The sequence below is a fragment of the Cryptomeria japonica genome, chromosome 5 (genome assembly GCF_030272615.1).
Source record: "Cryptomeria japonica chromosome 5, Sugi_1.0, whole genome shotgun sequence".
NCBI lineage: Eukaryota > Viridiplantae > Streptophyta > Pinopsida > Cupressales > Cupressaceae > Cryptomeria > Cryptomeria japonica.
The window spans coordinates 69217011-69289099 of NC_081409.1; positions in this window are offsets into that span (position 1 = coordinate 69217011).

Genomic DNA, 72089 nt, shown 5'->3' on the forward strand with positions numbered 1-72089 from the left:
CAAATCAATCATATAAACCCTCTGGTACAAGCATGAAAACTGGGAAAGTGATCAAAGTGAGCAACCACTGACAAACTGGGAATTTTGGGTAGTTTAGCGCATACAAATGTCAAATTAGCACATTCAAGGACTAGAATAGCACATAAACAGTGCAAAATAGCGCATCCATTCCATTTTATGGTGCATTTGCACCATTATATGGCACATCCAAGGCAACAAGCAAAAATGACAAAAAATGGAAGAACAACTTGACGATCTTGCACAATATTGCACATAGGCTCACAAAATGAACTCAAAACACTCCCAGGAGGTGCGTGAGACCAAAATAACACCAAGGAAACATAGAAAAAAATAAGAAGATCATACCAAGGGAATTTAACACTGTTTCCCAACACCCCTTTCACAAAAACATACACAAGCTTGCCTAGATCTTAAAGAGAAACACCAAAGAATACAACAAGGTAAAGAGGAGACTCATACAACAAAATTCAAAGCAAACATGGACACAACAAGTCTAGAATGAAGGTAAATAACAAGAATATAAAGCTAAATGGAGTCAATCACTTGCTTTTCCAGCAATACACAACCACTTTCTTCGTTCAATATGTATGTAAGTATATAAATCACCATGAATCTTTTTCCCCAATCTATACAAACGAAGATATTATCAAATAGTCATTTCAAATAACCCCGAAGATAATATTTGAGAAGAGGGTAAACACACAAAGTTGGGTCCAAATCCCATGAAATTTCGCGGGTTGGGAAAATATCCCGCTAGAAACGGGTGCCTGATTTTTACAAATCGGGCACCCATTTAGCTTCAGGTGCCCAAGCCATTAAGAAATAAGTGCCCTTTTAGCAGCGGGTGCTCGAAGCTAAATGGGTGCCCGTTTCTTTCAAATCGAGCACTCGATTTGAAAAAAATGGGCGCCCATTTTTGAAATGTATTTATTTATTTTTTAAACCATTTTCCATCATTTTCACTGTTTAGAAAACGGGTAGACATATCTAAGGAGCACAGCTACCCGCTTTTTTCACCCCAACTGACCCCCCTAACCATTTTTACCTCCTTCCAGGTATTTAGTTTTATTTTTTATATTCTATTTTATTTATTTTTATTATTTTTCAAAAAAATTATAATGTATTGTTATTTTTTAATTTTTATGTTTTAAATTTTGAAAATCGTCTTTTATTTTATTTCATGTTTAAAATAGTTTTTAGTTTTTAAATATTGCAAAAAACATGAATAGTAAAAATCGTAGGAAAAAAACAAAAAACATGAATAGTATTTAAACCGTAGGAAAAAAACAAAAAACAAAAATGTAAATGGACAATAAACATTAGACACAAAAAACAGACAATAAACCCTGAACAGAAAAACAAACACTAAACCCTAAATAGAAAAAAAACTAACGATAAACCATATAAAATAAATGAACAACAAACCCTAAAAATTTAACAAACAATAAACCCTAGATGAAAATCAACAATAAACCCCCCTTCTCTCTCACACACACACACGTACACGTTACCATCTCTGTCATTAATCTCTCTCTCTCTCTCTCTCTCTCTCTCTCTCTCTCTCTCAATCTCTCATTATCCTCTCTCTTTCTCACACACACACATTACCCCCCTCTCTTTCTTTCACACATTACGCTCTCTCTATCTCTCAAATTATCTATTCTCTCTCTAACTTGTTGTATCTCAAATTACCTACTCTCCCTCTCTTTCTCTCTCTATTTTAATCATGCATAAAAGTCTAAATGTTTAAATTTATATTTCTAAATGTTGTATTTAATTATAGGATTCTTTTGTAAAAGTTAGATGTTTAATTTATGCTTAAATTTAAGTTTAAAATGATAATTGTAGTCACATAAATCTGTCCACTTAATTAAATGAATACTTAGTATTTATTTGATTATTTAACCATCAATTAATAATTAATTAAATTAATATTTAATTAATTCATCTTAACCCTCTTCTCCTATTAATTAAATAAATTATTCAATTTATTTGATTTAATTCACTTAACCAAATTCAGACCATTAATTAAATAAATAAATCATATTTGTTTAATTAAATCTTCTCTCACATTTAAATAAATTAATATTTATTTAAATCCCCCAAAATCCCACCTCTCACATTTAAATAAATTAACATTTATTTAAATCACCTTTATCCTCTACCCACTTGTATTTTCCTACAAATGCAAATTGCACAATTATTTTAAATAAATAATTTATTTAAATCACCTTTATCCTCCACCCACTTGCATTTTCCTACAAATGCAAATTGCACAATTATTTTAAATAAATAATTTATTTAAATCACCTTTATCCTCCACCCACTTGTATTTTCCTACAAAAGCAAGTTGCACAACTATTTTAAATAAATTATTTATTTAAAATCCTATTTATCCTCACCCACTTGAAACCTTTAATGGTTTCCCTTAAAGTATTCAAACTTGATGGCTTTAAAGTCTTCAAACTTGATGGCTTCCTTCTATAGTCTTCTTAAGACTTTAATGGTTTTCCTTAAAGTCTTCAAGCCTTTAATGGTTTCCCTCAAAGTCTTCAAGCATTTTAATGCTTTATCTTCATTTTCTCATTTAAATAAATTAATATTTATTTAAATATTTATCCAAATTCAACTTACACCATTTAATTGAAATAAATGATTTTATTTTAATTGAAAATACCAAAATTTCTCCCACTTGCATTTTCCTACAAAATCCACTTGTATGCCTAAACCCCTTCTAGATTCTTCTAAACCCTTCCTAATTAGCCTAATCCATCCCCTAAATATTGTCACATTCCTAAGCAAATTGGAGTCACTTCTCAAAGACTCCAAAGTCTTTGAAAAGCAATTAATGCTTTGTGTGTTCAACAAATTAACCCTCAAAGTCTTGGATAACCTTTGAAAGCTTCCAACCTTCAACCACTAAATGGCTCAAAGTCTTTGATAACCATTGAAGGCTTTCAACCTTCAACCACTTAATCCCCAAAGTCTCCAATAACCATTAATGGTTACCTCAAACCCTCCCACATGGTTAAAACATTTGTTTTGACTCAACCTCTACCCAACCCAAGGGTCTCATCAAGCCTTTAATGCTTTGACCATGATTATCTCTTAATCATTTGCACAAAGGTTTATCCTTGCATTAACTCCTAATCCAGTGGGTAATCTTAATTTAGACTTGACCCTTACCTTCTAGATAACCATGAGGTCTTCTCAGGCCTTTAATGCCTCCAACCTCTTCTCTCAACCCAATCCTATGTTGACACTTGTCACCATTTTATTGGTGCCAATTGTGCACATGGATCCCCAACTTTCAATCCTAACCCTTGTTAAGATTGCTCAATCTTAACCCTTCATTTCTCCATTTCTTCTATAAATAGAACCCTTCTCCTCAAGCAAAAGGAAGCATTTTAGAGTATTGTTGTTATACTGGCATTAGCATAGAGCTTTTTCATAGCATCACTATCTACTCTTGCATAGTATTTGCTTATCATATTCAACCATCTTGAATCTCCATATGGCATCCATGGCTAGTGCTAAAAGCTGAGAGCTACACTCATTTGGGACTTGGAGAGGAGAGGAACAAGGGAGGAGCAACTATGAGCATCTTGATTAGCTATTTCATTCTATGTTTATATGCTTTCTATTTCATGCTTAATATCTCTCTTGATATGCCTGTTTAGGATAATCTTTTGTTGCTAACACTAATGTTTGTTTCTTGTGCTCTTGTGTGTGTTTCCATCAAACAGGTTTTCTAATCCTTTTTGCAGAGCATCATTTGGTGAACCCGACGTGAATCCAAACACCAAAAAGATCAATTTTTTTTTTTTAACCAATAACATGTTTGAATGTTGAAAATGTCACACAGGTTGCGATTTTGACACTGTTTTGGTGCGTTTGGCATTATTTTGGCGCTATTCCCCCTGTTTCAGTGTTTTTCCCTTCTCTGTCTTTCCCTTTCTTTTAATACGTTTGTGTTAAATAGTGCCTCTGTTCAAACGCAGACTAGCGCTATTGTAACAAAACGTTGTACAAATCACTTTGTAACCAAAAAAAATAAAAAACCAAAAAAAATAAAAAAAATTAGGCTTGTAGAAGCCCACCAAATAGGCGGATTTTACTAACTATTTTTCTCTTTTGTGCAGATTTAAATTAGATTAAAGAGTAGATTTATATTTTTTACTAACTTGTTTTTGAAGTTGGTTTTAAAAATGAATTCACTTTTTATTTTGGTTTAAAATTAACTTCACATTTCAAATTTGGGCTTTTGAAAAAGAATCACACATTTGTTTGGGGCTATTAAAAAGAATTTCATTGTTCAAAGGTAAAAAGAACCACAAACTTATACAAAAACAACTTTATTTTTTTTGCAAGTTAGGAAACAAACTTCGTTTTGGTGCTTAAAATCAACAAGGCAAATTTTATTTCTTGCATCAAGATAAAACTCACAATCCACACTTCCATTTTTGGTGCAAATAAAATTCACAATCAACTTGTCTCATTTTCAAAGCAATTTTACTTCATGCAAACGTGTTTTTCATTAAGTTGACCAGGATTTTCAAATTCTAGTTTACTCAAACAATTGCCTTTGAAAATTAAAAAGAACACCATGATTGTTGGAGCAACATCTCCAAATAGTTAGATCACATTGCAATGACAGATTAAAAAGAACAAGTGTTTTTCGTGCTTGGCACACTTGTGCAAAGAGTTGGTCGAGTGGTCCTACTTCTAACACACACTATCCTCTCCCTTGGCTTTCGTGGTCCTAGGTGCAAGAGAAAAGTGTTAGTAACACTCAAAAATTTTATCTTTTTAAGAGAGGCCTGCCAAGAGACACATCACTCTTGGGAACGACCTTGAGCGGTAAATCCTTCGAGCCGCTATAGAAATCAGGTGTGAGCGAAAGCTGTAGCCTTGGGTATAGCTGTTCCTACAGTGTAACTGGCCGAAAGGACAAATGGGCCCCACCACCAGTTACAAGGCTCTTAAGTGAGTCACTGCAGAATGAACTTATGTCCAAAAACATCGAACATGACTAAACACCATTAAGTAGTAGCCCACCCGTTCTATTGATTGAGGATATTTGAGGTATAATTTAGTGCAAGAGCATAGATGGTTTTGCTCCCAAGATACTCACCATACATATTTCCTTGAGTAGAAACATAGCTTTTTGAAAGGTCACTTGTGGCTTGATAAAAGTGGTGACTCCCCCATCATAGGGATCATCTATTTGTTATGCTCGTGCAAGACTTAGTATATCACATCCTTACCTGCCACGGCGGGATTCATAAGGTATGTAGTACCAAAGTCGAAGAAATATCAAGATGTGGGCTAAATTTATCACAACTGGCCATTTGACCTTAGGGATAAAAAGTGTTTGAAGTATGTTCGTTTTACAGACCTAGTGCAAATTGAGCCGACTTTAGGCTTTGGAAATAAACCTTAAAATAAATCTAAAGGAAGGGTCAAAAACAAGTCCAAAGATTGGGTTGATCTAGACCCATACTCATTTGTGCCTTTTAGGCAACATTCTTGTGTTTGTGTGCTTGCTTTGTTTTCTTGTCAAAGAAAAATCAGAAAATTAATCCCCAAAAAAAAAAAAAAAAAAAAAGTATTCATCCAACATCTGTCAACACAACCAAAAATACCAAAAACAAAGTGCAAACAACACAGAGTCACAACTTTTATGACCATTCTTCACATCTTGCGAAAGAAGAAGTGTCATCAGAATATTACCTTGAAAAGAAGACCATTAAGCTCAAAGGCTTTGATCAAAAGGAGGAAATTCTTCTATCTCAATAGACAAATATTTGTCTCACATAGAGTCTTTCTACATCGCATGCGTCTCTATCTTCAAGGTAAAACAAACGAGTTTGATTCTGAATCATTAAACCGCAGAGCTTTTATGCAATATAGAGCTCTGAGTTATCACAAAAATCAAGGAGGAAAGATTAATCCCAATTTCTTCCCAAACATTTGTATCACCTACAACATAGCTCGAGAAGTGCCACCAACACCTGAAAGGGAAGAAGAAGAGTTTGTTCCATTTGTGACACAAAGTTTTTATTGAAAGTTGAAAAACAAAACATCCATCATCTCACTCATACATCATCACTTCATCATCAATCCATCCCAAAACTCTCAAAACATTAAGAGGTTCTTGTCCCAAGATTCCTTTTTTAGATATTGCTTGAAATCAAACACATCACATCACTTTTTAGATTGTTTCTACATCTAGGATAAGCTCATCCTAAGAGACACATCTACGCAAGTTAAAACTAGTTCATGAGTGAATCCTCTCATTACTAGGTAGTCAAAATCTGTAACACATCTCAGATTTCTCTACACCTTATCACATCCAAACTCATCAAAACAAACAAGCAATTCAAAGAAAGAATTCTGGTTACATTTACCTTTAGAGTGCTAGAGATCTACAATCCACTAATCATCCATCTTTCATCGAACAACTCATCATCATCTTCAATCAACTTCAACACAAACTTGCAAACAAAATGGCTCAAACCCGATCGCGATCAAGGCAACGAGAAATAGAAATTGAGGAAGAAGAGGACAACCTCAATGAATTTCAAGAAGCACTTGGAGGAAATGTAAATGATGAAAACCCAAGTAGTCCCACTCCTTCAACAATCGAAAGGGTTCAGCATAACCCTCACTTTAATAGATTATTTGATGAAATTCTCAGGAGCAATGCGGATGCTCACTTCTTAAGACTTGCTCAAGAAGGAGCCAAACTCCCCTCAGACTTTGATCTTGCCCAATTAAGACAAGCATCAGAAAGACAAAGTTGCCATGAGGAGGAAAGGCGTAGAGATCCCATCAAATATAACATCCCTCGAGGTAACCCACCACCTCCTCCTCCAAATGAAATGGAGATGTTGCGGCAACAAGTCGCGAATCTCGCCCAACAACTTCATAGTGGTGTTAAGACCAATCAACTTTCACTTAACGACATCTGTCCCTATCCATTTGATAGGAATCTTTATATGCCACCCTTTCCACGCGGGTTCGAAACACCCAAATTTGAAAAATATAGAGGAAAGGGGGATCCCCGTGATCATGTCCGAGAATTTCATTCCGCTTGTCTTGAAGTGGCTTATGAGGACACATACCTAATGCGACTTTTTCCCCAAAGCTTGGGAGGAACCACCACATCATGGTTTTCCCGACTACCAGGTGGCATTAGAACATTTGAGGAACTCATCCAGAAGTTCCTATCTCATTACTCTCATAACATTGAACGCGACATCACCATGGCTGATCTATGCAACACCAAACAAAAACTAGGTGAATTATTCTCAGTATTCCTGCAACGATGGCGCCAAATGTCTAGCAGACGTTCTCTTCAGTTACCTGAACAAGAACTAGTGGAAACTTTCATTTCCAACTTAAACGAAGAAATGGAATTTCACCTGGATGTCAAAGACACAGACTCCTTTAACGATATGATCACCAAGGGTATAAAATGTGAAAGGGCACTCATCAAAAAAGGACTCATCAAAATCTTTAATGAACCAAAAGATGGTCCTCGCCCGCGCTTCAATAGTGATAAACCAAACTTCTGGAACAAGAATAAGAATATCGTCAACGATGGGGTTGTGGATGCTCGAACTATCCAAAATGCACAACCTGTGGTCAGATTTGCAGGACAAAATCCTCCACCTCAAAATAACACAAATGTTCTTCCTAATCAAGGTCGCATCACATCTCATGATGAACCAAGACCTCGTCAGCAAAAACAGAAACGCACATACACTCCCTTAGGGGAACCCATTGAAATGGTGATGCGACAACTTATTTCTCAGAATTTGATCACTCTACCTAAGTTATCAAATTATGAGCCCCAAGTCAAACCAGCATGGTGGAAGGATACTGAACATTGTGAGTTCCATCAAGGAAGAGGACACAAGACAAGTAATTGTCACCGATTGAAAGATCTCATTCAAGATCTTATTGATCGAGGAGAAATTGAGATTGAAGGACATGATCCAAAAACGACAAATAATGATCACCTGATGTTCAAGAATCCACTTCCATCACAAGATCAAAGGGGTCCTTCCACTTCGAGGCGAGGCACCGATACCACTGACTATACGCAGGCTGCGTATAACTACACTGTAAATCACCTATATGATGCCAGTGAACAAATTGCAACTATAACCTTCAAAAATCCCACCTCAAATTGCAATGTTGTTACACGTCGCGGCAAAGTTACCATAAAGGCAGCTCCACAGGGCACCACCTCTGTCCCAAAGCAGTACAATCTTGTGGAACAATTAGACAAAACGCCTGCGCTTATATCCATTTTAGAGCTATTACGCCTGTCACCATCTCATAAAACTATCTTGGATCAAGCACTCCAAGAGGCGTCAGTCCCTGCAAACCTAAACACGGACCAATTTCAAGCCATGGTTGGAACTCTAAAGTCATCACCTTGTCTCACTTTTTCTGAAAGTGACAACTCTTCGTTCCAACAACCTCATAACGCCTCACTCCACATTGAAGGCTTTGTCAACCAACACAGGATCAAGCGAGTCTTGATAGATAATTGAGCAGGCCTAAACATCTGTACACTACAGTTGGTCACAACATTGGGATATGCAATAGAATCAGTGGATCCTCGCAAGAAGATCACCATCAAGGCCTATGATGATGCAGAGCGTTCATCCAAAGGAGCTGTGGTACTACCAATCCGAGTGGGCCCTGTGGTAAAGCATATCATTTGTCAGGTTCTGGACCTTCCTCTGCCATATAATCTATTATTAGGGAGACCTTGGATACATGCCATGCAAGCCGTTCCATCTACCTACCATCAATGTATCAAGTTCCCACATAATGGTGCAGAGATCACAATCCTGGGTGATGCAAATCCTTTTGCTTTTTGCCATAATATCAGCCATCAACCAGAGATTACTGTTCCTAATAATAGGGAAGCCATTTCCTCCACATCATATGTAAATCCCGCCTCTCTTGCCAGTTCAAACACTCCTATACCCAAGCAAGAAAAGCTTAAGATGAAAGTCGCAGAGGAAGGTCCTGGAGAATACAACTTGAGTCAGCTCTTTTGTGTGGGACAAATGCCTACTTCTCCTAGAACACATGGTAAACCACAGCAGTTACTCCAGCAACCACTAAACATGCCTGCATGTGCCTTAACGCCTTTCATCCTTGGAAAGAGTCAAGAGGAAGAGACACAAGATGAGGACCTAGCGGACTGGATCTATAAGGATCCCATCACCACTGACATACCGCGAGTTACACTTCCTACAGAACAGTATGGCAAAGGCCTCCTCATTATGCAAAGAATGGGATATGATGGTCAGAGTGCTTTGGGATACTGCAAACAAGGACGACATGAACCGCTGCTGCCAGAGTTCAAGCCCAAAGGTAATACAGGCCTAGGCTTTGAAAAAGAGATCCTTCCTAAACTCAGATTCAAAGGAAAACCTAGCAAACCATTTTGCCCACCTACTGCAAAGAGGACACCTTTCATAATCAAAGCACCATCAAGCACTATCCCCACTGCCCCATCGAGGCTCACAACCCCACCACAACCGTCATCAATATCATTCATCCCACCAAACGAACCAGTAATCCCATCAATAAAACCATTCATAGCAGCAACTATATTGGAACCCGTAGCAGCATCTATGGCACCAGTAGTTCCAGCAGAAACCACTGAGTCACCATTACCAATACTTCCAGTAACAAATCCTTTAAACCCCATCATGGTTCCTGCAGCACCGATCACCACAAAGGTACATAAACCAATCACACCTGCAGTGTTTAACTCCAAAGACATCCCAGTATGGTATAGCAATCGGATGCTGGAGAGTGATTCAGAGACCGACTCACATGAGTGGGAATTCGATTCAGTGCAACTTAACACTTCAGATGAGGAAGACACATCACCACCTCCGCCACGCAAAGACATTCCTGTTTACGGAGAAGCACAGATAAAGACCACTTGGGTACCTGAGCTGGAAACATCTTCCACAGACCCTACGTCTCATCCTACGCCTGATTCTGACAGGGAGAGTACCATCAACGACCTTCACCACACTGTCTTAACCCTCACTGATACATCTCCCGCACTTAACTTAATCGATGAAGTAATGCCCATTATCCACCCTGAACTCATTGAATGGAACCAACCAAATCCCCCATGTCTTGACCTCTTCCAGAATGATGAGGCTATCATTGACTTTTTGGAATTAAGGGATAATCTACCAAGCGGGGATCACAAAGCTGGATTCGCCATTGAACTTAATAGCGCAGCATACTTCGGGGCGGATGCCAAATCCTTCAGCTGCAAAAATATAACAATAAAACATGGATCTTCCAGTGAAAACCACACTGTGGCACTATTTGATCCGACAAAAGTAAAAAGAAAGAGCGTATCCAATGGTGAAAACCTCTCTGAGGCGCCTGAGGATGAAGGGTTTGACATCCTCCCTGCTAGTACACAACAGGAACGATCAACAATTCTTATCGAGGAAACCAAAGAATACAATGTGGGGACTCCTGAAAATCCTCATATCATACATCTGGCATCTCTTCTCACTCCAGAGGAACAGCCTCAATTTATAGAGTTCTTCCAACAGCGTCAGATCAACTTTGCATGGTCATATGCAGACATGCCTGGGCTTGATCCTGATTTAGTCATGCATCATCTCACAGTAGAAAAAGGAGCCAAACCTGTCAAGCAGAAGCTTCGTAAGATGCATCCTCAGATTGCCGTGCTAATCAAAACAGAACTCAAGAAACTCCTGGATGTTGGTTTCATTAGACCAATTGATTATGCAGAATGGATCTCCAATATTGTGCCAGTTGGCAAACCAAAAGGGGGCATCCGCATTTGTACAGACTTCAGAGATCTAAATAAAGCATGTCCTAAGGATGACTTCCCTCTACCAAATATTGACATCATAGTAGATTTGACAGCAGGACATGCCATGCTTTCACTCATGGATGGCTTTTCAGGATACAATCAAATAAAGATCGCACCAGAGGACCAACATAAGACAGCCTTCACATGTCCATGGGGCACATACTGCTGGAATGTAATGCCTTTTGGTCTAAAGAATGCAGGAGCGACCTATCAAAGAGCAATGACCACCATCTTCCATGACATGATGCATACTATGATGGAAGATTATGTGGATGATTTACTAGCAAAATCACTTACTAGAGAAGGACATCTTCACATCTTAGATAAAATCTTTGATAGACTGGAACAATACCATGTTCGACTTAACCCAAAGAAATGTGTCTTCGGAGTGACCTCCGGGAAGCTTCTAGGATACATTGTCTCAAGCAAAGGTATTGAGGTCGATCCAGCAAAGGTTAAGGCAATCATGGACATGCCACCTCCAAAGAATATCAGTCAGCTAAGAACACTACAAGGACGGCTTCAATCTATCCGAAGATTCATTGCACAATTGGCTGATAAGTGTCACCCATTCACACACTTGCTACACAAGAACATCCGCTTTCAGTGGGATGACAGATGCCAGCAAGCATTTCAGGCGCTTAAAGACTATCTCATGAATCCACCATTGCTGATGCCACCAGATCCAAGTAGACCATTATTGCTCTATATCTCAGCAACAAGTACAGCATTGGGTGTACTACTGGCACAACATAATGCAGAAGGAAAAGAGTGTGCTATTTACTACATCTCTCGCACACTTGTGGGCTATGAACTCAATTACACACCTATTGAGCGAGCTTGCCTAGCAGTAATCTTGGCAGCCACTAAACTGAGGCACTATCTGTTAACACACAAGGTGCAACTCATTGCAAAGATTGATCCACTCAAGTATTTACTTAACAAAGCAGCATTGACAGGTCGCTTGGCCAAATGGGTAATGATTCTAAGTGAATTTGATATTGAGTATGTGGACCGTAAAGCTATCAAAGGTCAGGTTATTGCAGATCAGTTGGCCGATGCACCTCTCATAGGCGATCATCCCCTCATTTCCAATTTTCCAGATGAAGAGATATTCATGATCACAGAAGCACAATCATGGAAACTATATTTTGATGGTTCATACACTAGGCACGGCTCGGGGGCAGGCATTCTGTTTATCACACCTCAGGGTGATAGCATTCCGAAGTCTTACAGGCTCACATTTCGATGCACAAACAACATAGCAGAATATGAGGCTTTGATCACAGGACTCAGATTAGCCATACAATGGAAATTAAAAGAACTGCAAGTATATGGCGATTCCCAACTAGTCATTCGACAAGCAACAGATGAGTATCAGACCAAAGATGATAAACTCATGTCATACAAGCAAATGGTGGACAATCTAAAGACATCATTTACTACTATCACTTTTGAGCAGATACCAAGAGATCAGAATCGAGCTGCTGACGCTATGGCTACCATCGCATCTCTACTAGATCTTCCACAGAATTCAACACGCTACGAGTTCTTGGTAGAACAACTTTGGATCTCGGCTTATGATATCCCCGAATCTGAAATGATATGTTGCCTTGTTGGTTCTGAATCCCCATGGTACGGTGAGTTCTACACCTATCTCCGCGATCACACCCTTCCTCCCAACCAATCAAATAACCAACGTAAAACCTTCATTCGCCAAACTGCTCGATATACCATTATTGCCGAAACCCTATACTGACGCGGTCTTGATGGTACTCTCCTTCGATGTCTGGAACAAGGTGAGATAACAAAGGCTTTGGAAGAGGTACATGAAGGAATTTGCGGGACTCATTCAAGTGGTCCATCACTCGCCAAGAAACTCCTGCGAGCTGGATATTATTGGCCATCTATGGAAAAGGATTCCTACTACTTTGTTAGGAAGTGCAAAAAATGTCAAGTTCATGGCGACCTAATACATGCACCAGCTCAAGAACTGCAACCAATCACAACACCATGGCCTTTTTGTCAATGGGGCCTTGACCTTGTGGGTAAAATCCATCCATCTTCATCCAATGGCCATAAATTCATTATTACCGCCACCGAATATTTCACCAAGTGGATCGAAGCTGTTCCACTTACCCAAGTCACCGGCAAGCAGATCGCCTCATTCATCCTCAATTACATCATCTGTCGGTATGGTGTGCCCATGTCCATTGTCACAGATAACGGTCTTCCTTTCAAAAATCAGGATGTCCGTGAGCTTTGTGATAAATTTCATATCCAACACCGCTTTTCCACTCCCTATTACCCACAAGGCAATGGTCAGGCCGAAGCATCCAATAAAAACATATTGAGAATCCTAAAGAAGACAGTCAATGATGCCGGTCGTGATTGGCATGTTCAATTGAATCCAGCATTATGGGCATATCGAACTAGCATTCGAACCCCTACAGGTGCAACTCCTTATTCATTGGTCTATGGTGCTGAAGCTATCTTACCTATTGAGGTCGAGATACCATCCTTACGAGTTTCCTTGCATAATCTCATCGATGATGAAGCCTACAGAGTATCCCGTCTTCAGGACTTAGAGTTACTTGATGAGAAGCGACAAGCTGCATAGAATCACCTCAAAGCCTATCAGCAGCGCATGAGTAGAAGCTACAATCACCGAGTTAGATCTCGTACATTTGAGGTAGGTGATCTTGTTCTTCGAGAAAATCCTCGCAACCAACCAAACAGAGAACATCAAGGCAAGTTTGAATCAAACTGGTTGGGCCCATATGTTGTCACTGTTGTATTCGGGTCCGGGGCATATCAGTTGGCTACATCAGACGGAGAACCGCTCGCAGATCCAATCAACAGCATGCACCTCAAACGGTTTTACACATAAGCTGTACAGAGCATCAGGCTCCCCTGCCTATCAGAAAATACCAAAAAACATTCAGAAAAATGTCCTGAAGAAAATATAAAAACATTCAAAAAAGTAAAGAAAAATCATGCATCCAAATGGTGAACAACCACTCCGGTGGCACCTTGGGTAAGAACGATGGTGAAAACCTGGCAAACAGGCGCCACTCGTAAAGGCTATGGCTCCATTATCTTTCAGACTTGTGGCGATCACATCTACTTCATACATACATCCATCCATCCATCAACCATGGCTTGTTATTCCTCTGCAATTATGATAGTACTCCATACATCTTGCATCCCGCTTTTTCATAGTCATGTCTAAAACTGGGGGCAATGCCTTTAACCTATTGATGGAAGTGGATTCTACATTGTCTTATGATTCATTAAGTTCTTCATTCAAACAATCATCAAAAATCCAAAAACATTCAAAAATATCTCGCAAAAATACCAAAAACATTCAAAACAATTCAAAATCCAAAAACATTGACAAAACCATTGAAAAATCACACAAAAACATGGAAACACCTTGTACATACTCATCCATGCAGATACCAAAACAAACATTGCGACAAACTACTCACACAATGACCATTTACCAAACAACCACACAATCCACATCAACAATCCAAAACTGTCTTTAAAACAAGGATGCATCCTTCCTTACCAAAACAAAGACAAGATGATGTTTTCTTTGACAAGAAAATTCTGTTAGGCTGTCAAATACTTGGTTGATTTGTGAGTAATTCATTTGTTTATCTGTATCGGGATCTTTTCAACATTGTTTTGTATCGTTTGTGCATTATTTCCGATGAAGTTCTGGGGCATGTACTAATGGTGTCTACGTGGGAAGTTCACCAAGCTACGTGATCTTATGCCAAATGCAGTCATAGATCACTACGGCTTGCTGACTACAGCGTATATCTCGACCATATGAGCATGAACCATTACCAAGGATCCATATTCTTTATTCTTTATGTATATATTGTTTGTTTACAGGTACAATGCTCATTCTTTGGTTCCTCCTCATCCAATTTGGATAAAGGTTTTTATTTCTTAGTACGGTATGCACTTGTCTCAGGATATGATCAGCCTAAGATCAAGGAGGACGATCCAAGTCATGCATGAAAGGAGATAATCCTTATCTGTTCCGCAAGCAATACTCAGGTCAACTTGATCCATTATATCAAGTTGCTTGTATTAACTTGCTATATCAAAATCCATGTAAGAAAGACTCTGGTCATCTTGAATCTTTATGTCAAGTTGCTTGTATTTTCTTACAACATTTTAAAGCTCAATGATGAAAAATAATGCACCATGGATCATCATTCCATCTCATTTGTATATATTGCATTCCGTTGCATTCCATCCATCCATACATTCATAAATAGCTGCATATCATTCATACATAGTAATGACAATGGATACTCTATTTTCCTCTTCTTCCATAGGAATGTAATAGGTCCTCCATTTCTTCTATCTAACATTGCACCCCCCCCCACCCTCCCCATCTCAATAATCAGCATCACATACCCTACATCGTGTCCCAATCAGCCTAATCAAGCCACGTTCATCACCATCCATCTCTAACTAGGAGGGATTGTGTTTCCTATCCTAAGTCATCCAATAAGTCAAGAAAGTTACTCTATCTGCACAGATACATCGTCTCACACACACCTAGACTATCAACAGATACTCTGATCAAGTATCTTCGGGTCTCAACAGGTAATCGATTATGGTAATCCTAGACTACATCAGGCATTTATCATAATGACCTAGTCTCAACGGGGCTGCCATGATTCCCCACAGCCATCCATCACACGCACACACTATCAATTGATCAACCAATCAAACACAATCCAACGGACAATTACATCAATTGTCTACGTCTCAACGAGTATTTTGCTTCATATACCTTGACTTCATCGGGCAATTACATCAATTGTCTAAGTCACCATCAGGTCACTTTGATTCACTTACTCAGACTTTATCATGTTCAAGCGACCAACTGACATCAACTGTCACGCTTTGACTTGACCGGGGCAATTCAACAGATTGCACCAGATTGTCCAACCAATTTTGATCAATTGTATAGCATCAATCAAAACCCCACACTACATTTGCTATGTATCTCTTGCATGACCTCAGGGTACTCGCTGGCTTGTTGTTTCTTCATATTCACTCCATTTTCTCCCATTCTTTCATCATTAGTTCTAATTTCTTCTATTCTACCTCCCCTCCGCTTTTCATTCTTTTTCGAGAGATCGCCCGATTTTTCAAAAAAAATTCGGCCCATCCCTCGAGGGGGCATACCACCCATTAAATTTACATTTTATGGGGCATTTCTTCACACCTATTTTTCTTTCTTTGAAACGACGCGATAAACCGCACCGTCTCAAAGAGGGGCAAATGTAGTCACATAAATCTGTCCACTTAATTAAATGAATACTTAGTATTTATTTGATTATTTAACCATCAATTAATAATTAATTAAATTAATATTTAATTAATTCATCTTAACCCTCTTCTCCTATTAATTAAATAAATTATTCAATTTATTTGATTTAATTCACTTAACCAAATTCAGACCATTAATTAAATAAATAAATCATATTTGTTTAATTAAATCTTCTCTCACATTTAAATAAATTAATATTTATTTAAATCCCCCAAAATCCCACCTCTCACATTTAAATAAATTAACATTTATTTAAATCACCTTTATCCTCTACCCACTTGTATTTTCCTACAAATGCAAATTGCACAATTATTTTAAATAAATAATTTATTTAAATCACCTTTATCCTCCACCCACTTGCATTTTCCTACAAATGCAAATTGCACAATTATTTTAAATAAATAATTTATTTAAATCACCTTTATCCTCCACCCACTTGTATTTTCCTACAAAAGCAAGTTGCACAACTATTTTAAATAAATTATTTATTTAAAATCCTATTTATCCTCACCCACTTGAAACCTTTAATGGTTTCCCTTAAAGTATTCAAACTTGATGGCTTTAAAGTCTTCAAACTTGATGGCTTCCTTCTATAGTCTTCTTAAGACTTTAATGGTTTTCCTTAAAGTCTTCAAGCCTTTAATGGTTTCCCTCAAAGTCTTCAAGCATTTTAATGCTTTATCTTCATTTTCTCATTTAAATAAATTAATATTTATTTAAATATTTATCCAAATTCAACTTACACCATTTAATTGAAATAAATGATTTTATTTTAATTGAAAATACCAAAATTTCTCCCACTTGCATTTTCCTACAAAATCCACTTGTATGCCTAAACCCCTTCTAGATTCTTCTAAACCCTTCCTAATTAGCCTAATCCATCCCCTAAATATTGTCACATTCCTAAGCAAATTGGAGTCACTTCTCAAGGACTCCAAAGTCTTTGAAAAGCAATTAATGCTTTGTGTGTTCAACAAATTAACCCTCAAAGTCTTGGATAACCTTTGAAAGCTTCCAACCTTCAACCACTAAATGGCTCAAAGTCTTTGATAACCATTGAAGGCTTTCAACCTTCAACCACTTAATCCCCAAAGTCTCCAATAACCATTAATGGTTACCTCAAACCCTCCCACATGGTTAAAACATTTGTTTTGACTCAACCTCTACCCAACCCAAGGGTCTCATCAAGCCTTTAATGCTTTGACCATGATTATCTCTTAATCATTTGCACAAAGGTTTATCCTTGCATTAACTCCTAATCCAGTGGGTAATCTTAATTTAGACTTGACCCTTACCTTCTAGATAACCATGAGGTCTTCTCAGGCCTTTAATGCCTCCAACCTCTTCTCTCAACCCAATCCTATGTTGACACTTGTCACCATTTTATTGGTGCCAATTGTGCACATGGATCCCCAACTTTCAATCCTAACCCTTGTTAAGATTGCTCAATCTTAACCCTTCATTTCTCCATTTCTTCTATAAATAGAACCCTTCTCCTCAAGCAAAAGGAAGCATTTTAGAGTATTGTTGTTATACTGGCATTAGCATAGAGCTTTTTCATAGCATCACTATCTACTCTTGCATAGTATTTGCTTATCATATTCAACCATCTTGAATCTCCATATGGCATCCATGGCTAGTGCTAAAAGCTGAGAGCTACACTCATTTGGGACTTGGAGAGGAGTGGAACAAGGGAGGAGCAACTATGAGCATCTTGATTAGCTATTTCATTCTATGTTTATATGCTTTCTATTTCATGCTTAATATCTCTCTTGATATGCCTGTTTAGGATAATCTTTTGTTGCTAACACTAATGTTTGTTTCTTGTGCTCTTGTGTGTGTTTCCATCAAACAGGTTTTCTAATCCTTTTTGCAGAGCATCAATAATGAATATGAATATGTTTTTTTTTGTGTGTGAAAAATAGGGTTCTTAAATTTGATAATACTCTAACTATCACTATTAATTCTCACTAATTCCTAACTTATCCCAATCATGAAAGAGGATATCAATATCCTCAAAATAATGTTTAACATATGTAATTATAAACTCCTCAAACAAGGATAATATATTCAAAAGATATGAATCCCAAGTGGTCTTGTTTAGAAGGTGATTAATGCCATGTAGACTAAATCAATTGGGTTTATGGAATTGGTGATAATAATCTAAAATAATAAAAAACATTTAAGATGGATATTAGGTCTTAATAGGCTGAGTACTTGAAGAATGAGACAAGCCTCTAAATTGTCAAAACATGCAAGACCTATAAAAAATTTCCTCATAAGTATCACCATTGAAGGGTATGTGATCTTCATCTACAAAGGGAATAAAAAATCTACAATAGGATCCTCTAGGAATGGAGAGATATGAGGGTCTCCATGGATCTCCTAAAGTCTATTCCAAAGTGTGTGGGGGAAATCAATATCCAATGCAATACACATAGAATCATGATCTTGATACTAGATCAAATCACTCCTACATGGTCAATGATGTTACACCAAGATTATATAATTTCTAGTGTTTCTAGTTTAGGTATGACTCCATACATAAAAGGAAAATGATTACACCACCTAAAACTTATCAAGATACCATTTTAAAAAAGAATCATAGTTATCCCTTTCTAATTTTACCACAAAAGGATGAATAGAGAAACCTATGATACCTCCTCAAATAAAAACTTAAAAGATCAATAAAATCAATACATATATAAAACATATCAAACAAATTCATCTCATGTAAGACGGTCATTTTCAAGTGCCAAGATGTCCAAGTAAATGACTAGAATGTGAAATCACAAAAAATAAAATATAATATACAAGGGAATATTCTAGAAAATAATTGTGTGATCTATGAAGATTTATGAACCACCTTTTCAATGCCACATGAAGCATGAAAAAATATGCCCTCTATCAAAAGTTACGAGGCTTTAAATTTACATAGCTTGATTTAAGTTAAGAGGACAAAAAATCACACTAGTGGCAGATTTAATAAAATTAAGAATCAAATATAGATCAATATTGGAATCACATTTTGTGGGTTGCGACTTTGAACAAGAAAATACCAATATAAAATTGAATATAAAAAAAATACAGTTTTTTTTGGTTTTAACTCCTCCAAGAGTAGAGAACCTACTATTTATTCAAGCTTCAACTTAGTGGAGTACTACTAGTTGCGATCACTAAATCATCCAATGATTCTAGAAAAGAACACAACAAAGTAGTACATGTGTTGACAAATTCATAGATATAACTTATGACTTTAATGAATTTAGTTAATTTAACCAAAAGAGAGTAGTTGAATCGAATCCTATCAAGTTGAAAATATAAAGTGGTAGCTTAATTAACGATAATGGTTAAATATTGCAAGGGTACTAAAATGTAATTCCATGGAATTTACCTTCATTATCTAAATCAATGGAGTCATTTATTCATTATCTATTCTCTCTCTCTCATGATTATTTTTGTGATTTTGATGGAACTTATACTAATTCATCTTTAGATGTTAAAAATTATTGTTTGAGTTGTATGGGAATTATGATGTTTTATTTTGTAGAATATTTCTTATACTTTGATTTAAGTGGATAATATTTCTTAAATGATGCTTATTATTACCCACCTATTAATTTAATATTATAGATCTATGCGAGTTTCCTTTTTTATATTTAAGTTGCTAAATTGCATTTGATTATAAGTTTTTTTGGAAGGTGAAATGTAAATTAAATAGTTTGTAATTGTAAATTTTCATGTTTGTAATTGTAATTGTAAATTTTCATGTTTGTATATATATGCAGATTATTTTCACATAATGGATGAGTTTGAGATAGATGAGATATTAGGTCTAGCACCACCTCCACCTCCACCCCCTCCACCTCCACCTCCACCTCCACCTCCACCTCCACCTGATCAGTTGAGACAGACAATTAGGACAAATATTGATTCTTTGATTAGAGTTATTCATACTATTAGGCATGAGCCTCATCCACCTCCACAGTTGTTACGCCTTGCAGATAGTATGTAAGGCATTGTACAGTCTATGCAAGCATTAGATAGCAAGCTAGCTAGCTATTGTAGTTGGCGTGAGGGGTTGCATGCATTTTACGCTGATGGCCTCACATACAAACAAATTAATGAATTAAAAATAACAAAAATGGATTTGAAAAAATATTTTGTGAACCCTAAGATGGGTGAAGAGATAGATCCGAAGAAGCCATTGATCTCTATTCGATGGTGTAGGCACCCGGGCATTGCTAGACACTTTTGGGAGAGGTGGTGGATGGTCTTTGACAATCCACTGCACTCCAATCATGAGGTCCTACACAACCTGCTTGATCACATATCAACTTTTTCTTAGGTTCTACACATCTAGCTAGCCAATACTCAACCTGCTCATCATTATTCTCAGGTGCAACAACAACATACCCATGTCCTAGAAAACAAATTTAAGTACATGTAGAAATAAAAATTGTTAGAATTTATAATTCAAAAATGTAATCATAAATTATATGACAATACATAAAAATATATAATTTAAAGTTATAAACAATAAATTGAATTAAATTACCAAGTTGTATGAGGTCTGAAACACGATCATAATCTTCTGATGCAAATGCATGATTGGGGTCTTCATTTCTTCTAACATGTTCATATTGTGTCTCAGTAGGTGTTAAGGATTTGTGTTGTCATTCTTCGACCCATTTCGTATTCTTGCATTCTTCCCATTCACTTGCAACACAAAATTGACAAAAACATGCAAGCTCTCTAGTCCATATAGTCCAAGTGTTAGAATTAGAACTCTTAAATGAATGCCATCTAGCTGACCCATTGATTGTATCACAATCATATCTTGGAAGGATATTCTCCTCTTTAACTAGCAAGAAGAAACATCTAATTGTAGAGTTATGACTTGATCTTGTGGATAAATTTGCACTACACCAATCCACAATTGCACTTGCATTTTTAAATTTAGCCTTTTCCTCGAATTTGAGTTGCTCTCTGCAAAGGACTCTCTTAACTCATGCATCGACACTGTCATGTTCTCCTTTCCCGTGTCCAGCCTCAAAAAAACTCCACACATGTTTGATATTAGTTTTCTTATGAATCCTACTCAACCAATAAGACATTCTAGCATTCTTGAATTGCCCTGTGCAATTATCAGACCATATTAGATGTTGTGTCATTTGAATTTCTCTCTCCCTCAAATTCTGAAAAAAGGTCTTGAAGCAAAACTGGACAAACTTAGATGAGTGTAATTTATTATCACTCATATAGAAATGGTACTCTCTCAAAATTTTGCAATCCTCTTGTGTACTATCTGGTGCATGCCTATAGACAATATGGACAAAAATCAATACTTGCACTGAATTATAGTATTGTGATTGAACCTCATCTTGTGGTGCAAGCGTGTAGTTCTCTGCAAAGTCAACAACCGAAAGTATACTACCAATAGGAAATGTATCCTTACATATTTGAAACTGACCATTGAGCCATCTAGCATTTTGAGTGTGTTTAAAATATTTAGATACGATGTTACTCTTGAATTCATTCATAAATGTATGAACACTAACTTTTTCAGTGATTAGATCGCATCATTTTCCAACCTTTCCATCCTTCAGTGGATACTCAATAGGTTTAAATCTTTTAACATCAACTAATTGTTGTCCAAAATCATTTGAAATATTTTCATGCAAACATTCATCCAACAATGCAAGATTACCACATATATCACATACACTAGAAACACATGCATTGAAAAGAAAATTTTGTTCATTTAGTGGGTTGCGAAACAAACTTGAAATAAACTCCTTTATAGTTTCAGGTGGTATATTTATACCACATTCTTGGAACATTCCATTACTATGCATGGTAACACATATATATCGAAATACATCATAATGGTAGCGAAATTGAACATGAGTTTTGCAACAACATGTGACTCTTTCCTTGTTAATTCGAACATACCAAGGTTTACACTTTTCAAAAGACCTTTGACAAATGAGCTAATAGTCAACACCTTATCATCCAATTTTTTTTTATGCAATTCAATTTGAGTCATGTCCAATAGGTGTTTTGGATGTGGATCATGAATTTTTGATCCAACTCTTAATTTAAGAACATCTCTAACATTAGGTGATACTCTTGTATTATCGCGCCATAATTTTTCGATCAAATTTTTGACTTCACTAGTAAGTTTCATATCAGACCTTGGTAGTCTACCACTAAAAGTCCACAAATTTGTTTGCCAGATCACTTTCAAAATTAACTCTTCTTTTTATAGCTCTTGACAAAGTTTTGCGATGAATATTAAGATATCCACTTATATTACTCATCATTCTTTTATTAGAAGTTGTTTGGCTTACTAAAGCCATTGTTATTGCCTGTCGTGCCGCATTTTTATCTTTAGAACGACTTTTCTTTCCAATTGTATCAAATGCGCTAGCAACAATCGATACAACTTGTTTTAAAGACTCATCCTTCTTCTTGGGTTTGACATAAAAGCCTAACTTCTTCATCACTTTTCACATTTTAGTAATTTTAATTAGTTGTACCATTAATTGACATTAAAACCCAAATTTCTTATTATAAAAAAAATGTCTAAACAATCCATTTGCATGTGTCCTAATTTGTCTCCATGAAACCAAGCCAGGAAGGTTGTCTAGTACATCACTTTTAATTTCAAAATTTTCATTCATTTGATTATCATTCAAACATGTTTCATTTTCAATTGGTGTTTCCATGTCTACATACACATTATTGGTTTAAGTTGTAGGTGGATTTTCAATTTCATTTCTAGTTTCAAATTCGGTTTCAATTTCAGTTTCAAGTTGAGATCTAGTTTCATTTGAGGTTTCAATTTGGATTTCAATTTCAGTTTCAACTTGAGTCTAATTTCATTTGGGGTTTGATTTTCAATTAGAATTTCATTTAATAAGTAACCTGCTTCTACTAAATCACCAATTTCTTCATGAGAATAAACATAGGGTTGTGAAGACATACATGTATCCAACAATGGATTAGAAGATGCATTTGAATTAAATGGTTCTATTGTGTTTCCTTCATTAGCATTTATGGTCTCATTGATGTTCTCCTCTTCTAAAATGATTGTAGAACTTGAAGCTCCTTGTCTCATTCTTGATCTTCTCTCTCGTTGATGCATTGCCTCCTCCCTATTTGCTGCAATCACCACAGTTGTCAGAACCTTCCTTTGCCCCTTCCTACGTTGATTTGATCCCATGGCTACACCAAAATTTGAATTCAAATCGATCTCCTTACCAAATCGACAATAAGACAAACAAAGAGAATGATTAATCAAAACATTCTCTTTGCAGATCGTACCTGTCAGGTAATGATTGAAAAGTCATTCAATCATTGGGATTTGTGCTTGTGGGCTAGATTATGGCCCAATGGATCTTTTCAGAAATGGGCACCCATTATTGAATGAAATGGGTGCCCGTTTCGCTTTCAACGGTACAAAGCAAAACAAGCGCCCATTTTTTGAATTTAAAAAACGAGCGTCTGTTTGTTAAAATTAGGGGCAGGAAACAACCCTTAGCTTTTTTTTTGCTTCGGGATAGGCTTGGTCCCACCAAGCCTATGCTTGGACCTCTAAAAAAGATGACTAAGGTAAAACGACATCAGATTTCTACCTTGGCCTAATTTTTTGAGGGCCTTTATGATTGAATTTTTTGACAAAACAAAAACCCATTAGAGTTTTTAGCATCCTGATTTCAAAAATGTAAATTTCATAGTTATAAGATTATGTTTATTATTTTTGTATTATTTATTAATCAAAAGTGGAACCTAAACCTAAAATACCAAGGTTCACTAAAACTTTAATAACTTTTTTGTTTTTAGAATTTTAGAAAAATAAATTATATGACATCAATCTACATACAATTCTTTTGAATATTATTTTTTTTTTGAAAAATATGAAATTTTCATCAAATTATGGTGGTCGTACACCCGATGTTTTGAAAATATACTTTATTGTTAGTTAAAAATTAATAAAAAAAATATATTCAATAAAAAAAAAGCAAAAATATTCTCATCAATATTTGGTGTCTTAAGTATCATTTCCCAGAAGGATTTGCAAAAATTCATTTATTTGCATCAAAAAAGGGTGGTCGTACACATGTGTGGTATGGTCCTGAAATAGGCATTTTGAAAAACTTGTTTTTAAACATGCCTACTAAAAAGGGATTTATAGCATGTGGGTATTAAAATAAATTACATATTTGAAAAGTAGACTCTAAGCACTACATTTTCTATTACTGAAGTTTTTTGAGATTCAATCTCTAAGTTCATCAAATTTTGACATCAATCAACAAAAAAACTGAATAATAGAGAAAACACTTCCACTTTTTGCGCAAAAGTGGGACTCAACTTCTTGCGGCCACCCAAGACACATAGAAGACAAATCCTTCCAAATAAAAAATTCAAGAAAGAAGGCAAAGCTCCAACCTGGAGAAATTGAAGTGATGGCCCAAAAATTTGAAGTAGAGAAACAATCCAATCCCAAAACTTCCATCAATCCAAATCCAAGCCTAATAAACCAAGAACCAAAATCTTCAACCAGAAAATCTCAAGAATACCCAACCCCAACAATGCATAGAAAAATCCCATAAATAAAAAATTAATCCAAACTATAGAAAAAATATCGACCAATCAGAAAATTCCAATAAACCATATAATATACCTACCATACATAAAATCAAGGTAAGTAATATTTAATACTATTTTGTACTTACCCCCACAAAATCAACCAATAGGGTAAAGGGGTAGGTAAACTATATAATTATAGTATATTTAATATTTTAATAACCCAAAATAGAAAAAGAGGATTAATAAATCAAAAGCATAAAATAAGCTTTATGACAAATAAAATACAAAAGCACAATAATTTAATTAAACCATAGATAATAAATAATTGCCATAATTGAATATCAAAGCCTCAACTATACAAAATAATCTATAAATCCAAAAGGCCCAAAATGAATAAATAATAAATAATAAATGGTCAATTAAACAATAAATCATAAAATCAATTAAAGTAGATAAATAAATATAAAAACACCAATAAAATAAAAATCAATAAATCCATAAGGAAAAAATTTTGTGTTTCCCATGCGAAAATGCCTCTGCGTGCGAAAAAGAGATGCAATGCATCGATATCCTTTTTAGAGCATTCTTATCCACCGCGGGGAAATTACAGAGGCTCTGCAAATCAATTTGCTATTCTGGCTAATAAGTCTGGGATTGAGGATCTTGGTAGGGTCATTTCGTGGACCCGCGATCAGGAGGCCTTCTTTGCAAAAACAAAATACTCTCTGGTTAATGAGGTTAGGGATCCCCCTCCTCTGTACAAGGGTTGGGATCGGGACTGGCATTTGGTGAGCCGTAGAAATAAAAGGGCTTTAAGGAAACCAAACGGCCACAAACGGATTTCCAATAATTGTAGGGAGGAGGGTTTTGTAAAACCTAACCAGTCAAAGATATCCTCTGCTTACCATACTATCCCTCCATGAAAATCTCTAGGTAACTTATCAAAGGATATGGAAACCCCTGGTTGTCACAATTCTAACGAAGTCGAGCACCCAATATTAGATCTACCTTCAAATTCCTCAAATACCCATAACGGGTTGGTCATTGAAATTGATAATCATACCCAGAAAAGGTATCAAATGCATTGCAGTGACAAAATGATCTTTGCTCAGTGGAAAGGTTGGGGGATCCCATCTGAACAAATTGCCAACTGGGTGTCGTCCTCCTTCAATAACCAGGTAAAAATTGACATCCTTCCTGATAATTTCTTAGCTATTGAATGTGGAAATAAGAGTCTGAGAAATTCATTGCTAAACGGGGATATATTATCATTTAAGGGTCTAGGGTTTGATTGCTGGGATTGGCAACCTCTCTTTCTCCCATCTCAATTCAATTCTTGCATGGTTAACAGAGCAATTTCACTTGATAAATTTGCTGTCGAATTGCGAAATAATGACTTTTTAAGAATAATAGGCAACAAAATAGGTAAATTTGTAGAAGTCAAAAAATCATCTCTAAGCTTCTTTAACCAGCTCTTAATCGTTAATATGAATATTAACATTAAATCTTTAGAGCCTATAACTTTGAAATGTAATAAATCTTGTTTAACCCTAGAATTACCCTTTTATAATGGTCCCTTTGAAGATTCTAAGCCAAGGAAGATCCCCTTCGAGAAACCCTTCCCTAAATCATTGCTTAAGTCTTATGGCACACCATTCAGATTCGTGGAAGGAGGAGGTTTCACCCTAGAGGGATATAAGATTGATATTAACCCTAATCATCTCACCATAGACCAATATCCTCATAGCTCCCCTATTAAGCCCTCTCGTTCCCCTCTTCCTCCACTGCTTACTATAAATTCACCTATAGCTGACTCTCTTCTCAAGGATCGAGATCTGGAAGAAGGTGAAATCAATGAGGTTATCCCTCAGAAAGAGCAGCTCAGTCTGAAAAATATGTCATCATCTAGCTCTCTCATCCCTCCAAAGAAGCTGAGTCCCTTGGGGTCTCCCCCTTTAATGAAACTAATTACCCCTGAGAAATCAGTAGTAATGGATAGGCTTTCCCCAGATCTAGGAATTGTATCCTTGTAGGACCGTCCTATCTCTCTAGCCTCAAGATTGGAGGGCTTTGAGGAGGTAGAGGCTCGCCCTCCACCTTTGAAGGCTAATTCTGATTCAATTGTAGAATCTGAGAGTGATCGAGTGGCTAGGGAAGTTAACATCATTGCCAATTTTGTAGGGGAAGAAGTAGTAAATGACCTCATGGATCAATTGGTTGCTGAAATTTGTGATGACGAGGAGTTGGAAAGACAAAGAGATCTCTTAATCAAAAATCTAGTGGATGTTACCAGAGTTGACCTAGAAATAGATGAATTATTTATAGCATTAGATAACTTAGAAAATGATAACCCAAATACTCTAGGCATTCTCAGCTCTGATAGAAGTAAGGACTCTCCTAACTGTGCTAAACATAATAAGAGAAGAGGTAGGAGATCCCTTGCTGAACTAAGATCAAAGGATGGAGATGCCAAGGGTCAGTCTAAAATAACTACTCTTTTTAATGTAGGGGAGGGGAAGTTCCTCCACATAGAGCCATGAAAATCATAACATGGAATGTTAGGGGTCTGAATTCCCCTAACAAATAGCGCATCTTAAAGCACCGCATCTCTGATTCTAAACTAGATATAATGTTAATCCAAGAAACCAAAATGAACTCCTCTGAGATAGCCCTTTTCGAGAAAAAACTAGGTGTTAGACAACTAAAGCACTCCCCTGCTACAGGGGCCTCTGGGGGCTTAGCCATCATTTGGGATTCTAGATTCATCTCGTTTAAACCTTTAGAGATTAAGAAAAACTAGATGGGAGGAGAAGTAGTGAGTTATAAAAATAACCTAAGATTCAAATTGATTAATGTTTACGGTCCTATCCAAAATAGGGATAAGGCTAGGGTGTGAGTGGAACTAGAGTCTTTCCTTAGAAGTTTCCCAAATGATGTATGTATCATTGGGGGAGATTTCAATGCTATCACTAAGGTAGTAGACAAAAGAGGAGGTAGCAACAAACTTCTTCCAGTGGCTGTAGATTTCAATCATTAGATCAATAGGAACTCCCTGTTGGAAATCCAGACAGTAGATAATGCCTTCACCTGGAACAACAGAAGGCTTGGTTTCTGTAACATTGCTGAGAAACTAGATAGGTTCTTTATCCATGGAGGGCTCTCAGAGCTTAACTTTACCCTAAATGTAGAACCCCTCCCTTTAGCAGGATTTGACCATTTCCCACTCCAACTAATCTTATTATCTGACCACTCCCCTAAAAAATGTCCCTTCAAATTTGAGAGCATGTGGTTCAGAGATGATAACCTTTTAAACTTAATTTAGAATTGGTGGAGAAGCTTTGCTTTCTCTGGTTCGAAGATGTTTATTATCACAAGCAAGTTAAAGCTTATCAAAAGGAAGCTCTTAGAATGGAACGGGACTAATTTTGGAAATAGTTTCAATAAAAAAATCCTAATAGAAAATGATCTTAAGAATGTTAACATTGAGGTTCTTGAGAAGGGGATGGATGAGCATTTCTTCCTCAAAGAAAAGGCTCTACTCTCTGAATATGAAAAGATACTCTCAAATGAAGAGATCTTTTGGAAACATAAATCGAGGGAGACTCGGTTGAGTGATGGGGATTGAAATAATAAGTTTTTCCACAATAGTACTAAGCAGAGGAGATGGGTCAATCGAATTTCTAAAATTAAGAATTGCCAGGGTTCCATCCTGTTTGAACCGGATGATGTTGCCTTTGAGGCAGCAAGGTTTTTTGATAAAATCTTAAACAATATTGAAGGCTCCAACCTTAGAGGCCAACTCAATATTATCAAGAATCTTCCAAAATTCATTAAAGATGACCACAAAAAAATCCTATCAAAGAAATTATCCAAGGAGGAGGTTAAATATGTCCTTATGAAGATGAATCCCAACAAGGCCCCAGGCCCGGATGGCTTCCCCACTAGCTTTTTCCAAAAATGTTGGGGTTTTATGGGGATAGAGATCATGGACACCTTAGAAGGTATTAGGAACTCTGGTAAGATTCTCAAAGAAATCAACAATACCTTCTTAGCTCTCATCCCCAAAAAAGAGAATCCTAAAAGCTTTAATGACTTCATACCAATAGCCCTCTGCAACACTTTGTACAAACTCTTAACCAAAACCCTAGCAGCCAGACTCCAGAATCTTCTCCCCATTATCATTAGTGAAGAACAAACCGGCTTCATAGTAGATAGATCAATCTATGATGGGGTTATTATAGGCCAAGAGGCCATTCATTTGGTCCAGCTCAATAGGGCCCCAAGTATGCTAGTCAAATTAGACATAAGAAAAGCTTACGACAAAGATGATTGGTGCTTCCTATGCAAATGCTTGGAGGCATTTGGATTTTCCAAATCTTGGATACACCTAATCTTTGAATGTATATCCACCCCCAAATTCTCGGTCTTGGTTAATGGTTCCCTAGAAGGTTTCTTCAGTAGCTCAAGAGGGCTCAGGCAAGGAGATCCTATGTCCCCCTTCCTCTTCATCATCATGGTTGAAGCCCTAGGTAGATCCATCTCTAAGGCCAAAGAGGAAGGTGGGATCCAAGGAATCCCCATTACCAGCGGCCTCCCTCCCTTTACGTACAAGCAATTTGTCAACGACACGATGCTTTTTGGGCAGGGAAGTGTAAGGGAAGCGAGCGCCTTCAAAGGCATTCTTAATTCCTATATGCTAGCCTCGGGTCAAGAAATGAATCTGGCCAAGTTTGTATTTTTTATGTTCAACATAGACCCCTCCTTAGGAAAAGTGATCAGTAATGTCCTGGAGATTAGTGGAGGAACTCTTCCTTGCAAATACCTAGGCATTCCCCTTGACAAGGGTAGAAGACCCTCAAAATTATGGGACAACTTGGTGGATAAAATCAAGTCCAGGATTAACACCTGGAAAGGAAAATGGCTCTCATCTATAGGTAGAGCAACCTTGGTTAGATCGGTCTTGTCAAATATGCCCATTTACCAGCTCTCTTGTCAACATTTATCTTCTTCTAAACTTGCAGAGCTCAACAAGCATCTCAAAACTTTCTTTTGGCAAGGTGCTAATACAAATCATAAAATATCACTCATATCCTGGGACAAGATATGCAAACCTAAAGAAGAGGAGGAGTTGGCATTAAGAACCTTCGTGATCAGGGCAAAGCCTTGGGTGCCAAGTTGGTCTGGAGGATGTTTAGAACCCCTCACCTCAAATGGGCTCACTTGCTACACCACAAATACCTTAATGGAGGGAATCCTATCCAAATCTTCAGAGAAACCAACCCTCCTAGAGGGTCCTACCTATGGAATTTTATGTTAGATTGTAGGAGAATTATCTCTGACAGACTTACTTGGAACCTGGGGTCTAGGGATAAAGCTCTTTTCTGGTTGGATTCATGGTGTGGATATAAGGCTATTGATAATATCCATCACTTTGGTGCTACTCGGATCCTTCTTGAATCTCATAGAGGACCCCTGTTAAACAACTATATCTCCCCTTCAGAGGATGGGGCTGGTTGGCAATGGATCGAGAAGGAAGATGAGGATATCTCGGTAAGGGATAAATAAAAACTTATGGCAATTCTTAAATCAAGGAACATTGCCTTAGGTCAGGTTGAGGACAAGCTCATCTGGGATGGCTCCCTAAGAGGAGAATACAATTCCAAGGATGGGTACTCTCTCATCTCCAAATTGGCTATAAGACCTATGACTGAGCTTCCCTTGAAACTTTGCTGGGATAAATACTGTCTGCCTAAGGCAGGTATCTTCTCCTGGCTTGCGGTTCAGAACAATATCCTAACTATGGACAAATTTAGAAGAATGGAGTATGAGGGCCCTAGTAGATGTCCTCTTTGCGAGGCTAATGAGGAAGACACCAATCATATCCTCCTTAACTGCCCCTTTGCTCACAAATGTTGGATCTGGTTCACCAACAAACTTGAATGGTTTGCGGCCTTCCCCCACACCATTTTTGGAATGCCCAAGGCATGGTCTCTCCTCAGGCGTGGCTATCTCTTTGAAGGTTTATGGACAACTCTTCCTTCTTCCATTATGTGGGAACTATGGAAGGAGAGAAATAGACGTCTCTTTAAGAATGAAAAACTAGAGGTTCCCAGAATCATTAACAGGATAGAGTCAGCTATCACTGAGCTCATGAACAACTGACTTTCATCAGGCACATTGAAGAATGCCTCTATCACTTATTGGGATGAAAAGATGACAAAATGTTGGGAAGGCTTATCCTTTCCTCCCTTTGTAGGAGATGGTCCTATTGCTAGTCTTCGATCATGGGAGGCATGCAGATGGTAGCCACCAGGCGAAGGTTGGATGAAGCTAAACTTTGATGAGGCATCCCATGGAAACCCAGGGCAAGCAGGGATAGGATGTGTTGTTCATAATTGGGAAGGAAAGGAACTAGAAACCCTTGCCTCTCTAGTTGGAATCAACACCAACAATTGGGTGCAACTTATGGCCCTGGTGGAGGGTCTACATTTATGCAGGAAACTAGGAGTTAAGAACTTGGAAATTGAAGGAGATTCATCTATAATTGTCAATGCTCTTAGGAAAGGTAGTATGCCTAATTGGAGACTAAATACTTTGCTATCAAAAGCTCTTGACTTATGTAGAGATCTTGATAGGTTCACAGTCAATTATATTTATAGGGAGGGCAATAAAACAGTGGATGAGTTGGCCAACTTGGGAGCCGATGGCATCAATCTCCTATCTGTGCCACCTTAAGGCAACCCCCTCTTTTTATTTCGTGTCCTAAGTGGTCATTAGCATGTTCCTCCTTTCATCCCCTTATGATTCTCTTGGCCAGACTCTATTTTAACCTCCCTATTTATTCCTCTTCCTGCCCCCTATATTTTCATATAGAAACTCAGACAAACATTCAGTTTAAATATTGGCTTCTCAACATATAACCATTAACTAACAATTTTGTTTTGAATATCACTTCGATAAAGTATTTCCTTCATTCATCGATATACTATTTTCAGTCACTAGGGCTGTCTCCTCACCGCTTCCTCACCAATACCTATCTGATATCCATCCGGTTTTTAAGTCGATGAAACCATGGGCTTTGGTGACCTCCTTTATTTTTCCACCAAAATACTTCTTCCATCAATATTACTATGGCCCATCGATGAATGATCTATTGTCTCACCGAAGCCTTTCTTTATCCTCTCTTGTCATCTTCCACCAATAAAGTTGTATTGGCAAAACAATGCATATTGGAGATATGCCTTTTAGCCTCCTTGAAATCTATCTCCTCATCGATATCTTTTATTGATGTATCTGCCTTTTTTCTGATTGACCTTATTCTTTTGATGAGGACGTTTCTTTCGGTGAGTCCCTTTGCACCGATAGTATTATCTCCTTGAAGACCTTTTCCTGTCGATGAAAACCATCTCCACTTTCCTCGATATCTTTTATCGATGGAATTACTATCTTCAATGACTTAGGAATGACAACTCAAAGAACGAGTGATATTTTATTTATATGCATGAATGCATTCTAAGATATATATAATATTAGAACTATGATTATTAAGATAGTATAAAGATGATGATATGATAAAAGATTAGAAAATTATCCTAGCATGAATATTCTATGATATGAAAATTACTCCTAAATGCTATGATGATATTCTAACAAAGAGAGGCTAAAATGCTTAGTAAATTAGACTATAATGTAGATGCATGAAACTTGGATGATATGAAAATGAGGAATGAGAGCTCTATTTATAGGAAAAATAGGGCAATGGATGGTTAAGATTGAATAATCTTAACAAGGGCTAGGATTGAAAGTTATTCAATCCATGTTTACAATTCTCACCAATGAAATGGTGACAATTGTCAACAAAGGGTTGCTTGAGAGGAGATGCAAGAAGCATTAAATGTCTGAGAAGACATGAAGGTTACCCTAGGAGGTAAGGGTTAAGGTTAGATTAGGGTTATCCAATGGATAAAGCTTTTACCTAAGGGGTAAACTCTTGTGCAAGGGTTAATAGGATAACCAAGGTTAAAGCCATGAATACTTGATGAGACCCTTGGGTCAAAAGGATAATTAAGTTAGAAGAAAGTCTCTAACTAGAGGTCAAAGATGAGTTAACCATAAATGGTTATGTAAGAGCCTTTAATGGTTTGGAAGACTTTTAGAGGTTTTAACCATTTGAAGACACAAAGCCTTTAATGGTTATTGAAGACTTTGGAGGCTTTGAGAAGTGACTTCTCTAATGGTATGATGAAAAAATATGTATCCGGTAGAATATTGAGAGGGTGGGGGGGTGAATCAGTATACTAAAAAACTAATACAAAGTTCCCAAACTCAAATTCAATCACACAAAGTAAACATATCTTAGTCAAGATCAATATTCATAAGAATACTTGACATCAACCGATTTGACTGTTATGACAACTTAACAGTAAACAACTTCAATCTTGTAAACATCAACAATGCTTAATCATAACTCAACATATTCATCTCTCAATGCTTCCATTTATCATGCCTTATCATAAGTTATTCAAATCAACAAATAAGATCATAACCACAAAAACATTCACCACTTGACACAAATGTTTATACATGGAAAATCCAAATAGGTAAAAACCACAGTGAGATGAGACTCACAAGGATAGCTATCTGAACTCTTTTCAAGTTCGCCCTGTTAGGAGCCAAGCCTATTAAAAGCTTTACAATAAGTCTTGTTAAGAACTAATATTGGTTAGGAATCACCCAGTTAAGGGATTTACAAATATGCCTTGATGAAAAGCACAATACCCTGTTAGGAGTAACCTCGCTGGAGGATTTAAGAATCCAAGTTAATGGACCACCTTGTTAGAGGATTTAATGAGTAACCAAGCTTGTTACAGCTTACCCGGTTAAGGGATTTCACTTCTGTTGTAATTGTTAGAAAACAACAGGTTTTCTTGATCTGTCTGAATAGAACTACATTTGCTTGATCAGATCCTTTTAAGCTTCAATCTATCTTCACTCAAAGTGCAGATCCATTCATCGGTTAGGCAACTACACACTCAACAGGATTTTGCCAATCTTGCCAACACTTTTACAAACAACTTCATCGACCTTAAATAGAAATCAATTAGGTCAGTAACACAAAAAACCTAATTCTCATCATCGAGATTACAAACAAGTTGGTACAATCTTGATCGTTTAGAAATCATAACAATGTCTTCACATTCTTCAAGAAAATTCCAACCGCTCCATGAACACCGCTTCATCGGACTTTGTAACTCATCACGCGGTATGCATTAGATGCAATCCACTTTTCTCCTTCCCTAGACAATAAATAAACGTGCCAAAACAATTTGAACTTATCCTCATCTATTGATCACACGTGTCTCCATCATTACCACTCATGAGATAATAAACCAACAAACTTGATCAGTTAGGGTTTAACAACTGATAAGGTTTATTGGTTACATTGCATAGAAAGGTTTAACCCTTTACACCAATTTACCGGTTCAACTCACAAACTTAACATACCGATTTACAACATCTTCCACAAATCTCTTCTTACCAATTACTAGCCAATATCAAAAACAATAATATCAATAATAACATAAATACCATTACCAGTTCAATTGACATCAATGGCAACATATCATTAATGCAATCTCTATGCAAAATGCCAATAAACTAAAAATGCCAACAATCTCCCCCTTTAGCATTGATGGCAATACAATTATCAATGTCTCTGGTTGCTGCTGAGATTGGTGAATAGGAATCTTGGTTTACATTACCAAGTATTCACCTTGCTCTATCTATCTTCAGCCTACCGCTGGTTCACCTGATCAGACACATAATTCTTCTCCTCACTCTCATAATTCTTCTCCCCCTTTGATGACAATGCCAAAGTGAAAGTAAAAACATATAATTTTGCTCTCACTGTGTATCAACATCATACTGTAACTTGATGCTACCCCTGTGGAATACATCCACTTCTTCATCAATCCTGTAAGATTCTACAAGTAATTTAGGGACTGATGCAATCAACATCATTCTCAACTAACTTCATGAAGAGGGACAACCCCCAATTGACTTCTAAGATACTCAAAAGTGGTCTTAGGCAAAGGTTTGGTAAAGATATCTGCAAGTTGCTCCTTAGTAGAAACATGCTCCAAGATAACATCTTTACATTAAACTTTTTCCCTCAAGAAGTGATACTTCAATTTAATATACTTAGTCCTTGCATGCAAAACAAGATTTTAAAAAATGTTTATTGCACTTTTATTATCACACAAAATCTTTATTGGTTCTGAGATTTTTATCTTCAAACCTTCCAAAATGTGCCTCGTCCACATAGCTTGTGTGCAATTCATATAAGCTACTACATACTCAACTTCAATAGTAGATTCTAAAGTACAACTCTGCTTTTTACTACTCCATGAAACTAGCCTTCCTCCTAGAAAGAATTCTCCACCGGTAGTACTCTTCCAGTCATCAATATTTCTTGCCCAATCAACATCTGTATATGCCTTTATTTCAAAAATTTTGCCATATGGATACCATAACCCATAGTCAACAATGCCTTTCAGATATCTAAAAATTTTCTTGGTTGCCATCGGATGTGCTTCCTTTGGATTCTTCTAAAATCTAGCAACAATACAAACTACATGGGCAATATTCGGTCGACTATGAACAACATAGTGTAATTTGCCAATCATTAATCTATATTCCTTTTCATCTATAGACTTAGATGCATCTTCCTTGGACAAATTACAACCTATAACCATTGGGGTTCCAACTGGTTTACAATCACTCATACTGAAAGTATTTAAAACCTCTTTCACATACTTGGATTGAGTAATGAAAATACCATTCTTCATCTGTTGTATCTACAAGCCTATGAAATTTTCTATTTCCCCTACTAATGACATCTCAAACTCATTCTTCATTTCATCTACAAAAGAGTTACTGATGTCATCATTACCTTCAAATATAATGTCATCAACAAAAACTTCACTGACCAGTATTTCATCTCCTTCAGATTTGAGATAAATGTTGTTATCATCACTGGTTCTATCAAATCCTATCTTCATCAGATGAGTATGAAGTCGTTCATACCATGCACTGGGTGCTTGCTTTAATCCATACAAAGCTTTATGCAATTTACATACCATGTCTTCCTTATCTGTCAATGCATAACCATCAGGTTGCTCTATATAAACTTCTTCTTCCAATATCCCTTTCAAAAATGCAGACTTGACATCCATCTGGTATACCTTGAACTTCTTATGAGCTGCAAATGCAAGTAAAGTTCTGAGACCTTCCAGTCTTTCTACTAGTGCAAAAGTTTCTCCATAATCTTCTCCTTCTTCTTGTGCATAACCTTAGCATTTTAATCTTGCCTTGTTGCGAACTATAACACCATCTTCATTTAAATTGTTTCTAACAACCCATTTAGTACCTATAACATTCTTGTTTACCGGTCGGGATACTAGGGTCTAAGTGTTGTTCTGCTCAGTTTAATCTAACTCATCCTCCATAGCTTTCACCCAATGATCATCACCAAATGCCTCCTTAGCACTTCTAGGTTCAAATGTGGAAATCATGCAAGAGTTCTCTATTATTCTCCTTCTAGTTAGTACTCTAACATCCTTATCCCCAATAATTTATTCAGGACTATGATTCAATCTCACATACCTAGGAATAACATGATCATTCTCTCCAGGTTTAGCTTCTTCATTATCATCTTCTTCTGAATTTTTTTGTTCCAGTTGAACAAGTACATCAGGATTTTCTTTACCGGTTTCTGATTTAACAGTTTTAGGTTCCAAAAGCAAAATACAAGGATCTTCATCCTTGTTCTCTGCACTAGTTCCTTCTAAAACTTCAGGACATTCATCTACACGAACATCAACACTCTCAACAATTTTATGTGTCCGTTTTTTGAAGCATTTATAGGCCTTACTCTTGATGGAATATGCAAGAAATATGCCTTCATCACTCTTAGCTTCAAACTTGCTTATGTAATCACCTCTTTTAATAAAACATTTGCTTCCAAATATCTTAAGATAGCTAACATCAGGTGATCTTCCATACCAGTATTCATAAGGGGTCTTGTTCTTACCTCTTTTCACTAGAACTCAGTTCATTGTGTAGACAATTGTACTTACAACTTCTTTCCAAAATGTTTTTGCTACACCTCCTTGTATCAACATAGTCCTAGTAGCTTCAACCACTAACCGGTTGTTTCTCTCTGCTATACCATTCTGTTGTGGTGTCCTTGGTGTAGAAAGCTACCGCTTGATACCATTCTCATCACAGTACTTAGTGAATTCGTCAGAAGTAAATTCACCGCCTTGATTTGTTCTCAGACATTTTATCTTTTTGCCACTCTCTTTCTCAGCTAAGGCCCTGAATGCCTTGAATTTACCAAAATCTTCATTCTTATCCTTCAAGAATGTGACCCACATCATCCTTGAACAATCATTAGTGAAGATCATGAGATATATGTAACCTTGAATGCTTCTTGTTCTTATTGGTCCACGTAGATCTGTATGAATCAAATCTAACAAGTGCTCTACTGAGAAGGACTTGCTCTTGAAATTTGAGGAAGTCATCTTTCCTAACTAACATTCTTTACAAAGAGCATTAATCGGTTTGTCTAGCTGAGGTAGACCTCTTACTGTCTTAGACTTGCTTACTTTAACAATATTGTCAAAATTTATATGACAAAATCTCCTATGCCAAAGCCAGCTATCATCTATTTTTGCAATCAAATAGTTGCTAACTTTAGGATTGAGATGAAATAGATTACCTCTCGTCTGATAATTCACCTTTGTTGTCAAAGATTTTGCACATACCATTTCTAAACTCTAGTGGGTATCCTATGTCATTAAGTTGTGCCACACTCAAAATATTATGCTTTAGGCCTTCAACCCAATAGACATTGTCAGCACTGGTCTTCCCAGTAAGAGAAATAATTCCCTCACCTTTAACCATACAGGTTGAGTCATTGCCAAATCTAACAACACTACCATCAAATTCCTTTAGGGAAAGAAATTTTCTCTTATCACCAGTCATATGATGTGAACAACCACTATCAATGATCCAATCATCAAAGTTATCCAACCTGGATACTAGTGCCTTTTGATCTGATATTTCTTCCTTAATAGCTACAAACACAATATCTTCACTAGCATCATCATCAGATTCTTCATCAGTAATACCACTATCAATAGCTACAAGACAATCTCTCTTGCCTTTACCCTTATACTTCTTAAATTTGTCTCTCTTGTATTCATTTTCACCATTAGGGCAATTAGCTGCTATATGAACAATCTTGTTGCATGCAAAACATTTTAAAGGTAGCTTACCTCTATATTTACCAGTGCCTCTAGGTAGTCATTTTGCCAACAATGCTTCAAGTTCCACTAAGCTATCTTCATCATCAACATCTCTGTTGGATCTAGATTCATAACCATTGCCGGTATCTCTACTTCTTCTCACAGATGAGTTAGAGATAGAAGCTCTGAATGTAGATTCTGATTTCTGTACACTACCATCATAGCCATTTAGTTCAAAAGTAGTAAGTTTTCCAATAAAAGAGTTGAGAGTTACCTTTGTCTTGTCAATGGATTTCAGCTCCTGAATAGCTGCAAATCAGAAAGAATAGACTGGGAGCAGGGCTCTTAGTACCTTACTAATCACTATGGCATCTTCCACTTTCCCTTTTACACTCTTTATTTCACCAAATATCTATTTAATCCTTTGGCCATACTGCTGGATATTCTCACCTTTAGACATTCTCATGTCATCAAACTTTCCTCTTAGACTCTCTTCTTTTGCAATCTTAACATGTTCATCACCACTATAAATCTCTTCAAGTTTTTTCCATACTTCATATGCAGTTTCAAGACCATGAACATCTACATATTCAACATCAGACAAGGAATTGATAATAGCCTCTAATGCTTGATGATTTTCTTGGTGTTCTTTCTTCTAATCATGAGTTAGGATACCAGTAGGTGCAATATACTTAATTTCTATATGATCCCAATACTAACTACCAAGACTCTTGATGTAAATCTTCATTTTGTCGCTACATATTCTATAGTTATCATTGTTGAACTTCGAACCTTCTTTCTTCATCATGATCTACAAGATCTTTTCCTCAAGTTGCTAGGCTTTTAGATTACAGAGGACCTGAGATGCTCTGATACCAATTGATGGTATGATGAAAGAATAAGTATCTGGTAGAATACTGAGAGGGGGGGGGGGGGGGTTGAATCAGTATACTGAAAAACTGATACAAAGTTCCCAAACTCAAATTCAATCACACAAAGTAAACATATCTGAGTCAAGAACAATATTCATAAGAATAGTTGACATCAACCGGTTTGACTGTTATGACAACTTAACAGTAAACAATTTCAATCTTGTAAACATCAACAATGCTTAATCATAACTCAACATATTCATCTCTCAATTCTTCCAGTTATCATGCCTTATCACAAGTTATTCAAATCAACAAATAAGATCATAACCACAAAAAACATTCACTACTTGACACAAATGTTTATATGTGGAGAACCCAAATAGGTAAAAACCATGGTGAGATGAGACTCACAAGGATAGCTATCTGAACTCTTCTGAAGTTCACCCTATTAGGAGCCAAGCCTATTAAAGATTTACAATAAGTCCTATTAAGAACCAATTCTGGTTAGGAATCACCCGGTTAAGGGATTTACAAATATGCCTTGATGAAAAGAACAATACCCTATTAGGAGTAACCTCACTGGAGGATTTAAGAATCCAAGTTAATGGACCACCTTGTTAGAGGATTTAATGAGTAACCAAGCTTGTTACAGCTTACCCGGTTAAGGGATTTCACTTCTGCAGTAATTGTTAGAAAACAACAGGTTTTCTTGATCTGTCTGAATAACACTACATTTTCTTGATTAGATCCTTTTAAGCTTCAATCTGCCTTCACTCAAAGTGCAGACCCATTCACTGGTTAGGCAACTACACACTCAACAAGTTTCTGCTAATCTTGCCAACACTTTTACAAACAACTTCATCGACCTTAAATACAAATCAATTAGGTCGGTAACACAACAAAAACCTAATTCTCATCATTGAGATTACAAAAAAGTCAATACAATCTTGATCATTTAGAAATCATAACATTCTCTTCACATTCTTCAAGAAAATTCCAACCACTCCATGATCACCGCTTCATCAGACTTTGTAACTCATCACGCGCTGTGCATTAGATGCAATCCACTTTGCTCTTTCCCTAGACAATAAACAAATGCGCTAAAACAATTTGAACTTATCCTCATATAATGACCACACGTGTCTCCATAATTACCGCTCATCAGATAATAAACCAACAAACTTGATCAGTTTGGGTTTAACAACTGATAGGGTTTACTGGTTACATTGCATAGAAAGGTTTAACCCTCTACACTAGTTTACCGCTTCAACTCACAAACTTAACATAATAGAAACAAATATCATAACGTCAATTACTTGATGATATACTATAACATACACCATTTCTCTCAATGCATAATAAATATCATATAGATGATTAGAATGTCCTACATGACGACATTAAGCAATTTAGTCAATCGTATTTTACACAAGAAAATTTACTAATAAGAAAATTATCTATTTACTTTATTGCTAAATAAAATTTAATTTCAAATTTCAATCAATCCCGCTCCTATCATCTATGATCATTTCCTAACATACCATTAACAGACCAATTTATCTATACTAAGCATAAAACTAGATATCATAGTCCTTGCAACCACTTGTTTCCATTGTCATTTAATGTCTCATAGATTCAGATACATACATATTTTATTATTCTCAACTTATCTTCTATCAACCCTTATTTATAATCATTCATAAGCTAAATACTTTCAGTAATTCAAGAAAAAATTTCACTCAGGAACACATTGCCAACCCACACAATTTCATTATCAATACATTCTGCTAGAACTCATTGAACAATAACTAATTCTTAAAATTCAAAATAGGGTAAGGAGATAATATCTTTTCATAATCTATCCATTTTATCAAGCAATTTATTTAATTAACACCACACCAATCCTTTACGAAGTTACGACTTCTATCCTACCAAACCAAGTAAAGACATATAGCATAATTTCAAAAAAAATTGATATTATATATGCAATACACCAATTTTTACTTCATTCATCACACATACTATAACATGATATTTCACCTATTATTTTGTAAGAAAATCTACATCATTTTGTGATGCAGGAGATCTTCGGTCGATGAGCAATCTTGCATCATCCAAAAATATTTCCTTTCAGTTTTGTTCTTGTTTAGTTCTTTGTACAGTTTTTCGTGTTCTTACCGGTAGTTGCTTGTTCTTCATGGAAGATCTTATTTTCAGTTTCCAAGCGGATTCATGTGCTTGATTTTAGATTTTTCAATTCATTTGGGTTCTTTTATAGTCAGTTATCATTTTCGGTTGACTGTTTCTGGGTTCCGAGACAGTTCTTGTGCTTATCGGTTAGTTTTCCTTCATTACCAACGTGATTCTTGGCGTGTGGATCTATCTTAGGTCTTGTCCGATGTTCTTTGGCATGTAGCTGACCTTCCTACTAAACCACATCACTTGGTTGTTATTTTTCAGAAAGATTTATTTAATTCTTAGGGTCGAACTAATTACACATTTCATTTCCTGCATTGGTAAATGTAATCTTATGAGGCCAACCTAGATATGTTTCAGTGGGTATAAATATGTTATTATGTAATTGTTTGTAGGGGCAGAGGAAGTAGAATTGAGAATAAGGATTGAGATTTGCATTTTGTGGTCTGGTTGATTCTTAGAGTCCTGGATTGGATTGTATCTGGCTGATAGCCTGCATGTAACTGGTTAATTGCCAGATGTTCTTTGATGATTATATGATGATTGCCAAAAGTTATAAGGCAATAATACAATATGTTTATGTGATCTTGTTATGTTTTCTTGTTGCTTTCGTTGTGTTTCTCTTGCTGCATAAGCCGATTGATTCTCTTTGAGGGTTTTACCAGTTATGGCCACATCATTTTGCAAGAGATATCTTACCTAATTAATTCCCTTTCAAAATGGACATCATGAATGCAATACAGGAATTTTGATCTTTAATGTAAATTTATTCCATCCAAACTTCTAATTTGATGTATGCAAAATCATATTCATCAATAACTATTCAATGCTTCTATTTAGTATCCATAAACTCCCACTCACTATGAATCTTGTAGCCAGTTAGAGAGAAGAGGAAGAAATAACATTTCTAAGAAATCAATATGTGCACCTAGAATTATGCATGGACAATATGAATTCTCTAGATATGCCATATTTATCGTACAATACAACCTCTTATGCCATTCTCTAAGATATGCAATTTTCAACCTTCCATGAGGTCTCCTGACATTACAAATGCAGCTGGAAATCTCAAATCCTTAAAAGATAAGAGTTATTCAGAGTATATTTTCTTACACACATATATAAACACCCATACATCTATATAGGAGAGTAACGGAGATATAAGGCACCATTAAGCCATTATTTACTTATATATATATATATATATATATATATATATATATATATATATATATATGCATCTCATACAAGTTCTTGATTTTTACATCATAACTTATATTAAATCATTCTTATATGCATAATATGAACACTCATGTCACTATTCATATGAAAATCAATGTATTTCTCAAATGTAACAAGATAATCCTATAAGCATAGAATCAATTAAGAGTATACAAACAATTTTTCCTTCTTTTAGAACTTGATCATTTACACACTGATGACAACCTTTAACATTCAAACACTCACTAGAAAAATACAAGGCAAAGCAAGGTAGCATAGAGTTATACAAACATCACTCACATTTGAGGAATATCCACACAAATGTTATTTCTAGAAAGGGTTAGAGAGAAAACACAAAGCATAAACATGTAAAATCTCCAAAGTTCCTATGACCTTTTCCAAACATAAACTCCAAGGACAACTTTAGTTAATGAGAATATTATAGCACACCAATCAAGTCTAAGAGAAACAACCTTAACCAGAGATCCCAGTGTTTGCAACATGGGCTCTGGTACTAGATGTAATGCATGCCAAAATATCCTAGAGAAAACAACTTATCTAACTAAGAAATAGAGATAATTTTTCTTTAAACATCTACTAATGCAACATATTATTCTATCATTATTCATATTCATAAATCATAGCATATCATGAATGCATAAACAACTTAAACATAATCATATTCAAAACAACATATCATGCAAACAAAATTACAATACATCTTACTATAGTCATTCCATAGGGTATCTCAATGCCATTAGTTACTATCATTAATACATAACACATCCATATGCCATGACACTACTAACATTCATTAAAATAATTACATTCTTTTCCCAATTAATTGCTATCTTCCTTATCATGAGATTCAATAACGATCAATACATATCCTAACATATACCCATTAACTCCTTAGATTCATTTTAAAGCACCAATCAAATATTCCTAGCTCCTTTAACCATCTATCTTGAAAGCATTTGATTTTCACATATAATATCACCTAATGCACATCTAGATCATTTCCATTAAGTACAACCATATAACCTACAAGCTACTCATTCCTATCCTTATTATAAAAATAACCAACATTAAGGAATAATATCTTCCAATTTAGTACATTCACTCATAAACATACACAGATTGCTTATCATACTACTAACTATAGATATACACAATATATTCCAATCCTATTACTTAATAATTTAATTGCTCGAAATCTAGAACCTCATACATAAAGAATATAAATTTTTTTCTTATAATCCTTTACAATACATCATGATCTCATCCTACTACAAGGCCAATTACATAGGTTCACAAAGTACAAATTATATATTCCTTCTTTAAAATTACATCTATCTCAAGATATACAGTACATGACCCCAATCTCAATTACATAGATTATGCTCCAAAGATCCATCTGTAACATGAAGAGAAGATATAAATCCACCTCCACGGATGCTAGCATCCAAGAAGAACATCTCAATGGAAGAAGTCATCAAACCACCCGACCATGTGGAATGAATAAGGAACTACCCCCTTGTGCTTGAAGATGACAAAAGGCTCCAACTAACACTCTAGACCTAGGATGACACCTAACAAAAAAGGGACTCAACACAACATCCATAAAGGATAAACAACCAAACAACAATAAGCCAAAACACATCACAAGGCTAATCATAAATCAATAAACTCCTAGAGGCATACCAATCAACCAATACATAAGAATAATGGACACATGTAGGGAAAAAGTGTCATCACATGCTATCTTCATAAAGAAGGAGCCAAACCACAACATGATACACATGTGGGTTGTCTCAACCTATGAGTAACCAAGGGAGTTGGATTACTGTCACAATTGTCTTCCCAAGCTCATCCCAAGTCTCTCCTCAAGGGATATGAGGTGGGGCCACAACAACCATTCATTAGCTTGATTAAGTGAATCCTAATTAGCCAACCCACTAATCAATTATTATGGTTATCACTTGCAAATTAAACATAAACTCTTCATGTGGTTCCATGACAGGTCTAGACCCTAAGCATCCTCTCTAGGAACCTTTTAGAGCCTATTGCTCACAAACTCGGTCCTACACATGCAAGAGACCACTCTCCTTATCCATGGACCAAGACCTTAGATTGAAACATAAACCACAATGACATCACAACAACATCATGAAGGCTCAAAATGAAATGATACATAATCACAATCACTGACTCCAAACTAAAGCACAATATGAAACTTATGCCATCCAATAAAGCAAGAGCCTTCACCAAAGAAAAGAAACAATGAACCAAGGTAATACATGATTCAAATAACTAATCCATATGAAAATCCAATCCTTAAAAGTGAGGCACAACCATCTCACTAGAGCTCTCATAATCATTCCTCAACAACAAGGCATTCTCCTTCTTACTAGAGCTATATAACATATACACATAACCCTCAACAGTAATTAAACCATCTTACTAGAGCCAAAATCAATAATAAAAATTTCAATACAACATCAAAGGAAATCTCTGACAATTCAAATCAATCACATAAAGCCTCTGGTACAAGCATGAAAACCAGAAAAGTGAGCAAACACTGACAAATTGGCAATTCTAGGCAGTTTAGCACATCTAAAGGCCAGATTAGCGCATCCAAGGACCATACTAGTGCATACCGAGTGAAAAATGGTGCATCCATGCCATTCTGTGGCACATCCATGCCATTATGTGGTGCATGAAAAAATTACAAAAAAATGAAAGAACAACTTGACGATCTTTCACAAACTTGCACATAGGCTCACAAAATAAACTCAAAACACTCCCAGGAGGTGCGAGAGACCAAAATAAAACCAAGGAAACACAAAAACAAAAAAATAAGATCATACCAAGGGAATTTAATACTATTTCCCAACACCCCTTTCACAAAAACATACACAAGCCTGCCCAGATCTTAATTGTAAACACCAAAGAATACAACAAGGTAAAGAGAAGACTCATACACAAAAACACCAAGAAAAATTAGACACATCAAGTCTAGAATGAAGGGAAATAACAAGAATATAAAGTACAATGAAGATAATCATTTTCTTTTCCAGTAATACACAATCACATTCTTCATTTAATAAGTATGTAACTATATAAATCACCATGAATCATTTTCCCCAATCTATATAAACTAAGATTTTATCAAATAGCCATTTCCAATAACCCCGAAGATAATATTTGAGAAGACATGAAGAAGACAAATCCTTCCAAGTCAAAAATTTGAGAAAGAAGGCAAAGGTCCAACCTGAAGAAATTGAATTGGTGGCCCAAAAATTTGAAAGTAGAGCAACAATACAATCCCAAAACTTCCAACAATCCAAATCCAAACCCAATCAACCAAGAACCAAAAATTCTCAAGAATGCCCAACCCTGGCAACGCACAACAAAATCCCATAAATAGAAAATTAATCCAAACTATAAAAAAAATATCGATCAATAAGAAAATTCAAATAAACCATATAATATACCTACCATGCATAAAATCGAGGTAAGTAATATTTAATAATATTATTTATTTATCCCCACAAAATCAACCAATAGGGTAAAGGGGTAGGTATAATATATATATTTATAATATATTTAATATTTTAATCACCCAAACTAGAGAAAGAGGATTAATAAATGAAAAGCTTAAAATAAGCTTGATGGAAAATAAAATATAAAAGCCAAATAATCTAATTAAACCAAAGATAATAAACAATTGTCATAATTAAATAGAAAAGCCTCAACTATACAAAATAATCTTTAAATCCGAAAGTCCCAAAATGAATAAATAATAAATAATAAATGGTCAACTAAACAATAAATAATAAAATTAATTAATTTGAATAAATAGATATAAAAGCACCAATAAAATAGAAACCAATAAATCCATAGACATTAATCAAATAGTTAAATATCTAACTATACCTTTATATTAATCTAGTTTAATATTACTAAACTATACAAATCTAGTAATAATTAATCTCATATTCAAATACCCATGACACCTCAAGGTAACTCGACACCTATGTCGAACATCATGCTGCAAGATGCCGCAAGAGATCTCTAATCACATCACTGACCAAAAAGGATGACAACTTAGACCTAGAGTGAAAGAGGGAAACACATGCCATCTTTGATCAACTTGCCATTGGGATAAGACATGCTTAGACCTGTGAGACTAGGTGGAGTCGATGTCTGGTACTTGCAATCCTACAACCACCACTAAGCACAACACAACATATATACAATACATATACAATAGATATACATCATGAATGATCATGCAAGGGAAAAGAGAATCACACCACCATATCATGTTTGTGATAAGTGATACGACATCGTCCCTTTCATGAAGATAGTCACACAATAATAACAAAAACTCGTCTCATATAATCATAATCACAAAATAGGGATTAGTACCATCATAACATTGTGAGTTATACAATTCACCTATGAATATCAAGTACATATAGATCATCAAGTATAAATCTATCCATCAATGTAGTCTAGAATGTATCATCATCTATATAAATCATCAAGTATCAAATGCAAATATGAAATATTATCCAAGATGTATCATCATAAGGAATAGACATGAACCTTGTCCTAACTAGTGAAATAACCATGAAGCTAATCCTTCACCTATCTTCAATAATCAAACCAAAACACAAAGTCTTTATTGTCATGGTAATCAAAATGAATCCACTAATGTCATAGATATTATGACTATAAAGAATGAAATAAGAGCATCAAGAGCATTATTAAATATAAGAGTATTTATCACATCCCGCCATAAAGGATGAACCAGGAAGGGGCACTACTCTTAAAGTGTTCGACTATGTAGCTAGGTATCCCAGTCCTCAAGTTATTAGATGTGGATATCAAAAATATATTTGAGATAATGATTTTTCTTATAATACCCTTACAAAATTTTATTAAAAAAGCTTTAGACATTGGGTATACCCACTGTCCAAGCTTTTCTTATTATGCAAAGCCTCATTCTTTGCATCTAAATATGTACTTTCAAAATCTATATTTCTTTTCTTTTGAACCTATCACCTACACACACACGAGATGAAAAATGGCGTTGAGTTGATAAGGGTTTGCCTAGGTCAAACCTTGAGTTTGGAATTAACCCTTTAATATTTTAAAAATAGATAAAAGGAAAGCTATGAATTAAAATGTTGGATCCAAAATATTATACCTCAAGATTGTTGTTGTTGTTGATGACGACGATGATGATGATGATGATGATGATGATGGTGATGATGATGAGGAGGAGGATGGAATTCTCTTTGGATAATACCCACAAATGTTGATGCAATATAATGGCATGAAAAGGCATAAAAGAATCAATCATGAAAGTTCACGCTTGCATGAACATTGCTACAACTTGTTGCTCCATATTGCTCAGATTTGAAGAAATTCACTATCAATACTTTCTCTAAGCGTTGATTGGAATATTGTGGGATGCCTAAGTATGAGAGGATAATAGAATAAGTTTTGAAAGATGCTCTTATATAGGGTTCTTGAGGTATTTCATAGATTAGGCCGAACTTCAACTATCATATTAAAATATCAAGATAGGGAATCAACTGGAAAGAACTGGTACACAAACATATTTAAAAATGGGTCTAAACTAGGGATATTATGATGCCTAGCACTCTAGTCCATTAGGACAAGGCTATTGGAATAAATAATTTATATATTAATTATTCACTTAATTGCATTAATTCAGTAAATAATTTATTATTTAGTTAATTAATTAATTATGAATAATTAATTAATATTTATCTCCATGCATAATGCAAACTAGGAAAAAACAAACTATGTTTAGATTTTTGAGAGTTTCATGTATTAATTAGTCTATTATGCTTTTTGTTCATACATGACTGATTCATGCATTCTATTTTAACTCTCAGCCTATCTTGTAGACTTCACCATTTGGTGTTTCTATCTTTAGAGTTAGATTTCTTTATAAGGATTCCATATCCTTCATTGTAATTAAGCAATTTCAAAGCAATACATTCAATTATTGTTAATTGTCTTCAATTATCTTTTAGCTATTCAATTCTCTCTTTATGTGTGATAGGTATTCTTACAGAAGATAATTGGGCTTGTGGGATTCACATTTAGCGAATTCTAACAAAGGATTCCTAGAACCTTAGTCCACCAAGATTGGATGAAACAAAATTAGTTCTAGTATACATAGGCTCACAATAGGGATTTAGATCACCATATCATTATACGACATCAATTTTACTGTGGAAAACCTAAAATATGTTTGAAAAAGAGATAAGAGGAGACACACTAAGGCAAGGGCACAAAAAGGATTATAAAATCAATTAAGGGGTTATAATATAAAACAATACATTTATACCACACTTTAGTGGTATTACAAACTTACACTCATACTCATGGTAAAGGAGAAGATAGAGAGACATGAAGAAATAGGAGCAAGATTACAAAGAAGCAAGATATAACCAAGTTTGAGGGAAAAAGGCCCCTAGGATTAGGATCTTAAGTCACACAACCACTTAAAAGGAACTACACACAAAACAAAGAAACAAAAAAGCCATACAAAAGTACAAAAAGAAAAATAAAGGAAAACAAAAAGACACACAAAAGGGGTTAATAATAAAACCAAGGCTCCAAGTCAACTCTTGTTGAAGAGAGATTGATAATCAAAATGTCTCAAATTACAATATCATTCTTATAAGTCTATTTCAAGAGAACAAGTGGTCCTATAGAAGGAGAAAGAGCATACATCAATTGATGAGACAAGAAACTATGTTCGAATAGCTAGCAAGGTATGTTATGCTATGGGTTCATAGGAGAGAGAGAAAGAGAGAAAGAAACATGGATTCCATTGGCTATAAAATCATGTTATGGTAGATGATACATGGAAAAGAGAGATAAGAATGAATTACACAAGGAAACAAGCTGTGTTATGTTGTATGATTGGTGTGAAAATGAAGGAGAGTCAAATTAGTCTATCAAGGTGTGTTATTCTAACTGACTTATCCTTAAAAAAATTACAAATAAATACCTCTTATTTGCTAAATAATGTGCAACATGCAAATATCACTAAACAAAACCTTCTATTTGCAAAACAATGGAAAATACAATAAATATTACCAAACACGACCCTCTGTTTGTAAGGATTACCTAACAAAGTCCTCTATTTGTAAGGAAATATGAAAACTCAACTAAAAAATAGGTGTTGTAATGACACCAACAAAAACAACAAGGAGGCCGCACATATGCTTCCCCTTACTTGATGTCAACACATCTCCATATTGATATCTTAAAATGCATAGAGAACACACAAAGGATAAATGACCTCACCACCATGGAGATATCCTTTAAGCAACAATGCACATAAATTCAAAGCTATAAATATGACACAACTCTCTTAATCAAGCAAGAGATCATTGCAAAAAAGATATCTTGCAATGCCTATATAAAGGAATCCTTTACAAGGATAAATGACTAGCAAAGAAAGAGAAAGACTTCTTTGCCTAAAGGTGTCTACCTCCAAAAGGAGATCTTTAACAAAGATAACATGTTCAAATTTAAAGAAGAGGGAAGGGAGACCAAGGATGTGTTAGGCCCAATATGGAAAGTTAATGTACTGAGAGGGGAGGGGTGAATCAGTACTCCAAATCTTTTCTTCAATAATAACTTTACTGTTAAGCATAAACCAAAAATTGTTGTAACATAATATAATGCTAAAACAAATAGATAACAATCATACATGATTCACTCCATAACACATATATTTTGGTTACGCAGAAACTCTTGGTTAGAGAGAAAAACTGCGGTGGGGATGGCACCCACAACTTCACTACTACAATAATAAAGGGTGCTCACTTAGAGCTACATGTTTAGCTATTTCTGATAGCTTACCCTGTTAGGAGTATCAAGATAATTAGATCTACCTTGCTAAAGGATTTTACAACACTTAAACTAAATGCGGCACCTGGTTAAAGGCTTTACAATTTATAGACTTTGTTAGAGTCTTTTACCCTGTTAAAGGTTTCTCTTACAACTCAAAATATTACAATAAAATCTTTACAAATATCTGCAACTTCACATCTGAAATGTTATAGTAGATTCTATGTGCTCAAAATGAGATTACCTTGCTTATAGCATACCTCGGTAATCCATAGAGTAACTCAGTAAACCCTTCTGTTTACTCTGTTCCTTGACTGTTCTCTAAAATCCTTCTCGGTGACCTCTGTGTCTCTGACAGTCACAATACTCAGTGCTTTCTTATCTATTACACATGTCTTGCTTCATACACCTCTATATTCTTTTTATCTGATCCCAATCCATGCTATATAAATAGATCTCTTAAGTCAACGATCTGGTTCATGCTTCGATCTTACAAACATGATTTATCAAATGAAATACCATACAAAATATTTCATTGGATAGATGACCTCAAAATCATACACAATATTTAAGTGCAATTTCCAATGTGATAACGGTTCTTTGTTCCTCGATCTTGTAACACGTTTCCCATGTGTGTCTAGGTTCAATGAATTTGGTAACACATTTCACTCGGTGTATATCAACTTAGTGTATCATTATTGCTGCTCGGTAGACATAGAATGTTACTCGGTAGATAGCTCGATGTATACTAGGCTTTGTGACTACTTTCTTCTATAACTGACTGCTTTGTGCTTACCGATTGAATGTTTCGGTAGTAGTAACCGACTAGAGTATATAGAATGACTTTGGACATAAAACTAATGGCAACTTAGTAAGTAGTAACAATCTCCCCTTTTTGACATTAGTTGAGATGTTTGACAAAACCTCTTTCAAAGTCATAACTCAAAAATCTATATACTTACAAAATTTGACTAAACAGATAGTATATACATTTGTTAATGAAATAGTATATTCAGATATACTCCCCTTATCAATATATTGTATAAAATTCTAATTTTGCATGCTCAGTGATCAATGTTCTAAATTAACTATTCGGTTGTCACTGCTCGGTATACTCCCCCTATATACTACACTCCCCCTTTGATACTTTGATACTATACTCCCCCTTTTTGACAAACATCAAAACTTAGTTACCATTCAGTGGAGGCAACTGGTCAAAAATGGATTTGTACTTTATCCTTGCATCGGTGAGAGCGGCAGAGGGTGCATCCTTGACACTATCCATGAGTGAATTTTGAGTTGTAATGTCAGCTAATAGTGAAATTAGTCCATCTAAGGTGCTTCCCTCTTGCTGAGTGGATAGGGAGGTAGCCTTGTTGATATGCTCTTGGACGGAGGACAAGTGTGGAATGAATAAGGTTTGAAGAGTCATAATGTCCATCCTTATTTTGTGCTCTTCATTCCTAAGTTCCAATTTTTGAGCCATGAGCTTTTGTAGCTTGGTATAGAAATTTTGAATAGAGTTTGGCTCAGTGGTCAACTTATTTGAGAGATCAGTGATCTCTTTCTCAATCACTTCTGATTTATTTTTGATATCTTTAATTAATAAAGAGAATGTACAAAGTTTCTGAATTAAATAAAGAATATGCTTGAGTTGAGGGGACAACTCAGCAATAAATTTGACAAATTTTACTTTTCCAATAGCAATGGCTTTCTGTACCTCTTCAATCATTTTAGCAGTGAGCTCTTTGTCCTTTAACTTGCTCAAGTATTCAGATGCGTCTACTCCAAATGTCTCTATTTTAGTTAGGAGTTCATCCAGTTGAATATGGATGGTTGCATCTTTTGTCACTGTAGCTTCAGGTAGCATATTGGTTAATAGTTCTTTCACCTTCTAAAATACTTTGTTTTTCTTTTGAATAGCCATTTGTTTCTCCTATTCGGCTTTGGCTTTACATAGTTCACCGAATTCAATGAGTGCTTGCCCTTTTAATTTGGAAATGTCTACATTTGGCAACACTATTGGTTTTGACAAATCTAATTTGAAACTATGCTTTTTCATTTTCTTTTCTTTAGTTTTCACTGGTTGAACTAATACAATGGCTTGGGAGGCTTGCTGACCCTCGATAGGTTGCTTGGTAGAGGCAACACTTTTGTCAATTTCTTGAACCTCTGATGTAGCCTTCGGTGAATCCTTGCTCGGGGTCTCAGTTGTAACATTTTCAGTGCTAGAAGGAGCTTGAGAGGTCTATTCCCCGGTGGCCTGAGAAGTAGCTTCTCCTTCTATAGACTTGTGACCCTCTATTCCTTGTTCAGTATCCTAAGGGACCTCGGTTGAAATAGGCTGAGTGACTAGAGGATAGGGCTGAACTTGTTCCAAAACTAACTCACTGGATACTAGTTTGGCATATGCATTCCCTTCTATCATTTCCTGTTCTTGTGCCTCGGTGTCCATGATATCCTCATCAATTTGTATAGTGTCAACAGGGTCTTTCTCGGTGATATCAGGATCTTGCTCGGTGACATCAGCTATTTCAACTTCAACTTGCTCACCATCATTCTTGATTCGAAATATTTCCTGCCAATTTTCCTTGGTCTCATTCCCTATATCCAAATAAAAGCCATTCATCAATTTCAAGGCTCTTTGCTTGACTAGAAAGTTTGAGTGGTAGTTTTTTAGATGTTCACTTATTTCATCTACCGACATGTCTGGAAAGAGATGTACCAGACTTCTTTCTCTCATCTTCTTTTCCAAGTCCATGGCATATTTCCACCTATTATCAATATACAAATACAATTCTTTTGGAAGAGAATTAGTTACTTCCAATGGGATCAATCAGAATTTCAGAAGAGTATAGATTACAACTTCTTCAATTTGTCTCTTTTCTGCATCAGATCTAGAATCATACTTAACATATCTAAATGATCCAAATCCACCATATTGTTTTAGATTAGCACAAAAGTTATCAACACTATGTACTTCTTCCTTTTTGCTCTTAACAATCTAAATTTTACTTGCATCTTCAAATTCGGTGTCACTGGACTCTTTAGTCAAAATGAGTCTCCGAGTAGATTTCTTATAAGTTTTTGTTACCTTTGGTGTGGCAACATTCTTTGGTTTCTTACTCGGTGACCTTGCAGATGATCTTGTGTTTGGGCGCTTTACTGAAGGAGTTGGTGATACCTTTGATGTATCCTGTTTCTTCCTTTTCAAAACTTTCCCTTTAGGCAACTCGGTGCTCAATGTAATAGCTACTTCTTGTGCTTCAGATTCCTCCTTGGTGATGACTAGAGTGCCCTTGATAGGTGTGGAGGAAGAACCTTCTCCAAATTTCTCCGTTAATGCCTTGATCATTTTTGTTGCTTTCCTTGTAGCCTTTGGTACTACAATACTCATCTTAACTTTCTCTTTAACTTCTTCATATGTACCGTATCTCAGCTCGGTAGCATGCCTTGGTAATGTATGAAAAGCATCTATCTGCTGTTGTGTGATGTCAAAATCAAGCTCATAACCCATAGGTGGCAAAGATTGAGTTCTCGGTTCCACAACATTAACATAGCAATAGTCGGTGTCTACTTCCAAGCATATGTCATCCTTGTATTTCTCTACTAACTGGGGTGGAATTCTATACCTGTTATGCAACCTTTCCTTAAACTTGCTAAAGTAATCATCCATAATATCATTAAAGTTATCACCTAGCCGTTTGATGAAGTCATTGATTTGATGGGTGATTGGTCGGTGTAGCTCCCAAACTACATTACCAACTGATGGAAATAATTTCTCAAAATAGAAAAACATGCATACCAAAACTGATCCAAACTTCAGAGTGTTAGCCGAGTTGTTCTTCTTCAGCTTCCTTATGGTGTTTATATTCTCAAACAGGTTTTTCAACAATACTTCGCATAGATCATTTTTCATTCCTTTCTTCACAATTTTATATGCTAAATCAACTGCTGCATAGGGTACACTATTTTCCCTTGTTGATTGAAAGAAACAATATCCTATTACTCTAATGGCAAACTTCAGCTCTGCATCTGTGACATTGTTCAGTTTCAGTCCTCTGCAATTAGATTCAACTCCGGTTAAAGTGATCAATCCCTTTTGAGATATCATTTTCTGAGCTCGGGCATGATCAAAAATAGGGTAACTGGTGATCAAATGAATGATTTCCTTGGTGATTTTGAATGGTTGCTCCTCTAACCACATGAAATCATCATGAACTCTGCTTAGAAAAAACTTGACCCATTGGGGTTTGAAGACACGGGGATAGGTTAGGGCTTTGGTCAATCCCTTGATTTTAATGTGTTCATACTTGCTATCCAATTTCCCATCGGTACACAATTCATCAAATGTGTCCTTGATTTGAACATGACCTAGTTCCTCAACACAACACTTAGTGAAGAATCTGACATCCTCAACTAGTAAAACCCTATTTGGAATGAGTGAAAATGCAGTTTTATCATCCAGTTCAGATGCTACTTTAGGAGTTAGAGAGTATTTTAGTGAGGGCTTTTCAATGTTCTCAACAACAACGGGCTTCTGGATCTTCGGTGCCATTGCAGATTTTGAATAAATACTTAACAAAAGATCCTTAGGGTTTGAAAACTTTTAAATAGTAGATGCTTTCCACTTAGCAAATGTAAAACAGATATTCACAACTGATATGATTGGTAAACTAGCTTGACAATGCGTTGTGATTGATGTAAATACCTTGAATTTTGCTTTGGAGGAGGTTTGATCGCCTTTGAATTGCTTTGCTCTGCTTTCTTGAAAACTTGGTAAGTGTAAACTGACCATGCAAAAGCTTTAAGTACACAATATACCTTATCGGGCTTCGTGTAGTTAGGTCAGAAAACATTAAATGCACTCGGTACCACTTCCTTTTTATGCTTTTATCGAGTAGCCAATCTTCTTGTATTTACCGACTAGACAGGCTTCCAAAAGACTTGATAAAATTTCAAATTTCCTAATGCATCTTTAGCTATGTAGATTTGAATTAAGTACATGATAAAATAGGAAATGTTAAGATTTAACCTTGAGGGAATGCAGTCCCTTCATACCTTTACCGATTAATTTGGAATAGGTGCACCTAACTCGGTAGATAAGGTGCTTTCTTCATTTGACACAATTTCCTTCTTTTTCCAAATCATCTGTAATTTGCCTTTTATTTCTTCAATGTCTCCTCTAGGTTGATCTATACAATCTCTAGCCAAGTGTCCAACTTTGTGACAATGAAAACATGCCATACCAGGATTTCTCCATGATCTTCGGTTGTTCATTCCAAACCTTATAAAGCAGTTGGCACTTATATGTCCATATCTTCCATAGCATTCACACCATATCCTTGTATTGTAATCCCATGGTACTGCAAAATACTGTCGGTTAGGATCTGTGTGAGTTCGGTAGCCTCTAGTATTTGCTCGGTGTGCAGACCACATATAGTTCTTTTTCTTAAACCAACACTGCTCGGTGTGCAGACCACATATCATTACTGCTGCTTGGTAGACATAGAATGTTACTCGGTAGACAGCTCGGTGTATACTAGGCTCTGTGCTTACCAACTGAATGTTTTGGTAGTAGTAACTGACTAGAGTATATAGAATGACTTTGGACATAAAACTAATGGCAACTTAGTAAGTAGTTGCCATTTAATTGAATAAATCTTATTTATTTAAGGTCAAAATGTTTGCCATGATTAAAGTAGATAAGTGAATGCGAGTCAATGTGAGTCAGATTTTTATTATAACTGAATTGAACAGTTACAATGTTTGTCGTAAAAAAAGGGTTGAATCCCAAGTGATGTACATAGAAAGTTTTATTATTTTTCTTATCGCACTTATAATGTAAAAAAGATATGTTTATTAATATTTTGGGGTTATAGTTAGTAAATAATATGATATATTTTGTATGAAAGTTGATGAGATTTTTAATTTATCATCATAATAATTCATTTTGAATGTCTAAATTCAATTTCTATGTTTAGTTGTGCATTATTTTGGATTTGTAGATACAAAATTTATTTTAATAATTTTTTAAATTTGTCTTTTTATGCCGAGTTATATCGAGAGGCATCTACAATGACATCAAAATGTCCATGAACAAAAACCCATTTTTGAAACAATTTGACATGCAAATGTTGGGTAAATGCATGAAATATGCCATGCTCTAGCTTTTGTGGAGGTGTTATTTTATTACTCCTAATAAAATAGAACCCTCGCCACTTGTCTCCACATAGATTCACACCTTTTTGCATGTAGGACTTTAATTGATTTGTATTTTGGTGTTTAGTATTTTAGAAGAAGATTTATTTTAGATATGATTCTCTTCTATTATAAGATATCTCTCGGCATATTTTACATATTTTTTTAAATATAGGTATACTAGGTTATAATTTTGATCCATGTTTCCATCCCTTATCATTATGGACCAACTAAAAGATATCTTATTTTAAATTACATGCTATGATAATACATTTTAGGACTAATTATGCCTAGAGGCATCTACAATGACATCAAAATGTTCGTAAACAAAAATCCATTTTTGAAACAATTTGACATGCAAAATGACACATAAATGCATGAAATATGTCATGTTTTAGCTTTTGTTATGCCGAGAGGCATCTACAATGACATCATAATGTCCATAAACAAAAATCCATTTTTGAAACAATTTGACATGCAAATGATAGGTAAATGCATGAAATATGCCATGTTTAAGCTGTTGTGGAGGTGTTATTTTATTACTCCAAATAAAATAGAAGAGCATTTATTTTACAGATGGTTCTTTCTATTATAAGATATCTCTCGGCATATTTTAAATATATTTTTTAAATATAGATATACTAGTTATGCTGAGAGGCATCTAAAATGACATACAAATATCTGTAAACAAAAAAAAATGATTTTAAATAAATTTGACTTGTAGATGACAGGTAAATGCATGCACGTTTTGGTTTCTTCATAAGTATTATTTTACTAATCTGAGTAAAATAGAATCATTGCCACTTGTCTCTAAGCATATGAAACTGTTACATATTTAATGAGAGTGAAAGAGTGCAACATTATTTAGCTCCATGTCCTTCTTGACAACTAATAAACTGATGAATAATGATGAACAACTAATACACTAACTGGTACTGAGAGGGGGGGGGTGAATCAGTATAGACAAACTTTCTCAATACTTTATCATATTAAAACACTACTGACCTGTTGTCTTCACCACTGAACTTAACCATGGGTATACCGGTTACAAACAGATACTTCAGACAACTAAACCGGTTAACCAGAAGTACTTTAACAGATCTCAGATCTTGATATCTACTTCCTGATATAATCAAGCATGAGTTGTATCAACAATACCACAATCATTTAGCACTAGATGCATAACTAGCTTAATCAACAACTACTCAGTCATCACATGAAAACTCACAACCCATAACACATGGATTTTTCACGTGGAAACCCAAATGGGAAAAACCACTATGGGGATGAATACCCACAAGCTTATTTTGAACTCTTTTGAAGTCTGCTTTGTTAGGATCTTAGTCCGGTTAAAGATTTTACAATAAGGTTTTGTTAGGAATCGATCCTGTTAGGGATCACCCAGTTAAGGAATGGCTATAAACCCTGTTAATGGTTACCTCACTAGAGGATTTAAAGAACTCAATGAACTTGAGTCACCCAATTAGAGGATTTGCAACATGCCTGTTAAAGCTACCTAGTCAAGGGATTTTCCTTCTGTTGAAATGGTTAGAAGTCAACAGGTAAAGCTCTGATCTGATAACAACACTACTTGCTAAGGCAGATCCTTTTCAACTCCTCTCCTCTGCAATCACACTCTATAGGTTCCACACTCTAGTTTGGAAAGTATCTATTAGGCCCAATATAGAAAGCTAATGTACTAAGAGGGGAGGGGTGAATCAGTACTCCAAAACTTTTCTTTTGTAATAACCTTACTGTTATGCATAAACAGAATAGTGCAGTAACATAAAATAAAACTATAATCAATAGATAACAATCATACATGATTCACTCCATAACACATATATTTTGGTCATGCAGAAACTCTTGGTTAGAGAGAAAAACTGCGGTGGGGATGGCACCCACAACTTCACTACTGCAATAATAAAGAATGCTCGGTTAGAGCTACATTTAGCTATTTCTGATAGCTTACCCTGTTAGGAGTATTAAGATCAGTTAGATCTACCTTACTAAAGGATTTTCACAACACTATATAAGTGTAGCACCTGGTTAAAGGATTTACAATTTATAGACTTGGTTAGAGTCTTTTACCCTATTAAAGGTTTCTCTTACAACTTCAAAATATTACAATATAATCATTACAAATATCTGCAACTTTACATCTGAAATGCTAAAGCAGATTCTATGTGCTCTAAATAAGATTACCTAGCTTGTAGCATACCTCGGTAACACATAATGAAACTCGGTAAACCCTTCTATTTACTCTGTTCTTCGACTGTTCACTGATAACCTTCTCGGTGACATCTCTGTGTTTTTGTAACAGTCTTCCTTCATGCGTATACACTGCTATCTCATTGCATCTCTTATTGCATCATATCATGTCATATGTCTAACCTTAGAATCATGCTATATATATAGATCTCTTACAGTAGTGATTTGATTCATTGCTTCAATCTTACAGAAAGATTCTTTGAATGAATAACTAAACAAAATATCTCATAGGTTAGATTGGCCTTGTAATCATTCACAATCTCATAGTGCAATTTCCAATGCAGAAATGGTTAGATGTACCTCAATCTTGTAACACATTTTCATGTGCATGTCCAGGTTCAATGTATCTAGTAAAACATTTCACTCGGTGAATATCAACTCAGTGAGTTAACTTTACCACTCGGTAGCCATGAACCTTTACTCGGTAAACAGCTCGGTGAATACTGTGTTCTGTGACTGCTTTCTTCAGTAACCGACTAGACTGTTCATACCGACTTCTCTGTGTGTATCGACTGCATGATTTGGTAATACTAACTGACTAGAATATAGTATGACTTTGGATATGAAACTAATGGCAATTTGATAAGTAGTAACAATCTCCCCTTTTGACATTCGTTGAGATGTTTGAAAAAAACTACTTACAAAGTCATAACTCAAAAAACTATATACTTGACAAAATGACTATACTTGACAATATGTACAATAGTCAATAGTATATGCAGATATACTCCCCCTATCATTATCCTGTACATAACTTTGAATTTTGCATGTTCGGTTTTGTTCGGTACTTGTGTGCTTTGAATGCTCTGTATATTCTGCTCGGTATACTCCCCTTGTATACAATACTCAAAATTGTGTTATCAAAACTGTACTACTCTCCAAGTGTAGAATTACTCCCCCTTTGCTGAGCTTTCCTCTGTGTAGTAACATAATATTACTCCCCCTTTGCTGAGCTTTCCTCTGTGTAGTAACATAATATTACTCCCCCTTTTTGACAAACATTAAAAACTTAATTTGCATCTGGAGGCGGTAACTAATAAAAAATAGTTTTATACTTGGTTTGGGCGTCAGTGAGGGCGACTGAGAGTGAGTCCTTGAGACTTTCCATTAATGAGTTATGTGCTTGAATATCAGATAAGAGTGATATCAAGCCATCAAGAGTGCTTCCCTCTTGGGTAGTTGATAATCTTGTAGCTTAGTTGAGCTGCTCTTGGACTGATGAGAGATGAGGAAGGAATAATGTTTGAAGGGTCATTATATCCATCCTAATTTTATGCTCTTCATTCCTCAATTCTAACTATTGAGCCATGAGCTATTTTATCTTTTTGTAAAAATTCTAAACTGAATTAGGCTCAGTGGTCAACTTGGATGAGAGATCGGTGATTTCTTTCTCAATTGCATCAGTTTTATTTTTTATGTCTTTAATAAATAAAGAAAATGTACACAATTTCTGGAATAAATAAATAATGTGATTGAGTTGAGGGGACAACTCAGCAATGAATTTGACAAGTTTTACCTTGCCAACAGCAATTGATTTTTGGACTTCCTCTATCATTTTTGCTGTGAGCTCTTTATCCTTGATCTTGCTTAGGTATTCAGATGCATCAACTCCAGATGTTTCAATCTGATTAAGGAGTTCATCCAACTGAATATGGATGGCTACATCGGTTGACACTGTGTCTAATGGTAGCATTTCTGTGAGCAGTGTCCTAACCCTTTGAAGTACCTTGTTCTTTTTCTGTATGGCCATTTGTTTCCCCTATTCGGCCTTTGCTTTGCATAGTTCACCGAATTCAGTGAGTGCTTGCCCTTTTAATTTGGAGATGTTGACATTGGGCAATACGATCGGTTTAGATAAGTCAAATTTAAAACCATGCTTTCTCACCTTCTTCTCTTTTCCTTTTGTCTGGGGCACTAAGACAAGTGCTTGTGAGGCTTGCTATCCCGCGGTAGGTTGCTCAGTAGATGCAAAACTTTGCACTGTTCCTATAGCAGTTGTAGTGTCTTTGGATGGCTCGGTGCTAGGGGTCTCTGCTGTAATATTTGTTGTGCTTGTCTGTCCCTGAGACAATTAATCTTTTGTTGTGTTTGCTGCAGCTTCAGACTTATTACTTGTATCTTCTGCAGCTTCAGAGTTGTTACCTTCGGTAACTTGTTCGGTGTCCTTGGGAGCTTTGGTTGGGACTGTTGGCTTCACTGGCGGATAAAGCTGAACTTGTTCTAAGACTGATTCACTAGACACAAGTTTTGCATAAGTGGTGCCTTCAATCATTTCCTGCTCCGGTGTGGCTTCATCCATTACATCTTCATCAATTTGTATTGTGTCAACCGGGTCTAGACCTTGCTCGGTGACATCTGGATCTTGCTCGATGACATCAACAATTTTAATTTGAGATTGTTCACCGACATCCTTTTGTTTGAAGATCTCCTGCCACTTGGCCTTAGTCTCATTCCCCACATCAATATATAGCCCATTCATCTATTTTAAGGCTCTTTGTTTCACAAGAAATTTTGAATTGTATGTGGACAAATGCTCCTTGATTTTAGCTATGGACATGTTAGGAAATAAATGGACAAGACTTCTTTCTCTTATTTTTCTCTCTGAATCCATTGCATATTTCCATCTGTTATCAATATGTGAGTAGAGTTCACTCGGAAGTGACTTTGCTAGTTCTAATGGTTCTAACTGAAACTTCAGAAGTGTACATATGATAGCTTCTTCAATCTATCATTTCTCATCATTGTTCCTAGACTCATACTTAACATATCTAAATCCTGTAAATCCATCGTATTCCTTAAGATTGGTACAAAAGTTTTTAACACTGTGAATGTTTGCCTTTTTGCTCTTCACAATCTAGAATTTGTTAGCATCATCAGACTCTGTATCACTCAACTCTTTTGCCAAAATGAGTCTCTGAGTAGATTTCTTGTAAGTCTTTGTTACCTTAGGAATGGCAACAGTCTTTTATTTCTTGCTCGGTGATGCAGCTGATGCTCTGGTGTTGGGTCTCTTTGTTGGTGGAGTCGGCAAGGCCTTTGTGATGTCCTATTTCTTTCTTTTTAGAACTTTTCCCTTTGGCAACTCTGTGCTCAATGTTATTGCAGCCTCATGTGCTTCTGATTCTTCTTCGGTAATGGCAAGATTGCCTTTGATAGGTGTAGATGAGGATTCTTCTCTGAATTTCTCAGATAAAGCTTTTATCATCTTTGTAGCTTTCCTTGTGGCCTTAGGAACTACAATGCTCATTTTTACTTTCTCCTTTACCTCTTCATAGGTTCCATACCTTAGTTCAGTTTCATGCCTTGGCAATGATAGGTAGGCATCAATTTGTTGTTGTGTGATATCATAATCAATTTCATAACCCATTGGTTGCAACGATTGAATCCTTGGTTCAACAACATTTACATAGCAATAATTAGCGTTGACTTCAAAACATATATCGTCCTTGTATTTTTTGACCAGTTGTGGTGGGATCCTGTACCTGTTGTGCATTTTCTCTTGGAATTTTCTAAAGTAATCATCCATGACATCATTAAAGTTATCTCCTAACTTCTTGATGTAATCATTGATCTGATGGGTGATAGGTCGGTGTAGCTCCCATACTACTTTACTGACTGAGGGAAAGAACTTTTCAAAATAGAAAAACATACAGACAAGTAGTGAACCGAACTTGAGTGTGTTTTCTGAGTTGTTCTTCTTTGGCTTCCTTATTGTGTTCAGGTTCTCAAATAAGTTCTTTAGTAGTACTTCACATAAGTCTACTTTCATTCCCTTCTTTACTATTTTGTAGGCCAAGTCCACTGCAGCACATGGTACACTTTTTTCCCTTGTAGATTGGAAGAAAAAATAACCAATGACTCTAATTGCAAATTTTAGTTCAGCATCAATGACATTATTCAATTTTAGTCCTCGGTAATCGGATTCTACTCCGATTAGACTGATTAGCTCCTTTTGTGATATCATTTTCTGTGCACGAGCATGATCATAGATGGGATATTCGGTGATCAGGTGAATGACTTCCTTCTTGATCTTGAATGGTTGCTCTTGTAGCCACATGAAATCATCATGTACTTTGCTCAATACAAACTTAACCCATTGGGGTTTGAACACATGAGGATAGACTAGGGCTTCAGTTAATCCCTTGATTCTGATATGTTCAAATTTACTATCTAGTTTGTCGTCAGTGCACAATTCATCATATGTGTCACTAATCGCTACATGACCGAGTTCCTCAACATGGCACTTGGTAAAGAATCAAACATCTTCTACCAATAAGACTCGATTCGGGATGAGTGAAAATGTAGTTTTATCATCCGGTTTGGAGGTGACTGTAGGAGTTAGGGAATACTTCAGAGATGGCTTCTCTACATTTTGGACAACTACAAGGTCTTGGATCTTGGGCGCCATGGTAGATCTCAAGTAAAATTCGACAGGTTATCCTTAGGGTTTACAAGTGACTTACTCTTCACACTCCGTAGACACTAGCAATTTGACTAGATCAGAAACCAGCTAAATAGTGTGAATAGATTGATGTAAATACCTTGAAATTCGCTCTGAATGAAGTTTCATCACTTTGATTCACTCTGCTCTGCTTCTTGAAAACTTGGGTGAATGATAATGATCGCGAAAACACTTTTAAGTACTCAAAAATACCTTATCGGGCTCCATGCAAGCTAGGTCAAGATATTAAATGCACTCTATTCACCTTTTACCGATTTACTTCATTTTTTGTTTCCACCAAGTATCCAACTTTGCTTTGTTAACCGACTTGACAGGTTTCCTATATACACCAACTTGACAGGTTTCCTGTATAGTATGCAAACTGACTAAATGCATCTTAACTATGCAAATTTTGAATTCTGTTCATAATAAAATAGGAACTGTTATGATTTAACTTTTAAAGAATGCAGTCCCTTCATACCTTTTCTTGACTAATTTTAAATAGGTGCATCTAACTCGGTAGGTAAGGTGCTTTCTTCATCAGACATAATTTCTTTCTTTTTCCAAATCATCTTGAATTTTTCCTTTATCTCCTCAGTGTCTCTTCTCGATTGATCTCTGCAATCTCCAACTAAATGTCCAGCTTTGTGACAATGAAAACATGCCATACCGGGATTTCTCCATGATCTCCAGTTGTTCATTCTGAACCTTATAAAATAGTTGGCACTTATATGTCCATATCTTCCACAACATTCACACCATATCCTTGTATTGTAATCCCATGGTACTGTTGCATATTGTTAGTAAGAATTTGTGTGAGTTCGGTAACCTCCAATGTTTGCTCGGTGTGGATACTTCATGTAGTTCTTTTGCTTAAACCAGCACTTCTCGGTACTATGTCCATATCTATTGTCGTTTTTACAAAACCCTTTGAATTTTGCCTTCTGATGGTTGTTAACAGACTTTGTCCTACATTGATTAGGCATGTGACCATATTTTTTGCAATTATAACAATATTCATTGGACTTAGAGATGTTCGGTTGCTTACCTTTTCTAATTTGGCATATGTTGGAAGTATGACCTTGATTTCCATAGTAGTAGCAAATAGGCTTCTTCCTTTTGATGTTATTTCTTTTTCCAGCTTGTTTTGATGATTCTCCTCTCTCGATAGTATTAATTCCTTTCTCGGTAGAGTCTTTTCCTTTGTAACTGAGTCCTCCATCTTTGTAGAGTCTTCTTGTATTCAGTTGCGCATCCATCATCTTTGATGCTTCATAACTTTTCTCCAATGATTCTTTGGATTTATTTTCTATTTCAAGTTCACCAGTCAACGTTGATACTTCAAGTTTCAATGATTGATTTTCATCATTCTTCATAATTGCTTCATGATGAGCATAACCTAGCTGATCTGTCATATTTTGTTGAATACCAGTTAACCTTATGATTTCATCATCCTTATCAGATATTAGAACTTCAAGTTGTTGTTTTTCTCTTTGTATATCTCTTGCTTTATCCTCAGCTCTCCTTAATGCATCTATATTTTCAGTCATTTGTGTATTGAAATGTTCATGTTCTCTTTTCATTGCTTTTAGTTGATCAACCAATGCTTTGTTCTTTTCTTTCAACATTCCAATCATTTCTTCAGTTTCTTCAGATATACTATTCTCAGATAATGTCTTGATTTGTTCCACTACATCTTGAGAATCTTGCAAGTCATCAGATAATCTTCTCCTTACTTACAGAGATTTTTGCATTTGCCTCTGCATGTTTGCAATCACTTGATTTGCATTATCCAGCTCTTCTTGAAGATGCACAATCCTTCGAGATTGTTTCTAGCCTTCCATTTCTAAGATCTTTCTCTTTAGGTGGTTAAACCCTTTTCCAAGTTTCAAGCTCTGATACCAATTGTTAGGCCCAATATAGAAAGCTAATGTACTGAGAGGGGAGGGGTGAATCAGTACTCCAAAACTTTTCTTTTATAATAACCTTAATGTTATGCATAAACAGAATAGTGTAGTAACATAAAATAAAACTATAATCAATAGATAACAATCATACATGATTCACTCCATAACACATATATTTTGGTCATGCAGAAACTCTTGGTTAGAGAGAAAAACTATGGTGGGGATGGCACCCACAAGTTCACTACTGTAATAATAAAGAATGCTCGGTTAGAGCTACATTTAGCTATTTCTGATAGCTTACCCTGTTAGGAGTATTAAGATCAGTTAGATCTACCTTACTAGAGGATTTTTACAACACTATATAAGTGTAGCACCTGGTTAAAGGATTTACAATTTATAGACTTGGTTAGAGTCTTTTACCCTGTTAAAGGTTTCTCTTACAACTTCAAAATATTACAATATAATCATTACAAATATCTGCAACTTTACATCTGAAATGCTAAAGCAGATCCTATGTGCTCTGAATAAGATTACCTAGCTTGTAGCATACCTCGGTAACCCATAATGAAACTCGATAAACCCTTCTGTTTACTCTATTCTTCGACTGTTCACTGATAACCTTCTTGGTGACCTCTCTATGTCTCTGTAATAGTCTTCCTTCATGCGTATACACTGCTATCTCATTGCATCTCTTATTGCATCATATCATGTCATATGTCTAACCCTAGAATCATGCTATATATATAGATCTCTTACAATGGTGATTTGATTCATTGCTTTGATCTTACAAAAAGATTCTTCGAATGAATAACTAAACAAAATATCTCATAGGTTAGATTGGCCTTGTAATCATACACAATCTCATAGTGCAATTTCCAATGCAGAAACGATTAGATGTGCCTCAATCTTGTAACACGTTTTCATGTGCATGTCCAGGTTCAATGTATCTAGTAAAACATTTCACTCGGTGAATATCAACTCGGTGAGTTAACTTTACCACTCGGTAGCCATGAACCTTTACTCGATAAACAACTAGGTGAATACTGTGTTCTGTGACTGCTTTCTTTAGTAACCGACTAGACTGTTCATACCGACTTCTTTGTGTGTACCGACTGCATGATTTGGTAATACTAACCGACTAGAATATAGTATGACTTTGGATATGAAACTAATGGCAATTTGATAAGTAGTAACAATATCTTAACACACAAACACATCATTTTCCAACACTAACAATAATGAACATCATCGATCTTATAGACAACAATTAGGTCAGTAGCATAAACCCTAAACCCTAAACAATTTATGTTTACAATTACAAGTGGTCCAATCCTAACCGTTAGATCCATTACATAGAATGAAGTGATCTAAAATGGATCTCAAGTCATTCTGCATTGTTCGATCTTCACCGCATCTGAAAATCAGTAACCCATCATGCTCACTTCGTACACCGCTCAGAACATTGCACATTCCCAAGGTAGACATTCAATGCATTCAATCTTCATGTGCAAGATCCTCAAAGAAATTGTTCACATGCACATAACTGACATGGCGCCAGGATCTCATCCTTATCTCTTAACTAACTCATCACATAATGTCATCGGTTGCACCACATAAGCCAAACCGGAAACCCTAGAGCTGAACAGAGACTACCAACCGGTAGTCACACTTAGTGAACCCCAACACCGGTGCACTCCATCCTGGTTGACCATAACCACTTCCAATCTTCATACCAGTTCATACCCGTTCACCTATTGACATCAATGACAACATACATTGTCACCGCTTCATCATATGCCAACATAAACATGCAAGACAATTATGTGATATCTCTCGGCATTATTTTACATATACTTTTTTTCAGAATATAGGTATACTAGTATATCGATATTTAAAAACTATATATAAATTACATCGAGAGATATCTTATAATAGAAAGAAATCTGACGATTGCAACAATATTATTAGTATACAAGAGTTTCAAAAATAATTTTATTGATTGTTCCCTTTTAAATATTCTTGCACTCTTCCACTATCATTTGAATGTAACGGTTTCATATAGTTGGAGAGAAGTGGGGAGGGTTCTTTTTTATTTGGAGAAATAAAATAACACCTAAAAAAACAAAAAGATTGCATATTTCATGCATTTACCTGTCATTTGCATGTCAATGTTTTTTTGCATGTCAATGTTTTTCAAAATTGAATTTTTGTTTACGGACATTTTGATGTCATTGTAGATGCCTCTCGACATAACAAGTGGAAAGGGTTCTATTTTATTTGGAGTAATAAAATAACACCTGAAAAGACAAAAAGATGGCATATTTCATGCATTTACCTATCATTTGCATGTCAATTTTTTTAAAAATTGATTTTTTGATTGCAGACATTTTGATGTCATTGTAGATGCCTCTCAGCATAACTAGTCATAATTATGTCGAGAGGCATCTACGATGATATACAGATACCCGCAAATAAAAAAATGATTTTGAATAAATTTGACATGTAGATGATAGGTAAATGCATGCATGTTTCAATTTTTCTATAAGTATTATTTTATTACTCTGAATAAAATATACTCATTCTTGTAGACACCTAAAAGTTGCACAATGAATTAAGTGAATTTTATTCATTTAATTATCCCCAATTCATCCAATTAATTAAATTAAGATTTAAATAATATCCCTATTCTTCTAATTAGCCTATTAATCAAATTAAAGATTTGATTAAACCCATTTCTTCTAAAGCCTAATCCATTAATTAAACTAAGGTTTGATTAAGTACCCTTAGCCATTTAATTGAATACATCTTATTTATTTAATTACAATCCCCTTTTCCCCTTTTTGATTAAATTGATATTTAATTAAAATAACCTTTGCATTTAAATAAATCAAAATTTATTTAAAAATCCCCCCACTTGCAAAATCCTACAAATTCAAGTTGCATCCCCTTTGGCTAAATCAAATCATTTTAATTTAACTAAAAAATCCTATTTTCCCTCACCCACTTGCAAAATCCTACATTCCCCTAATCATTCTTCTAGAAGCCTTCTAATCTTATCCTAATCATGTCCTATTTTGTTAATCATGTACCATCCCTAAATTTGGGGAAAGTCTTCAAAATGTGTTGAAGACTCTACCTTATTCAACAAGATAACTTGTTGAGTTTCCCAAATTTGTAAGAGCCTTACAATTTATCCCCAGATGTCTTCTAAGGCATTTAATACCTCTTACAAACCCACACCCCTTAGCCATGATGGTTGTCCCTTAACCATTTTCCCATGTTACACAAGAGTTTACCTCTTGGGTAATAGCATGCCTCCCTGGTTTATGAAATTATCTATGATGTCACTCCTTGAGGTTATCCCTGATTGCTTGATTAGCATCTAATTATTTTTTAGCATCCCCTCAAGCCCTCTCAAGGTGACATTTGTCAACTTGGGATTGGATTGAATCTATCCCATGGATTGATAACTTTCAATCCTCGCCCTTGTTGAGATTACTCAATCTCAACCATCCATTTCTCTATTTTTCCTATAAATAGAGCCCATTCCTTCTTCAATTCATCAAGTCTTTTGTGCATCAAAATTATAGTCACATTCCAGGTTAAGGAGCTCTCTTTGTCATCACCAAGCATCCATAACACATAGTTTAGCTTCATTTAGTTGCATTTTAATCTTCCATCTTAGCTTAATTTTTATAATTTTTGCATTCTCATCTTAGTTTAATTAACTCACATAGCATACTTAGCTTTCAATTTGGAATATACTTTGCATCCTAATCACCTAGCTTGCGTCCTTCATCTTCATCTTCATCTCTTAGCACTCACTAGAATCCTAGTTGCATCCATTTCGATTCTAGTAGCATTTTTCATATAACTCATTCTCTAGGTTGTCATCTTAAGGATCAAGTGCTCTTCCAAGTGAGGGCCACCTTGAATCTTAGAGATCTTTAGAGATAGAGGACAATGAGGCGATTTTAGAGTTTTTAATCTCTTCATGTGTTTTGATTTCTAACATCTAATTCAATGCTTCATTGGTGTGTTTGAAGTGTTTTCCCTCTTGGAGGCGGAAGACCACATCTCCAACATACATTAATTGGTGCCCACTGTGGGGCTCACGTCGCTGAATTTAATATTTTTGCAAGTTTTTGTGTTGTGAGAAATTGTAGGTTCCGTTTCAGCGTGAAAGCTCGTATGAGATTTTGTTAGTTATAGTGCGATTCTATTTATTTTGTCGTATGGGAAGCTGAGAATTGTTGTATGAGATTCTACTAGTTCTAGTGCAATTTTGTTTCCTTTGTCGTATGAGCAAGTGAGAATTGTCGTATGGTCTAATAGGAAAGCTCGTACGAGTTTTTGGTTACCTGTATGAAAAACAACGAGGCTTTTTTAGGAGTTTTCTGATATGAATTTCCTGATGCCTTAGATGGATGGATGCAAAAGATATGATATGAACCAAGGCTTGAAATTAGGCTTGTGGAAGCCCACCAAGAGATTTGATATTTCACTAACTTTTTCTTCTTGCAGGTTTTAACAATTTGATGCAGGTTTGAAGGAGTTAAATTAGGATTTGATTTTAGTTTTTCTAACTTTTTTCCTAAAGTTGGTTAAAACTGAACTCATTTTCTTTTCAAGGTAAAAAGAACCTCACAATCTTCAATTGGTGCTCTAAAAAGAACCACATCTTTTCATTTGGGAAATTAAAAAGAACCACATCTTTTCATTTGGGTTATAAAAAGTAAAAGACAAACTTTCTACTTTCTTGCAAAGGTTAAAATTCTCAATCAATATTTACTTGCAAGATTAAAAAGAACAATGCACATTGTGCTTGTTTGGAACAACATCTCCAATTAGAGGTTAGTGAACAATTGACTTGAAGGATAAAAAAAAATTTTGAGTGCTTTGTGTTAAGTGGTAGGTATATGCTCTCCCCTTAAATGGGTAATCAAATAGCCAAACCCACTTTTTTTTCATTGCTTTATTTTACTTCAAGCATTTTACAACCTTTAGAGGGCTTGCCTTCTCGAACGCTTTGAGGGGGCTAGTGAGAAGAGAACCACCCGAGTATGACTAAAGCCAAGTATTCTAACTCACTATAATCAAATCACCTTTTGAGATGAAAATCTTGGGGGACAAAGCATATTTGAGTTATCTCATATCGAGCACTTTGTAGGGCCTTGAGGTCTCAATCATGCTTGCATGACTACATCTTGTTTAGTACTTTGTTGAGCTATAGGCCTCAATTGTGCTTGCGCGACTTCAAAGGGTATCTTCAAACTAAATGCTTTATTAAAATCCATAGCGATAGATACCTTGAGCCGAGTCAGTTGCCAAACATTGGCAATATCATAGTGCAAGGGTGGGGAAGAATCTGCCCCCAGATTTACTCACCATATATCTCCCAAGATAACTACCCAATTGTGAAGCAATTCACTTTGGGTTAATTTCTAGCAAAAGGCAAAAAAATGAGCGCCCTCTAGGGGGTGACAAGGCTTTTGAGCTGACGGAGTATCAAGACTAGTGGGCTATGATATTGTTGATGACCCTTGAATAAAGTGTGTATCCGATGTGTCTTTTATTGTATCCAAACTTGTGAAAACATAGGGGATTTGAACACATCCTCAAAAGATCATACACTCAATGTTTAGCATTAGGATGATCATTGTCTTCATGTGTGTCATGTATTCTTATCATAAATGCTTAAATATCTTGCAAAAATATCCACAATCAAACCAAAAATCAGTTCAAAACAAGGAAGGATCATAAGTGAAGAAAACTTTCTAATCCAACCAAGCACCTTTGGAGGTGGTTATCAATATTTCAACTATCTTTAGGCAATATTTTCATCCAATCGACATAGAGGAGTATCAAAACCAAGTGATCAAGAGTTTATCATCCAACTATGTCAATAACAATACCTAGCTAGGTGTTCATGTTAGTCAAATCAAGTTTCCATATCGAGAGACTTTATCCATATCATTTGATGTACTTTGTCATAGGGGCCTATCAAACAAAACCTATATTCAACTTAGTAAGCTTGAGTATCCGAAACAAAGTATCCATATCAACCAACAACATAGACACTCTTAGATCATTTGCATGACCACTCCCCACATTTTGAGGAGAAGAAGTCTTCATCAAAAGACTAAGTTGAAGAAGAGACAACCTAGTCCTAAGGAGTTTTTAAAGAGGAGAAAGTTTCTCTACATCAATCATCAACTCTTTGTGTCACACTGTATCTTCTTGCGTCATGTGCGATTATACCTTCAAGGAAAATCTAACGAATTTGACAAAGAACCTTTGATAAGTAGGGCTTATACTCAAAAGACAACATTCAATCAACATATCAACAAAGCGGAAAAGATCAATCCCGCTTTCTTTCAAAAAAATTGCATCACCTATAACGAGGCTCAAACTAAACCACCAACTCCTCCAAGAACCCCACTAGAAGAGGAGGAATTCACTACCATAGAAATATATTGATGCCCACCGGCACTCAATCTCAAAAAGGCAAGGAATTGGATCCACAATTGGAATCTATCATGAGTCATAGGGAATCCAACCCTTTTGACAAATATGCAAATATGGAAGAAGAGGAGATCACTGAAGAATTCATCCAATAATGGCAACAAAGCATTGCCTGTTAGGACCTGAGAGGCAACTAAGAGGGGGGGGTGAATCAGTTGACCATGAATTACAACCCAAATACAACTTAATCAAACTTGATACTTAATACCGGTAAACCAAACTTAATGTCAGTTAACATATTAAAAGGTAATATCAATACTGGTGAAACTTAATGCATAAAACGAAAAGAGAAACAACATCCACAACATATAACATAGAGATTTGTACATGGAAACCCTATAAGGGCA